The 72,089-nt window shown below is 34.9% G+C and overlaps 1 long non-coding RNA gene across 1 annotated transcript; it reads right to left on the bottom strand.

Moving 5' to 3' along the window:
* Positions 1–35,592: 35,592 nt before the first annotated feature.
* LOC308640105 lies at positions 35,593–60,554 on the bottom strand. Its single transcript, XR_014020174.1, has 3 exons — positions 60,419–60,554; positions 39,016–39,142; positions 35,593–35,684 (listed from the first exon to the last, which is right to left on the bottom strand). It is a non-coding gene; the product is annotated as an uncharacterized lncRNA (long non-coding RNA).
* Between the last annotated feature and the right edge of the window lie 11,535 nt (positions 60,555–72,089).

Here is a 72,089-nt window from a genome sequence, read left to right on the forward strand (position 1 = left end):
GGGGGCAATTATTAAGTAAAATAGGCTTATTTGAGCACAAAATATTATTGCAACAATCTGATAACACCCAGATTGTGTATAAAACATGAAAACACTTGACAAAGTCATCATTATGTCCTCAATGGGAACAAACAACATTTCATCACTATACTCAGAATAGCACATATTTAAAACTCATGAATTCTTTATTTCTGGAATTTTCCATGCAACAATTTAGGACTGCAGCTGACCTAGTAACTAAAATTATGGAGAGGAAACTGAATAAGAGAAACCTCCTGTAATAATAAAAAATAAAGAAAGATAGATAGAAAGAAAGAAAGAAAGAAAGAAAGAAAGAAAGAAAGAAAGAAAGAAAGAAAGAAAAGTTAGGATGGTCTTTCTACGACCTAGGTATTACTTAAGGTCCAAAGATTTACACATTTATACACATTTTTGAACAGGTTATCCAACAGCAATCCTGATGCAGGCATTATTTTTATTATGCTATCTTTATTTACTGAAAAGGAAATAAAAATCCTAAGAGGTTGACTAGTGTGCCCAAGACTATATGGATGTGCCGTGTTAGAGCCAGGACTTGAACCAAGACAGTCAGTCAGATTTCTAAGTCCACATTCTTACCTACCCTTTTGTATTGCCTCTTTTCAAGGTTTAACTATTATATATTCCTAAAGACATTAAGAAGCATAGTAATAACACAAAATTGTAGTAAATAAAGGATGATTTTTGATGAAGAATTCAGAAGTAGGTTTTTTTAAATTTTTAATTACTAGATAATTTTCAAAAATTACATCACTGCAAATATTCTTTATTTCATCACAAGATCAAAGAAATTATTTCTTTGTACCCAGGGCATTTACAATTTATTCAAATTCATAAACAGTCTAGTAGCTGAAGTCTAAGCACTAAATAACTAGATAGTTCAATCACAACCAAGGATCAGAGATCAGCCAAAGGCAGGTTGCCAATGCCTCCTTGCACTTCAAATTGAATCGTACTTTTTCACATTCATTTCTACAGACAAAATTCTTAAATTTAGGAAAAATATGCCTAAGTAAATTCAGTCCAAATATAGTAGCTTCAAACCAGACTGAAATTAAGAAAAATGTTAATAAAAGTATCTGGAGTGAATTAATTTTCCAAAGTTCTTTGCATGATGTAGATTTTTGGATATGATACCAAATTCTAAAAATCACTGTTAAATGATAATTAAGAGTACTAAATTAGGCAATAATGGTTTATAAATGGTTTCATAGAATGAAAGACAGGTTTTAAAAAGACCATGAACACAGACTTCATAAAGGTGAGATTCTAAATACCAAAAAATACTCACCATAAGTCATTCTAAAAATGGCTTCATGCATTAAGTTATAGGCTCCAATTATAAAAATATACACATTGTACATATCACCAGAGGACATAATTTTTCTCTCAAATAGAATAATTTACCTCTTCTAATAATGAGTGTGCAAGTCCAAACTGAAGGAAAGATTCATGCTCTCAAAGATAAATAAGTTCTAAGAATGCCTCCTAATTTATAATCATTCAAGGTAAAACAGTATAGTTTTACGAGCAGGCACAAAACTAAGCACTAAATTATGAAGTATAATTATACTGGTTAAAGAATGAACTAGTGCTGCTAGGGTTGTCTAATCCAAAATTTTCTAATCTTTTCACAGCACATTTTTCCCAGGAGGCTTTCCAATTAATAATTGTGGTGAGAATGGAGCTGAACTTTTACCAACAAAGCTGTTGAGCTAAGTCTGTTATAAACAGATTTTATTCAAATAGGAGGGAAACTATAAAGTCAGGCTCGCCCACGCCTTGCTCTCTGCTTCTCACTTTTCTACCTAATGCCTTCCATTCTCGGCCTCTGCTTTGCAGATCTCTTATTTACTTATTTTGTATTGAATTTACTCCTTATTGAGTCAAGACTCCTAAACAGGGGTGGAATCATCTGAAAAGGATGCTTTCTGATGGCTGAATGCTACCAAGCTCTCCTGATACCTCCTCCCCATCTGCAATCTTCTGGTACCTTAACTGTGTCCTTCTCCAAATATGGCAGATTCTCAGAGCCTGCATTTTTAAATCTGAAGCTTAATTTTGTTATATATAAAAATCTTGCTTGGAATCCACATTCTTTTATAGCATGATATATGTTATTTGAGGAACTCCTGGCATTGAGAATCTGACTTGAGAAATCAGCTGAAAACTGATACAACTATATGTATTTTTTCAGGCTTTAAAATTCTATTCTTATTCTATTTATTATTCACTCTTATTATAATGTGCCTTGGTGTGGTTTTTCTGTAATTTTGAACAGTGGGGGTCTTGTAAGCCTCTTGTAGTTGATTCTACATTTCATTCTTTATATTTGAAATTTTTTTTCATTATTTTTTAAAAAGTTTCTGCATTAATTTAGTTTGCAACTTCAAGCCTTCCTCTGTTTTAATAAATCTTAAATTTGGTCTTTTCATGTTATTTCATATTACTTAGAAATCTGTTCATGATTTCTTACCATCTTCTTGGTGTGGTTAACTTTATTTTTCAAGAATATATACTTTGTCTCACTACCTGATATTTTTTTCCTTCTAAGCAGTCTAGTCTTTTGGTGATATTTTTCACTGAAATTTTAATTTGGTTTCTTGTTTTCTTCACTTGAGGAATTCTACTTGATTTCTTTTCATAATCTCTGCCTCTTTATTGAAGTGATATTTTACTTCTTGTATTTCTTATACTATATCATCTTTCATTTTAAAGTTTGGCCTAATTATGTATCTTCTAAATTCCTTGTCTGACATTTTTTCTACTCTGTCATTTATGGATTCCATTGTTGAAACATGTTGGTTTTTTGAGGCATGCTGATCCCTTGATTTTCATGTTGTTTGTGTTTTTTTTTTTCCTGCCTAGCAGTATAACTCTGAGGCAGTAGTTTCTACCCTGTCGTATAATAGCATCCTTGAAGTCTCCCAGTACCTTACCTTCAAAGGAGAGATCAATATTAATAGCACCCAATGCACACAATAAAACTTTAATTCTAGTAGCTCCTATTATAGTAACTTCAGTTTTGTCACAATAAAAAGAAATAATGTGTTAAATTGTTATCTACAGTACAAATAGTAAGTTTGCTAAAAGAGTTCACACTTTCAAATTATGGGCAATGAGGTAACAGAAGTAATGAAAGATGTGTGGTTTTTCAGGGAGAAGGAGAGAATATAGAGATAAAAATTTACAGTAAGAGTGAGAAAAGAGTTACTAGAGGTTTGTTTTAGTATGAGAAAAGAGAGAAAGAGAATCCATGGAGACAAAGAGGTGAGAATAAATATATACACACACACACACACACACACACACATACAGATTTGGACAAAAAGAATATATATATATATATATATATATATATATATATATATATATATAGAGAGAGAGAGAGAGAGAGAGAGAGAGAGATATTGAGAGTTAGACAGCAAATCTTTACTATATTATTAAAACATCCCATTCCTCAATAAATTGATAAATAAAAAAAATATTTGCATTCAAAGAACATAGAGATATGAGAGAGAGGGGGAAAGAAGGAAAATCTCAATTGAATATTAAATGTTACCTTTTATTGACTTTCAAATTTTTTCTGAACATTCCTTTTCCACCAATAGGTAGAATTGTCTGAAGTTTGATGGTAGCTCCATTCTCGTGGGTGCCAGACAAGTTGGATATGTGAGCAGATAGCAAGATGCTCCTACTCCCTCTTCAAGTCTTCTCACCCATTGTAGACAGCCCTTTCTCTCCCCATGCATTTTAAGACTCACTGAGCTGGGGAGAGCCTGAGTTTCTCTAGTTTCTCCAACCTGAGCTCCCTTGAGGAACTGCCCCTAGTTTCTGGCTCTCCACAGCTTGACAGATTCAGACTGGTCCACAAAAACCGAGCTGCAATCAGATGAACCAGTTTTCAGCTTCCCCAGACTCAGCCTTGCTGCAGTTCTAAGATTTCAATGCCATTTCACCTTTCAGAGAGGCCAGAAGGATGCACTAACACAAAGGAGTGGCCCTGCAAAGAGGAATTCAGATGGTGGCCACTAGCACATGGAGCAGAAAGACCTCAGATGCAACCAGACCCACAAGTACCGTGTCAATATATTTTCAGGCCCTAGCCAGTGTCCCCAGACTGAGGTGGCCATGCCTCAAGATGGTGGCAGTGTTGATGGCAAATGTGTAGTCTCCAGTGGGTGTCCCATGATGGTTGTGGTCATGTGTAAAAAAAAAAACAGTGGGTACTGTGACAATGGACTTGCAGGCATCAGGCTGCAGTGATCAATGATCAAACTACTTTCTGTGAGCAGTCTTCAGACTAACATTGGGTGATCCATTAATGGGTGGCATGTGACACGTGATGTGCAGGCAATAGGCAGGTAAATGGGCCTTGACATAGCTTTTTCATGTGTCCAATCTGCTTCATTTCTTCTGTCCTGTTTTGTCCAAGGCTGCCAGTGCCGTTTTCCAGGATCTCTGCAAAATCTTCTCTAAACTAGTTTCCACCTTGATCTTTGCTACCCCTTATCCACAGAGCAGCCAGATTTTATTTAAAGAAATCAGATCATAGCACTCTCCTATTTTAAAACCTTATCCTGCATCTGAAAAAAATCCAAACCTGTGTTCAATGACAAAGTCCCAGGTAATCTGGGCCTGTTTCTCTCAACTGTTCCCACCCTCCTCACAGCACTGCAGCCACTCTGGCTTTGTTTCAGGCTTGGAATTCACCAGATACCTGCTCACCTTAGCTCCTCTGCAAATGATGTGACAAGTGCTAGCCCCAATGTTTTGTGTCACTGGATCCTTCTTCAAATTTTGTTTTAAATATCTTATCTTTGGAAAATGCTTCTCTGATCATTTGGTTATGTTTATGTGTTTATGCTTTGCTTATTTTTGTCATTTTACCTTTATCAGACTATTAATTTAGTAACAGGGACCAGTGGAATGTGACAAAATGAGGCTTCTCATAAGTACTAGTTGGGGAAAAGTGTGGCTTTCCTTTATTCCACAGAACACAGGCCATAGAAGTATAAAAAAAGACTCAGTGAAGTATAAGATGATGGTCATCAAAATATAAGAGAAAAGAAAAAGAGCTGATTAAGGCCAAAAATGGTGTTAAAAGGCCAAGCAGTGTATGTTCATCTGTATTAAATCTGAGTGGAAAAATCAATAAGAAAGAAAAAATCATGGTTCCTTCAGCTAGCAAAGAAGTAAGAATGGGAATGGTTACAATTGAGTAAAGGGTTGTCTTTTAAGTTATAGAAGAATTTCTTTTAAGGTAGAGAAGAATTTCTGCTATATCACACTAATGGAACCACAAGTCCTCAAGAGTCAGGCCATATTATTGATCATTTTGTCTGCAGAGCCTAGTACATAGCTGGTACTTAGTGCCTGAATAATGACTGGATACTTGGGACTATCATTTGGAAGTAAATAATCTAGCCATTAGATCTAGCTAAGCTTTGTTCAGCTCTGATTTCAAAAAAGAGTGAGCCCTCATAAGAAATAATTTCACATTAACCAGATGTGAAACTTAGTAATCCACTAAAGACTGCTAAATCTGTGCCAGTATTTGATAATTATGTACACATATAAAGTCCTCTAAGGTTGGAAGGCGCACTCACTATCCCTGAACCACACATAGAGAGAAAAGAAGCTAAGCAAAACTTAGCATTCATCCCTGGCACCTGGCTGAGTATGATATCACAATTCCAGTGGCTGGGTAAAGTGCCTTCTGCCATATCTTCACTCTCATGGGGAAGTGGAGATAAACTCTGTCACAAGCATTCACAAAAATTACCAGAAAGATACTATTTGAACACTGAGGACCAAACTCATGTTAGAGCTCCACCTCTAACATATTCTTTGGCTTTAAATAACCTAATCACTATCTTTCCCCATCTAGTTATCCACAGAATCTTTGTCATTATATTTCTGCTATTTTCCCTCATAGTATACCATGAAAACTGGAGAGCAGTCCTGCAGGCAGGTAAGAAAAGTGTTTGCCTCCAAGTTATTTGCATGGGCCTCATGTTTCCCACATCTGCTTCCAGGATATTAAACTCGTCATCAAAGTTAAACACTAAATTGCCAACTCAAATGGAAGCAAGTTTTTCTAAGGTTCCACCCTTCTAGGGATGTTCAGTCTGCACAGAAAGAGTTCCTGTCCTACCCTACATCACCAGTAGCATCATGGCTTCAGCTTCCTGCAGTCAACAAGAGAAATTTCTAGAGATCTCCATCACTCCTGGTGCACTCAGCAGACATCAAACTTAACCATACAGGGCTGAGAATGTGGCTCAGGCGGTAGCGCGCTCGCCTGTCATGCGTGCGGCCTGGGTTCGATCCTCAGCACCACATACCAACAAAGATGTTGTGTCCCCCGAGAACTAAAAAATTAAAAAAAAATATTAGAAATTCTCTCTCTCTCTCCTCTCTCACTCTCTTAAAAAAAAAAAAAACATACAGCTACTGCCAGGCAGTGCCCATGACCTGGTCTAACACAGTCAGTGAGGAAGCCCTTATCACGCCTCCTGAAAACGTGAAAGAAAATATGAAGTTCTCAGAATAATCTTGGTCACTGAGGCTTTCACTATGCACAGTGGGATTCTGTGTAAATCACATAACAGGCAACTGAGTCAACAGGCTGAATTCTATTGCTTGAACCAACATAATACTTTCCAAATTTTACTTACCCACTCCCAGGGACATGATTTTTTCTCAGAACATTAGTTCAGACTTAACCTGGATGTGGTCACAAGAGAAACAACCAAAAGAACTTTCTGCACTTTAGAAACCAACACTTGGAAAAGCACTAAGGATATTTTACAGGAGCTGAGGCCACTGGGGCAGAGCGACTGTACCCTAGGCTGAAGCATATCCTTTACACACCCAGTCTGCTATGAGTCACTGAACACATGTGCACAGCCATGCACAGAAACCCATGTACAGCAACCTCAAGTCTACATGCCTAGATATTGTTTTTTTTTTCTTTTTTGTCTATGGGGGGTGCATACAGCATAGACATCACTAATTTGGACTCTAGTAGTCAAATTCCTTTCTTGCTTGGCACCTAGTGGTGAATATCACTACTCTCTCTCCATACATCATTCTCCATGCTCTGTAAATAAAGATAGAGTGCCCCTAGACACATGGCTCTTTGGTGACATTCCAAGCTGCCAGAGAATGGAATAAAATGCTCACAGAGGGAGTTCTAGGAGGCATTCAGAGTATCTTGTCTACCCAGATGAAGCTCCCACCAAAGTCATGAGCAGGCACTAGCCAACCCTCTTGCCCTTTCTCTGTACAAGTCCTAGATACCTTAAAGCCCAGGGATTCTTGAGTTTCTTCTCAGTGCTGTTTCTTCCAAGGCTCAAATGCTCCTCTTCCCATTCCATTTTTCTATAGCTCCTGATCTTCACATCCCACTGACTATTATACTCACTCTAACACTTCCGTAGGTATGTTAGACTTTCCACTGCTCTTAACATTTTCCTCTTTACTATCTAAGTGCCTTATTATTATGGTCACTCACTAAAATTTGTCAATTCTTCTCAAGTTCCATTCTAAAGTCCAGACTTCACATATCCCACAAGTTACTCTATTTTTCCTGGAAAGCACAGCCTTTGCAACAGCCTGCACATCGACTGTTTATAGAAATGATCCCAGAACAGCAGGAGGAAAGAGTGAAGAACCCACAGGGAAACCTCAGGAAGGGACATGTAGCTTCAATTTATTTTCTGATACACATGCATTCAACTGTTCTACTTCTGTAAGGGTTAAAATTCATCCACCAAAAAATTCAACTCTACCATGTTCCTGGATTCCATCATATGAGCTCTTTGAATGGGGGGAGAGGCCCAATTTCTGGGAATGGTTGAGTGGTCTAGGTGAGAACTCGAATACTAGGCCTATACACCCACTTTCTGCTCTCTGTCCACTATAACTATTCATTCAATCCACAGGTGCTTACAATCTTCTAACTGTATCATAGTTGTCTAATTGTCATTCCATCTCTTATAAAACTCAGAGACAATTGACACATTTAACCCCCTTGCAAACTCCCTTAACATTTTGTTCCTGACTCCCTTCATCTGAAACTCTCAACTTCAGTGGAAAAAAATTATCTCCACATAGAGTAACTGCATCATCACTCAATATTTTGCACAAAATAGTGAGTTCCCTTGTTTACTATGGACTCTGGGTGATTATTAACACTTTCACCTCTCTTCCAGTGGCACATGTCACCCAGCACTCAAAAGCTCTTTGCAATATTCAGAGAGACTTCAAGTCCACAAAAAAAAAAAAAAAAAACATTGATTTCCCATGAGTGCATCTATCAAACAACATACATCCATAACTGTTTTCTGGTTTCTGACCTGTTCAAGTGAAAGTGTCTCTGACTTTATTAAGTGCCTCAAAGAATGACCACATACAGTTATGAGATTGTACACTTCATAGCTGTCAGATCCTGGTCCTCTTCCGGGAATGGCCTAGTCCCTACCCCACATCCCCTTCAAAAGAGTTTTGCTCCTCCTATGTATTCACACTCTCTTGAATCTCCATCAGATAATTTTCATTGGCATACAAAAATCATTGATATCCCTCAACTTAAGGGATAATCACTACCCTCACCTTCTTGTACCCACTACGGACACTACATTATACTCTGAAGCCATTCACAAGAGTGCCAAACAGTTACTTTAATTTTCTATCTCCATCTTTTGTATACATATATTTAAATTAGTAAAACTTTTCTAACTACAGAAATTAAATGAAGACCAACATTTCTAACACTGTATTATATTCTAAATTCAGTATGTTTCCTCAACCTCAATTTTTCAGTAACCTGCTTAGAAATATAAATTTTCAGGCTTATATGAAAATATATTCACCTTCTCTCTACTTTTGAATGTTGGTTTAGCAGGATACAAAATTCTATTCTTACAGTTACATTGCATGGTTTTCTGAAGGTATTATTACATTACCTTGTCCATTATTGCTGTCTGTTATTTTCTCATTGTTGTTCTTTGTGTGCTGTTTTTAAGATCATCTTTGTTGGACTGGAGATGTAGCTAAGTAGTAGAGGGATTGCCTAGCATGTGTTAGGCACTGGGTTCGATCCTCAGCACCACATAATGATAAATAATTAAATATAAGTGTGGTGTACATCTATAATTAAAATGTATATATTAAAAAGAGATCTTCTTATGTGGAATGCTGGAGAAAGCCTGTAATCCCAGCAGCTCAGGAGGCTTAGGCCCAAGGATAGAAGTTCAAAGCCATCCTCAGCAAAAGCGAGGATCTAAGCAACACATTGAGACCCTGTCTCTAAATAAAATACAAAATGGGGTTGGGGTGTTACTCAGTGGTTGAGTGCCCCTGAGTTCAATACTCAATACCCACCTCCCCCCAAAAAAGATCTTCATTGTTCTTGAAATTCTATAGTTAAAATGCAGTATATATGGCTTTCAAATTTTTTTCTGCTTCTTGACTCCAAAGATTCATCATTTTAGGAAATATTGTAGCAATTTTCTCTTTCAACATTATCTAATCCCAATTCTCTCCATTTTTTTTTTTTTTGGAAATTTTCTGACATGTCTACTGATTAACTTTCTATTTTCTTATTTTTTCTTTCATACTTTTAATATTTCTATTTCAGTGCTTTAGTCAGAGTATTTTCCTCACATCTACCAGAATAACAGTTCTTATTTTAGCTGCATATTGTATGCTTTTTTCACTTAAGTGACTTTTTAAAGTCATAAATGGACACAATACCTTTATTTTATTTGTTTATATGTGGTGCTGATGATTGAACCCAGTTCCTCACATGTGGTAGGCAGGCATTCTCCCTCTGAGCTACAACTCCAGCCCTTAAATGATTTATTAAATGAATGAAGACCTTTTTTTACTTGTGTGACAAAAAAGAGAATTATGCTGAATACAAAATTCAACTTCAAAAAACTACCCACTGCAGGATTGTTCTCATACAAATTCTTGAAATGACAAAATTATACAAAGAAATAGCAGATTAGTGATTGCTAGGGTTTAGATAGGGGTTGAGGCAATAGAAAAAAATAATTGCAGCCATTAAAAAATGTGGCAGATTATTGTATGAAAAAAAATATTCTGTATCTTATTTTTATCATTGTAAGTATCCTGATTGTGACACTGTGTTCATTTTTTAAGATGTACAAAAACTGGCTAAAGGAGACAGCATCACCCTGATTTACTTTCTGACAGTGCATGTGAATTGAAAATTATCTCCAAACACTATTTAATTAAAAATGAAAAATGGGACAAAAATGAAAAATATTGTAGAATCTATGTAAATGAGGATGATAGAGCAGAAAATTCATAGTCAGAAAATAGAATGGTGGTTTCCAAGGGTTGATGAGAAAAAGGAAAAAAGAATTAATGTTTAATGAATATCCAGCTTCATTTCTCAATGTTATGGAGATGGATATTAGTAATAACTGCCAGACAATGAATGTATTTAATCCTCTTTTAACTACACATGTTGAAATTGTAAATTTCATGTTATATAGATATTTTTCCACAATTATTATTTAAAAAAAAACAAAATAAAAACAATCTTTCAAAAAGTTCTAGATTTAAAAAAAATAAAATCAGTATTCCTTTCTAGATTCTGGGGCCCACAGGGACTCTAATCTCTTTGTACACCCATCTGTCCTGTATTAACACAATTTTCTGGCCATAGATTCTTAGTTTTGCAAATACATGCAGCTCTTTCCTGAACCTGCCTGCCTTTATCCTCTACCTAGGACATGCCTTCACTGGGATCTGCACTGTTAACTTTTTTTCACCCTTGAATATCAGTCTAATAGCCAGCACAGCACAGAGGGTCAAGTGTATTTTCAGGAATCCAAGTGTACTCTTGCTGTCAGACTGTTTGCCTTTCTTCTCACCAGTAATGTGAGAATCAGCACTGACTAACTGGGCTGTGGTAATGATTAAACAAGTCATTATCTGCAAAACACTTAAAACAGTGCCTGGCACTCAAAAAATGTTAATTATTGTTATTATTAATTATCATGTTAGGAATATCACATAAATTATGTTGACTGAGTGAAGTTTGACATAAAGGATTTCATATTAAATGATTCCAATAGTATTAAATTTTAGGATAGGTAACAATTGCTAACCTAGGTAAAAAATAGATTATTGGCAGGGCAGGGCAGAAAGAAATGTAGGGAAAACTCTTTCCACTAGCATAGTGAGTTCCTCTATGAATACAGTTGTTAAAATCCATCAACCTGCATGCTTGAAATTTGTGCATTTTGTTACACTTTAAATATAAATTCATAAAATACTTTTTTAAATGTCACTTCTACAAAGAGGCTATCATTTACACTTAATTTAAAGGATCCTCACCCAGCTCAGTGCTCTTTTCCATTACATCCTGCTCATGTCCTCTGAGCCTTCATCCTCACCTTAAAGGAACCTGATTATTAACTTATTTTCTCATGACCAAAAATTCATTTTAGCCTTCCCTCTTTTTTTCTTTGCATAGAAACCAGAACAGCACCTGGCACTGAGTATGTCTTCAGTAACTATTCAAAGACTGCATAGAGGAATGGAAAAAGCAGGAGAGGCAAAACTTATCATAAGCTCCCAACATCCATAACAGCATTGTTGCATGTTAACATTGGAAAGAATCTTAGAAGTATTCAATACACCATCTTCATTTTTGACATGAGTAAATGGGGACAACGGGAAAAAAATAAATTTCTCAAGAGGAAGATGGCCTGGAATCCATATCTTCTAGAATTTTTATTATTATTGTTCCAACACAATATGACTTAGTTTACACATATAGATATACTCTATTATTACAATCAGATCTTTATTCAAGCATTAAGTTGTGACTTGTGCTAAATTAAACATATCTATCTTGGGGCACTTGAAATAAAATGTTAATAAGCTAATGTATTTTTAAGTACTTAAGCATGGAAAAATATGAATCAGAATGTTTCCCATTCACTTGGGATGCCCATACTTCAAAGTCCAGATAATTACTGGCAAGCCATCTATCACAATGCTGACTGAAGGTTTGATATATTTAGGCTATATAATTCACAATTCCAGTAAAACTCATTCAAGAACACTTATGCTTTCAGATTCCTGTCATGTATGCCACAGGATGCTATTTAAACACAAAAAAACTGAAATTAAGCAGAAGATTGCCATTGCTCTGACCCAATTTTGGTGTCATAATCTGATAACTGGTTGCATAAATTTTCTCACAGGAGTTAAAATAAGCATTACTTGACATCAAAGTTTGTATTTAATAGTCAGAGTAAGAGAAGTAAATGTATAAAATATAAAGCAAAGCACATACAGAAGAATTATATTTAAAAATAAGACTACATGTATAAAACAAGGTTTTATACATCTTTGTATAAAACTCTCTTTCCATTTTTTCATATGCAATGATAGAAAATTAACTATTTGATTTTAGTAAACCAAGGAAATAAACATGTATTTTTTATATTATCAGAAAAATATAATCCATGATTACGTAAAACATTCTCATTTTTTACATCTTATTCTCATTTTTTTCTAAATATCATTTGCTCGTTCAGGATATTTTTCTGCTCTAAATGCTTTTTGCCTTGAGGTTGGTAACTCTTTTAGTTTTGTTTCTTCTGATGAAGTTTACAGACAGTACCTGACTTTCTTTCACATCTTTTCATTCATTCAGCTGCAGCAGTACTTTATATCTGCTATACACATCAGCAGGCCAAATACAGTTATAAAAAGAAAGATGTTTTAGAGTGTAAAAACGTAGGCTTATAAGCTAGGTAAGATTAGGAAACTATCTGTGCCACCTGTTGTGTCACACATTTATAAACCCAGTGACTCAGCAGGCAAAGGCATGAGAATCACAAAATTGAGGCCAGCCTCAGCAAATTAGTAAAATAAAAAAATTAATAATCAGGGATGTAGATGTAGAATTTCCTGGGTTCAATTTCAGTACCATGAGAGGTCAGTGGGGCAAACAAACAAAAACTGGAAAATACTTACAGATTTAAACAGATTTATTCCAATATAAAATAACCAGGATATTTAAAAAGAATAAAAATTTATTCTCTTACCTCACAGTTTTAATGAAAATCACAATATTAGGACAGTAATGTTGTAAGGGGCCAAGAATGCAAATGAGAACAGCTATAAGGTGGGTATGAGGATTCAGTTACTACCTTTCCTACACATACTACATAAGAAATGCTAAGCCTTTCTCTTTCCAGAGGGAGAAGAGAAAACTTGAGAGAATTAGACCTCTCCCTCTTAGTATATATATATAACATACATTTAAATGTGACTCTCAGGGCTAAAGCCTGTGCACAAGATGTTAAGAAAAAGAGATTCCAGCATTTGAGTGTGTGCCTGATATAGGGTAGACATACTAAATCTTGCCACATTAATTTGAAGAGTCCCTTATTCCATTCATCCCTTCTTTCCATCTTTGTCATTTTATCACTGCTTCTTCAACTTTAATTACCCCTGTTCCCTGTAACCTAACATGTTCATAATTTTCAGAAATTAGGCACTTATGTTTTTGGGAAACCATTTTACTATTTACTTGCTCTCCTAACAAAATAGCAACCCTTACAACCGCTGAGTCCTCTTCTATTGTTCAGATAAACAACTCCCTATATACTCCAAAAAATATTTTCAAAAAAATATAACCAAAACCAACACTGTGACTCCAAGATAAGAGCATGCCTGATGCAATGGGAGTCCCTGAGCTGTACATATAGCCTCACATGATTTAAAGATTTGTAAAAAAAAATTAATTTTATTACCATGCCAAAATTAACCTAGATACCTTTGTTTACTTTGGATTCAATGCATACAACTCTCTAAACATTCACTAAGCAATATATATTTCAAATTTCAAATGTCCAAAATAAACTGCATACATAACCATCAAAACACACACACACACACACACACACACACACACACACACACACACTTGCATCTCAAATAAGTAAATAAATAAACAAACAAATAAATAAATATAAAAAGGGTCTCATCATTTCAGGAAAAGATCAATCCTATTGGTTGATCAGGCCAGAAATCCTAAGTGTTATCCATGGCTGCTTGCCATTACCATATCCAAAAAAATATTATTGATTCTAGTTTTGAATTACAGCAATAACTGACACTGCTACAAAAACTGAGGTTAATCTAAATATAACCTACATAACAAGAATAAAAATGTTTTATTTTGCACACTGAACTTTTGGTCAAATGTTTCAGATTTTTTAAAGAAACCTCTGGTGGTGCAGAACACATCTGAAGCCATCTGATTCTTGCCTGCAAACCATTTGGGCAGCAGTAAAAGTAAAATGCCTTTCCATCTTTACCCAAAACTGGATTTTTTTTTTCAAATTGAAAGGCAGTATTCTACATAAAAAAAGAAAAACAATATGAGAAAAAATATCAAGAGCATGAAAAAAGTTCAGCGAGTAAATTGTAAAGAAGAATTAGGCTTATGCAGAAGAGAGCATGGTGTGTAGACCTCGGTTGGAATCCTAGCTCATAATTTGTGCCCTTGGGTAAGTTATCAGCTCTAATCTGCAGTTGTGAGGATTGTAAGCGAAACTAATTATACTTGCCTCAGAAGCCAATTGGAGGAATTAAAAAAGATGTTTCAAGAGGTCCTCAATATATAATAGCCACTAAAATGATTAGTAGGCTATTTAAGTAATTTTTCAAGTTGGAAAATAAGACTTACTGTTTCTCTTCAAACTGAAAAAAAAAAATTACCTGCAAGCATAAAAGCTCAACATGAGATAACATTAACAAGTAGTAAGAGTGGAGAAGAGGTTCTGCTCCCTGGGCAAAAATCTCTTAATCCTGTTGTGTCTGTGAACTGACTGAGAAAGTTTAAAGCTGATGCAATGTTTCAATGTGTAGGAGGCTTCCAGACAAGTATTCCTATTGCCATCCAATGGAGTTGGTGACATATGCTGTGTTCACAACTCTGACTATATCAAAATGTAAGAAAATGGTAAAAGAAGCACATACGACAAGAAAGTACCATTTCACACATTGGGAGGTCTCTCCAACCTTTAGTTTCCATGGAAAGAGAGACAGCCACTGGAATTTTTTATTCTTATATAGGGGACACACAAGGGGAAGTTCCATGGAACATATTATCCCAAAAAGTGCAAAGAGATAGGATTCCTAAGGAACAGAGTTGTGTAACTCAACCTCACTGAGTGATTTCAAAAATTGGAACCACACCTCATTATTTGAGTGAGGGTAAAAGTCAAATATATTGTGGGGTGCAATAACCATTCAGTACCCCTTACTCAGAACTTAAATGTGTGTACTGTCCAGAGTGGTTCCCAACATCTTTCAGGCTAAAAAGCACCTCTTCTGGTACAGAACACATCTGATGACATATGATTTTTCCTGTAAACAATATAGGCAGGAGCAATGCAGGACTGTCTTTCCATCTTCAATTAAAAGAAGAATTTCATTAGAAACAAAAAGCTATATGTCTTTGAGTAACACATAAACTTGTAAAACATGTCATGCATATACTGATTTATAATATCTTACACAGCTAGCCATGGTGGAACATGCCTTTAATCCCAGTGGCTCAGGAGGCTGAGATAGGAGGATCACAATTTCAATGTCAGCCTAAGGAATTACAAGGCACTGAGCAACTCAGTGAAACCCCATCTCTATATAAAATACAAAAATGGGGTCGGTTGTAGCTCAGAGATTGAGTGACCCTGAGTTCAATCTCCAGTAACTCTGAGTGGTATTTGCCAGAACATTTCTATAAAACTCTGCACTGCCATTTGCTCAGCCTAACAATTTTCTAAGGAAATGAGATATTGCGTCTTTCCTTCCTTCCTTCCTTCCTTCCTTTCTTTCTTTCTTTCTTTCTTTCTTTCTTTCTTTCTTTCTTTCTTTCTTTCTTTTTTGTTTCACCCAAACAAAAAAGGCATCTCTTATGATTGAATTTGATATAAAGTGTATATCTAAATTACTTTTCATAAAAAATAAAAAGTGATAGCAGTTATCACATTTTCAAAGGTAATTAGTACTTTTAGAATTTTTAAATATGACTTTTACATATATTTCAGGCTTGTTTTCCTGTTTCAATAACCAAAATGGAAATATTTGGTAAATAAGCTTAAAACTACTCTAGATTCAAACAGTATTTGGAAGCCAGGGTGGACAAATGACCAAACTGGGCTCAAAGAGGAGATTCCATTGGTGATCCATTACGGGAGAATAAAAGTTTATGCCACAGTTACTTTCATAATTTTAATAAAATCTATTCAGAAAATTGTCTTAAGAATATCTGCTTTCAACAACAAAATCTTCTTACACTTACATAAAAATTCTTCACCTAAGTGAAGCCACTTGGCTGCATAAATATATTTTAATCCTAGCTTTCATGATTCTTTGGAAAATTATTATTTTAAAACCATTATATTCAGAATATTGTCTTTAGATTAAAAATACAATCTTTTAAAATGTATACCAAATATTCTTGTTAACAACTTAAATCTCGAAATAAAGAAAACCTGTCTGGCATTATAAAAAATATCTTGAATGTGAGATAGGCAAGAAAACCTTGAAATAATGCGTAACCAATCACAAAGTGACTATTCTGTAATAGATTACCTCTAATTATACAAAAGTAAATAAAATTGATAAGATAAAAGAATAAAGAGAAATAAACAGTGATTACTGATTTATCATTACAGAAAGTAATATCAAACACAGCTCAATAATAATAATAAAAAAAAAAAACATGTGAAACCCAACAGCTGTACAAGTAAACAACAGGCCTGGCCAAAATAATACTAGAAGCTAGTCACAATTCAGGATTAAGAGTGACACCTAAACTTCTATTGAAGAACAGAACAATGAGCTGCAAAGAATAATGTTACATGGGCACTGGCTGAAAAATAACCAAGCTATTCTCAAAATAGCTCTTTATTAAAGACTGAGTTAGGACTCTTAAATGAGGATATTCTTTTCAAATTATTGATAATTTTAATTCGTTCACTTAATATGCAAATGGTGCAAGCAGGTATAATCAATTGTATTTAAAGCTTTAATGTTAAGAGCAACCTGCTTTCTAAGGACACAGAGAAGCCCAGAAAAATGTCTTGCACACATGGAGACAGAAGATGGCAATCTACATCTCAAAGAGTGGGTCTCAAAGGAAATCATTCCAGCAAGTATCTTGATGTAAAAATTCAAGAATTAGGACAAATAAATATCTGTGTAACTCCATCTATTCATTGTCTTATGAGATCCCTGTTACACTGATACAGCCCATTAGGATATACATACACTGTCCCTGCCCCTTGGTTGAATGAATGTACAATTGGATCAAATCACATTCCAACAGCATTGAAAGACTGACCTGCTGCAAAAATAAATAAATAAATTTCTTAGTAGAATATTTTAAAGGCATTCAAGGACATAGCTTCTTATCAGATGAGGCTATAGAGACTTGTTTTCTGGTATGGCGCATCCATAAAACAATATAGACTACAATTACCTCTTTTGTTTGTGTAACTCACACTTCTCTTTGTGTCAAAACTTTCCTAATAAGGATGTTCATATATAAGTCTCATAAAGAACTAGAAGGCCAGTGGAGTTGACTGGTACATGGGCTACCTGGGGCAGGTAGTTGAAACAAAAACAGTAGCAACAGAAAAGAAATATAAGTGCCCAGTAAACACTGACAACAAAGTGAAAATGATTTCTCTGTAATTTCTCCACATATATAATCTGAAGATTTACATCTATTATGTTGTCAGGGAGAATAATACAATCTAGAATTCTTTTGGAATGGGCATGTAGATTATTCAAGTGGTAAAATTCTTAGAGTTTAGGTGATTCCTCATCTTGGGTATTAATTCTGCATATTCTGGCCATCTTCAGCTTTTTTTTTTTCTTCTGAGGAGACAATTCTCCAGAAGGCTTGGCTAACCTATCATCACAGATATCACTGTGAGTTTTCTGGTGCACTTCCTCTCTCCCCAGGAGACAGAATTAACAAGTAGCTCTATTATGGTCTACAAGGATCTTGGCAAAAATTTTGTTTTACATGTACGACAATAATTAATACTGGCTGTTTCCAAAGATAACATTCCCACTGAAAAATTTTATACACAGATTAGAAATAGATGAATATATGCATAGACCTCCACATATTGGATTACAGAATAAGGTCTTTGGATAGTTATTTAATTTAAAAAAACCCACTAGAATCCAATATTTAAATATCCACCCTACCACCCATGTCCTGATATAACCTAATTCTGCCATTGAAGGTACCACTCAATTACTTCCCACACACACACACACACACACACACACAGAAGGTGAAGGTCAAAAAACTTTCCATCTGTGATCCCAGATGAGGACTTGCCTGGATTTGTCTTCTCTAAACTGCTCTCTTTTACCCATAAATGCCTTCTGATAAATTGTCATAGGTCCTGGTGTGAAGGCTGAGCCAACATGCAAATGTGCTCTGGACATTTTTGTGCCTAGAACCCTGGAAGGTTTTACATCATGAAAACATCTCTTCATCTTGTGCATCTCCCTTTAAATGAGATGAATAATGCACCGTCTCTGGAATGTGTGTGCCTGGTTACCAGAGTTCTAAGTTCTACTTGGTTCTAATGCTAAAAAATTGAAGTTGACTTTAAAGCTTCATTACCTGGGCCACTTCCTATAATAAGACTATCACAAAGCATTCTTTGGAGTGCTGACTTTTCATTTTTTATATATTTAAACATATGCAAATGGCTTTGGCCTTTCAGTTTGTTGGAAAGTTATCAATACATCTTGTAAAATAACTGGAAGACCAGTAGAGTTGACTGATACATGGGCTACCTGGGGCAGGTAGCTAAAACAAAAACAATAGAAACAGAAAAGAAATGTTCAGTGCCCAATAAACACACTGCCTTTTGCCCACATTGGTGAGTGCTTCCAGCAGGCTTGACAGGTGCCCTGTTGTAGACTTGGATGTGGATGTCCACATTAGAGCCTGATTTTTCTCTAAGTGGTTTAATGTGGAGTAAGAATAAGAAGATTAGCACAGAAGAGACATCAGAGGGCACAGACATGTGTAAAATCCAGCTGTCCCTGGTCTCCCTTGCTCACTGGTGAGACATTTTTTGAAAGAAATACCTATGGTGGCCACATGATGGCAGGTTTCCACAGAACAAGGCAAACCTGGACAATCTTTCTGGCTCCTGCCACTCACCTAGATCCTGGGACCTGGGTTCTCACCTGCCTTCCTACAACAATCAAAAAGGCCCTGCCAAGGGGTGCATCCATAGTTGCAGCTGGACACTCTGCACTTTACAAAGAAAAAAAAAAACAGCATTACTAACTTCTCACCTCTGCCTGCTTGTTTTGATACAACTCAAAAAGAGCTCTGTATCTTGTTCCCCAAATATCAGGGGTGCAAAAAGTCATATAATACAGACAAGACTTATTGTTAAAAGAGGGTCAAGGATCTCTTTCTTCAAGCAAAAAAAAAAATGGCTTTCATTGTAAATCCAGGAAAACTAATTCCAGATTCTTATAATTCTATTTATATATCCATGTGTGTGCCATTAAATTCATATATAATCAAGCACCTTGCTCCTCTCTGCCCTAGTTAAACATGGGGGCCTTGAGATTATCTACTCATTTGTATCCCTTCAGCTGTATATCAATGCAGCAGGGGTGCAGTCCCTTCTTCTTCTTCTCTTTGCAGCATCCTGAACTTCTACCTTTCTTTCAGGCCTGTATACCTTTGGCAGACTCCACATAGGAATATATTCAGAAAATTCTGAAATGAACCTAAAGACATTTAATTATCAGACTTTTATTCTGTCAATTTTGTTTCATGTTCCTATTCACTATTTTTAAATTTATTTTAGTTGTTCTTCTTAAGTTTACATGGCATAGAATCCATTTTGATAAAATTATACAAGCATAGAAACTCTTATTTATAATTCATAATTATTTCGAGCTTGGGATATAGTACGTTGGTAAAGTGCTTGCCTCACATGTAAAGATCTGGTTCAATCCTCAGCACCAGAAAAGTAAATAAGGAGCAAGACCTGTGAATAGTCATCTATATATTTACCAGAAAAGTAAATAAGGAGCAAGACCTGTGAATAGTCATCCTGAATTGTAAACCCCCTGAGGTTAGGGTCAGGGCTCAACCCCCAAGCAACACTGACACATTCATTCTCATAGGAATGTCCATTCCAAGCCTTAAATTTTTAAAAACTTTTCCTCAAGACCACATGCACTCTGAAAAATACAGTGTCATTCTTCTTGGTGTGGCACCTCCTATGAAGCAGGACAGGTTTGGTACCTGGATGAGCTTCCTAGCATAAATTCTTAGGGACAGCTGTACAGGGCATGCAGGCCAGAGTTGGATATCCCAGGCCACTCTGAGGCACTGAGTGGAAACAGGGATTATACTTCAGTCATGTATTTCTATATTTGTATGCACTAGCAATAAGTTCACTAGGACCACTATACTTATATATGGGTTGAAACATTTTGCTCAAGAAATTCAGCATCAACCAGCACAGTAGTAATCTCATCACACATGCAGTTAACAATTTGTTTTTACATATGAACATTATCTGAAATAAACCATCCATACTTTTAAACCATCATTCTTAGGTCTGCATAAGAGCTTGTAGAATAGTTTCACCATAGATACCCAGCCATATTGCTATATTGGGTGATTGCGTTTTTTATAGTTTTTAGCCATTCTAAAAATAATCATAATAAACATCTTACGCTAATTAATAAAACAAGAAGTGAGTGTAGAGGAAGTATTCTTGATTGGGGAATGATTTCTTTCCTCTCCCTTCCCTTTTCACAAGACCACACTTTCTTGGAAGTCTAGGCTTTGGGGATAATATCTGTCCTTAAATTGTTGGGACCTCAACTCGTAGACTCTTTGTGTCTCTCACCCATACTCAGCTTATCTTTCTGGTGTAGTTGTACAGATTTAGAGCAGGTGGGATGCATTGACCTCCTAAGGATGACCCTTACCAGCACTGAGAGAGGAGTCAGACGGAAACCCAGTTGTGAAACAGGGCTGAGCAGAAGGGAGCTGAGTGGCCAACTGTGAGAGAAAAGAGTTCAAGCCACAATGGCTTCATATTGCTTTCTGAGACAGAGGAAATGTACTTTATGTGCAGCCTTCTGGTTTATGCAATCACATGAAGCCTTCTCCATCCACAGGATGAAATGTCTTGGAGTCTTCAGGATGAGGGAAAGGTGTGGTGGGGCTCTCTATATCCTTTTGTTTTTCCAAGTTTTTTTTTCTTATTTCTATTTCTATAGGATCATTAGCTTCTAGGAGGTCACGTGGTTCATCTCCTAGGTGAGAGAAAGTCATTGTGACTACATGGCTGTTCCACAGACTAGACCATTTTAGAATGAGAAGTTTGCACACTCTGTCCTTAGAGAAAGGAGATCAATGCCATTTGTGATACAAATAATCTCAGTTGAATAAAAGAAAACTCTGTGCCAGGAATCAGGAAATATTGATCAAATACAGCTCTGTCCTAGCTGTTTGTGCAAGGTAGTTAGACCAGGTCCCTGAGGACTGATTTTTTTTTCTCTTCACAGTGACTGGTATTTGTTCTTACTCTCAAAGGCCCTTTTTTATTCTGGGGCTGGTATCCTCTGTGTCTTCCCCCTGAAAATTGGTCTAAGTCAGACATTTGTGCAGCAGATAGGCAGAAGAAAATTGGGAAAAGATGTGCAAGGCCTAGCACTGCCTGGCTTCCTGGATACACAATGAAATCCTGTTGACTTCTTCCAATGGCACTTAAAGCAATAATCACACTAAAGGTAAAATGGGAGTTACAACACTATACAGTGTTCACACAAAATAGTGCTGGAAGAAACCAAGGTCCCTGAATAAATTTATACACCTATAAAAGTATGTGTTCAGAAACTAGGGGGTGCAGTGGGAAGAATCTAGTGCCTGAGGAAAGGTGTGGAGACTTGGCCACATTCGGGGTAGGATAACCTGGAATCCTGGTTTAGAGGACCTGGTACTTCCTTTGACTTGCTCTTAGAGTGCAGAGGAAATTGCAGGAATGGAAAATTGCATGTGGAGAAGAAGCATTTGTGTTCTTCTGTGACCTGGTAGCTCTAATTATTCAAATTGATTCAGAAGACCCTACCTCAGTTGTGGGATGATATTAAATGGTGAACAGATGGCAAGCCTTTTATTAAATTCTTTCATGGAATTTTAATGTAATTTTTATTTGAGGCAAGCATTACTCATTTGGGTTTTAAACTGCCACAAACACTTAATGTTTTGAGGACATTTCTGTAAGTATACCAGGGAAGTTGACTTAAGAAAAATAAGTGAACAACAACAACAACAACAACAAAAAAACCAATATGAATGCCAAAATTAGAAAGGTGATGTGGAAATATATGTGTTTATCAACCACTAGAAGATATTGGTAGGCAGGAAACCTCCCAAACTCAGGAACAAACTTACCAGTACAGGGTCTATGTGAAGTTCTATCAGGGGATCGTTACCTTTCCTGCCTCCCCTCTTCCTCCTCTATGTCAATGATAATCTTCTTGTACTTGATGGAGAGTAGCCTTGAGCTGGGAGGTCAACACTGATTCAAAACAGTCTGGATTTGTCTTCATATTCAGGTCTGCCACTTTCAAGGCCAATGGCTTTTGACAGGAAGTTTAAACTCCCTGTGAGCTCTAGTCTCCTCATCTATAAAGTGGAGATGTTCTGAGCCCTGAGTGCTTGGACAGTGTCATGAACTAACATAGATGCTCAGATCCACAGTATAGACAATGGATTCCCTGGAGACAAGAAGGGAGTTTGATGTGTTATTTGTCTCCAATGTCTGTTTTCTCTTCTTCCAGAAGTTGCTTGTGTTTTTTCCTGGGAATCCCCTTCTGCTTTCCACTCCATGTGGGGTGAGTCACAAAGGTTACCCAGACCAGGAAGTCATAGCATGAACCCCTCTGAACAAGAGGCTCTTAACCTGCAAAGTTGGTTTGAGTTGGTCTGGACATACTCTTTCAGAGGGCCACAGATAACTAGAAAGTGAGCATGGAAAGCTTATTGCCAACTATGGCTACAGGGGAGGCCAGAAAATAAAATGGGAAGTGAGAGATGAAAAGACACTGATTCCTGAAGTCACCTGTGTCTCAGTCAGAACTACCCACACATATTTTATGTTTAAAAGAAAACAAATTTGGGGCCAGGTGCAGTAGCACATACCTGTAATCTGAGTGGCTCTGGAGGTTGAGGAAGGAGCATCCTGAGATCAAGGGCAGCCTCAGCAATAACATGGAATTAAGCAACTCTGTCTCTAAATAAAATACAAAATAGGGCTGGAGATGTTTCTCAGTGAATAAACTAACTCTGAAAGTGTTGTTTTTTTTTGTTTATTTTACTGATTATATATATATATATATATATATATATATATATATATATAAAATTATAAGTGGGCATACACTTATAACCAATAATTTGTTTCTATAACCATATCAATTGAGATACATTTCTTGAGTGAGTAGAACAGGTAGAGCCAGGTTACAGATTCCAGTTTCTTGAGTGTCCCTTGAGCAGGGATAACTTCTGATTGGCTACATGTACTAGTGGTTTGAATAGGCCGAACAGAATTTGTGGGTGGGTATCAGATCATTGGTTATTTCTAAACTAAGAGTGGTTTATTAAACCAAGCATTTACCAGAGCCCCTTATGCTGGAGATACAGGATGGAACTGATCCTCTGATGAAATTCTTCTGGTTGTTCAGTGCACAGGCTTACCATTTGTTTTGGTGAGTTTCTAGCATGAAACACCTCACATGCAAATCTTTATTTGAAAGTGATGAAAATGTGCATGTATCTTGTGAAAACATTTTATACCTGGACTCACATACTGTGGATGATGATCATCCTAACCTCATTGGTTATTTGGATGGTGAAGTGGGAATCAAAAATTTTTGCTGCACAGGAACTGGGCTCAACCTTTTCTCCTGGTGGTCCTAACCACTAGAGTGTGAGGAAAAAGACAGTCACACCATTTAGCTTTATCTTAGTTGATCTTAGCTCTATCTTTTGGCTTTGCCTGAAAGAGCTGGAGACTACATCTTTGTAAATCTTGAAAATGTAGCTGGAGCAAGCTTAATGTATATCATGAGAACTTTGTAAATGTTTAATGATACAAGGTTGGTGACTTCAAATAAACTGAAAGTGTAAGAAGGCCCCCTTTCAAACTCTAATTCTTTTAACTAAGTCAGAAAGATTTAAGACATTTCACTCAGAATAACAGGCATGAGTTTATTGAATAGATAAACAAGGAAAGGGGACACTCTCATACTAGATAATGGGTCCTCTGAGAGGGGGAGAGACAGTGTGCCTTTCATGGAATACACTTTTGTTGGCATCCCAGAGAAGTTTCCAAAGAGTCTCACAAAGGCCTACTACTTGACTTTGAATTGACAGCTGGATGACATCCAACTGTCAAGTCCCCACTGCTATGATAACTTTAGGTCACATTGGCCAATGAAACTGATTCTAATTGGATTCTTAACCATAAATTCTTGCAGATTTTAGAGCTAGGAAAAATATTTTTATCTCTCTGGGTTTCAGAATCTGCTATGTGGAAAGAGTCACAAAAGTTCCTTTCTTAAGGGTAACATGGCTTCCTCTTATGGACATTTATTTTATACCTGATTTTCTCCTGCAGATAACAGACAGTTTACTGAGAAATGTGATATACCCTGTCCATTTAAAGCAGGCAGGGTTACAGGTTAATTTCTTCATGAAGAGAAAAGCATGTGGGAGTCAGCACAGTGACCCGCACTTTATAGAATTATTCCCTGAATCTCATGCTCTCACCATTCACGTCTGTCCCCTATCATTTAGCAAGAAGTAGTTTAGCCTAAATCATGCTGTTGTTGATCCTATGTCCCAAAGACTGTGCCCCAGACAAACATCAGTTTTACCAGAGAACTGGATAAATATGTGGATTTTCAGGTTGCAGATCAGTTTTATTATATGAGACTCAGAGTGGCTCACAAATCTTAATTTTTATGATCCATTCAGTTCCATGGTTGGGGCTTACAATCTGTGTCCTGATTTGGTCTCTCCAAGAACAATATTTTTTTCACCACTTTACAAAATAAAAGTTATTATGACCTCACTAACTTACACCTTAATGACCTGCATCCAAAATTAACTAGTTTCAGCCCTGGTGGACAGACCCTGAGATCCAAGGGGGTGGATGCATGGATCTCTACTGCTGAGGTGTTCAGGGAATCATGCTGCAATGACCTCATTAAGACCTTCAACCACAACATCCACAGCTAACAGTGAATCCCTGTAAACATTTTAACCTTTATTTCTGTTCCAGACATTAAAGTGATACCTAATCTCTTGTTTAAAAACACTAAAGTGGGCTGGATTTGTGACTCAGTGGAAGAGTGTTCTCATAGCATGTGTGAGGCACTGGGTTTGATCCTCAGCACCACATAAAAATAAAATTTAAAAAATTACACCCACCTCAAACTAAAAACAAAATACTAAAAAAAAAAAAAAAAAAATTAAAAAAAACTCTAAAGGCCATGCTACTGCACTGTAACCCTGATTGGATGGACCATGGTTTTCTTAATAAAGATTCTGGATAATGATGTGCAGATCCCCACAGTTACCCGATAAGACCACTAGATGGCGAGTGTGATTTTTGTTTTGTTTTGCCAGTGGAGGTGCTCTGCAGGTGGCTGGGGGCTTCTTTTGGTTGCTCCCATCAGAGTTCCTGAAGTGACCCTATGCTGAGGCAGGTTTTACTGCAGATTCCCGGAAGTGATAGGAAGCCAGGGTCTTTGACTACAGTACTACTATAGTACTGTAGCAAGAAATTTATTTAAAATGGCGCAGATCCTTCTCCTCATACAGGACAGGCTGACTCTTTGCCCACAGCCTGAAATCCTGGTAGTCGCAGACATATGGTCATAGGCCCTAATAATACCAATCTCGAAGAGAAAAGTAGAGACAATATTTTCTTCTTCTGAAAAGTATACTCTGGTTTTATGAACACCCAGAACATATGGCCTGCTTTTTTTTTTTTTTGATGCTTTAAGTGTTTATAAGGAAGGTAACTGAGAAGGTTAGAAGATATCTCAAATTTGAATCCAAGCATACCTCTACTCCAGACTATTGTGGACTTTATCTACTAATGTACCTCTTCTAAAACCCAAGTTTACAACAATGCTGGAAGAGACTGTATGCAACAGGGACAGTGCCTGCACCATTCCCACATTCCAGGTGCAGAGCCCTTCCTTTCCTCCCACCTCTGGAAGACTTTTGTGTTCCCCAGCACTAAGATGGGGAAGGCCTAACAGAAAGGAGGGGCTACAGTGCCTCCCATGACCAAGTCCAAGTGGTACAGGTTACAAATGCAATTGCTCTGGCCCTTTTTAGGAGATTTATAGTTTTTCCAATGTCGTAATAGTGCTTAGGGTTTGTTTTAATCATATATAGGAGATGCACATGAACACATGCACTGTCACAGAGAGCTACAGTTTTCTATAAGCTGTAGAGAAGAGCCATTTGGGAAGCTCCAGGGTTTGTTAGGAAATGAGGGTGTGGGAGGTGATGGAGAACAAGTAAAAGAGACTTTCTTCTATTCATGCAGGACAAAAAGATGATTCAGCATAAGTGGATTTAGGGTTATTTTGTTATTATAATTTCAGTGAGCTTTAGGGGGCATGAACCATATCTGTTATTCTGGTAACTGGACATGCCATGATTAGATCAGACAAAATTATATTAGTTAATTTTCACATGAACCACTTGGGAAGATGGGTGACTATCTCTAAAAATTAGCTCTTTCAAGAAGGTCATGACTGGGTGAAATGGTCCATGCCTAGGTGAGGTGGTCCTTGCTTATAAATCAAGTGATTCAGGGGATCGATGCTGGTGGATTGTAAGTTCAAGGTCAGCCTGAACAATTTAGTGAGATCCTGACTCATGGTAAAATTTAAAAATGGACCCTATGCAGCCTTGTGAGTGACTGCGGAGCAGCAGGACTCTTTGTTTTAATAGAGTGTCTTCCAGTGAGTATTAAATCTGGGCCAGCAGAGCAGAGAATTCTGATGCCTGTCAACAGTCTCTCCACTGTCCTTTGATCCTCAAATTGTCACCAGATGATACCTGCCTGGGGAAAACTCAAGATGTATGGGACAAGGACAGATTACTCAGATACAGAGAAGATTGCAGTGGCAAGGCTTTGAATCTCACTGTAGCTTTTTTTTTTTTTTCTTGGACAGCATCTAGGAAGGGGAAAGTGAAACACTGCACAGAAAATTCTGGAATGTGTAGGATAAGAAGTCAAAGGTTTTTCTTGTAGATGGCAACATACTGTCCCAGGTTACCAGCTCCAGCATGGGGTTGCAGAATCTGATGGCCTGAAAAATAATTTGTGTGTGTGTGTGTGTCTGTGCATAAGAATGCAGGTAAAGTCCTCAATGACTTACTATTCATTCTTGGAAAAGAACTTGTAGAATGACTGCTTACTCAATGGGGTTTCTGCTAAGAAAAAATCTTGCCTGTTGTTCAAGTAGGGGCATCTGACTTAATACTGACAACTGACCCGGGACTGGTAAGGTTTGCGAAGGATGGTAGAACTCTTTGACCGAGAGTTAGTAGCACCGTAATCAGGCCCAAATTAATAATTATCTTGTCTGCAGGCTTTAGGTTTCTTCTGATAATATGCTATGTGTGTCCTTCAGCTTCTTGTTTCTTTCCTCCCTTCCTCACTACTTGGGGACAATCATTGTGCTTAAAACATTGGGAGAAAAAATAAATTAGAAAAATACCAGGTTTTTTTCAGCATGTATGATTTACCTTGAGCCTCAATATGGTAAAACTTAGAAACCAAAGGCTTGTTTTTGGTAAGAGGCTTGTCCATCATGATGATGTTTAGTAATCCTATTCCCTACTTGAAAATAAAAATGCCTCTAGAATGCCCAATGTGCACTGGGTGTAACCACTGCCAGTATGAGTTCTCTGGTGTTGAATAAAGCATGATCTTTTCTTAAAAGCTTTGCCACCTTCTTTACATTTGTATGGGTTTTCTCCAGCATGAATTCTCTGGTGTTGAGTAAGGCATGATTTTTGAGTCTGAATTAATGAAACTTTCAGGGGTTAAATGCACACCTGTTGTGAGAGAGTAATTGAACAGAGGCTACCAAATGAATCCCTCCATCAACAGAGGCACCATCATAATATTGTGGGATTATTATGGAGGTATTTCTGTGACAGCAAAAGTTATTGGAGGTATCTGTGCTTTATAGCGCTATGGTGATCACTAAGTAACTATAGCTAGTATATATTTTTTTTAAAAAAAAGTTTTTAAATAATGCAATTATTCAGACTTATGTACAACAAAAAATGAGTCTTATGACCACTAAACCTGAGCCTCTTTGTCTTTTTTTTTTTTTTTTTGGTACTAGGGATCAAACCAAAGTGCTCTCTATCACTAAACGACATCCCCAAATCTTTTTATTTAGAGTTAGGATCTTCCTAAGTTGTTTAGATTCATGTGAAATTGCTGAGGCTGGTTTTGAAACTGTGATTCTCCTTCCTTGAACTCCCCTGCTGCTTGGGTGAAAAGTGTGTACCAGTGTGCCCAGCTTAAGTTTGAGTCTTCCAGAATCCTGAAAGAACCTGAAGTACTGCAGTGGAAGAGATTTCCTCATACTTTATTAACCGTTAAAAACATCATTCACTTGGTACAAGCAACTTGAAGAGCCGAGGATGGGTCCAGGGAAAGATGTAACTTTCTGAGCTTTCACAGTGTGGCTTGAGACAGACCTGCATTTTTCTGGGTGACACAACTGTATCCTTGTGTTAGTGGAAGGATGGACTCATCAGTTCAAATGCTTTTCATTGACACCATTTTTTAACCATTCTTATTTGTTTTCAAGTGTAACAAAATTGTTTTAAAAATGTGCAGGGCTGTGGTTTTCTATTAAGAGAAAAAACGGCAACTATGTTTCCTCAGGTACTGACCCAGTGTTTTCTAAAACAGATGTCATATATATGCAAGTAGAACCACACTTTGGTGCAAAGACACACAGTGCTTCCCCTGGTCTGTCTAGTAAATGCTATAGTATGTTTAGGGGTGGGGAAATGTAGTATGCTTCTTTCTCATTTGTGCAGACCCTCTGGAGTCTCAGGGGCTCAAAGTCATGAATGGAGGCTCAGGACCCTCAGGGGTCATGGACAGGTCTCTTGATGTCTATTTAGTGTAAGCATTCATACCCACTACATGTGTGGATTTAACAACAACATGTGTTGCATTTTGCCATTCAATATCTTTGTTTCTCAGCCACCTGGTTTCAAATTTTTGAACTCTGCATTTGATGGAGAAAGCTAGGATGTATCATGCAGGACATTTGAAAAGCCAGAATCTGATGCCTGAAGTGTGACAAAACCATCTTTTGAATGCTTTTTATGGACATGAAATCCTGAGTAAAATTTTTTAATTAACTACAAAGCAAAAGATATTGATTTCTGGGTTCAGGGATGCATGTCTTGCATCCAAGTAGTGCAGGAGGCTGAGACAGAAAAACCACAAGTTCAAATCCAGTCTTAGTAGTAAAAGTGATACCCTAAGCAACTCAGTGAAATGGTGTCTCTAAATAAATACAAAATAGGGCTGGGATATGGCTTAGTGCATGAGTGCACCTGAATTTGGTATACACCCAAAATAAAATAAAATAAATATATAATACATTGACATAGGACCATTCTGTCCAGCTGAGATTATGGGAAAAATATTTATGTCATCATTGACTTCAGGCATAAGGTAATTTTATTAATGTGTTGGTTTGGTACAAATAGGCCTTTAAGTCCAGAGATAGTTTTGAAAAAAAAAAAAAAAGATGATTTGAATTCAATCAATACAGAGAAACTGATGAAAGGACAATTGAACCTGGAGAGGTCCACAGAAGAAAAGAGGGCCAAAGATCCAATCATTATTCCTGCCCACTCCCATGGGCTCCTGAGTAATGGCCAGTTGGGAAAGGGTTGGGATTTTATGGAGTCAGTGTTGTGGAGCTATCTCTGGTAATTTTAATTTTTCTTTCCAGTATGAAGTTTCTGGTGACCAATGAGGTGTGATCTTACAAGAATTGATTTTTACGGTCTATGGATTTGTGAGAAATGTCACAAGTGTGAATGATCTGTTTCTTTTTAACACTTGAAGCATACTTAAAATTTGCCACATTCTTAAAATTTACATGGCTCTTATCCAATATGAATATTTGGTGAACAACAATACTTTTCCTAATAGAATAGCTTTGCCACATTCTTTGCATTTGTATAGTTTCTCCCCAGTATGAATTCTCTGGTGTTCAGAAATGTGTGATCTTTGATAAAGAGCTTTGCCATATCCTTTAAACTTGTATAGCTTTTTCCTAGTATTAATTTTCTGGTGTCAAATAAGTTATATTTGATTAAAAGCTTTCCCACATTCTCCAAATTTGTATGGCTTTTCTCCCATATGAAGTCTCTGGTGTTGACTAAGGAGTGACCTTCAATTAGAAGCTTTGCTACATTACAAATATTTGTATGGTTTCTCCCCAGTATCAATTCTCTGGTGTTGAGTAAGGCATGATTTTTGATTCAAAGCTTTGCCACATTCTTTACATTTTTATGGCATTTCTCCAGTATGAAGTCTCTGGTGTTGAATAAGGTGTGATTTTTTATTAAAAGCTTTGTCACATTCTTTACATTTGTATGGCTTTTCTCCAGTATGAATTCTCTGGTGTTGAGTAAGGCATGATTTTTGATTAAAAGCTTTGCCACATTCTTTACATTTGTATGGCTTTTCTCCTGTATGAATTATCTTGTGTCGAGTAAGGTTTGATTTTTTATTAAAAGCTTTGTCACATTCTTTACATTTGTATGGCTTTTCTCCAGTATGAATTCTCTGGTGTTGAGAAAGGCATGATTTTTGATTCAAATCTTTGCCACCTTCTTTACATTTGTATGGCATTTCTCCAGTATGGAGTCTCTGGTGTCGAGTAAGGTGTGATTTTTTATTAAAAGCTTTGCCACATTCTTTACAATTGTATGGCTTTTTTCCACTATGAATTCTCTGGTGTTGAGTAAGGCATGATTTTTTATTAAAAGCTTTGCCACATTCTTTACATTTGTATGGCTTTTCTCCTGTATGAATTCTCTGGTGTTGAGTAAGGGTTGATTTTCGATTAAAAGCTTTGCCACATTCTTTACATTTGTATGGCTTTTCTCCAGTATGAATTCTCTGGTGTTGAGAAAGGCATGATTTTTTAGTAAAAGCTTTGCCACATTCTTTACATTTGTATGGCTTTTCTCCTGTATGAATTCTCTGGTGTTGAGTAAGGTTTGATTTTTTATTAAAAGCTTTGTAACATTCTTTACATTTGTATGGCTTTTCTCCAGTATGAATTCTCTGGTGTTGAGAAAGGCATGATTTTTTAGTAAAAGCTTTGCCACATTCTTTACATTTGTATGGCTTTTCTCCTGTATGAATTCTCTGGTGTTGAGTAAGGGTTGATTTTTTATTAAAAGCTTTTCTACATTCTTTACATTTGTATGGCTTTTCTCCAGTATGAATTCTCTCATGTTGAGTAAGGCAAGATTTTTGATTAAAAGCTTTGCCACATTCTTTACATTTATATGGCTTTTCTCCAGTATGAAGTCTCTGGTGTCCAGTAAGGTGTGATTTTTGATTCAAAGCTTTGTCACATTTTTTACATTTGTATGGCATTTCTCCAGTATGAAATCTCTGGTGTCGAGTAAGTTTTGATTTTTGATTAAAAGTGTTGCCACATTCTTTACATTTGTATGGCATTTCTCCAGTATGAAGTCTCTGGTATTCAATCAGGTGTGATTTTCGATTAAAATATTTTTCACATTCTTTACATATGTATGGCTTTTCTCCAGTATGAATTTTCTGGTGTCGAATAAGGCAAGATTTTCGATTAAAAGCTTTTTTACATTCTTTACATTTGTATGGCTTTTCTCCAGTATAAATTTTCTGGTGCGCAGGAAGGTGTGATTTTTTATTAAAAGCTTTGACACTTTCTTTACATTTCCAGATTTTCTCTCCAGTATGATTACTGTAGTGTTTAAAGAGGTTTGAGCAACATTTAAAGACATTTTCACATTTCTTTAATTTGTAAGGTTTATCTCCATTGTAAAGCATATTGTTTTTAGTGACAGATAGAATTTGAGTAAAATATTTTTCACATTCCTTTCTTATGGAGGATTCATCACTACTCTGATTAAGAATTGAGGAATATTTAAATGCTTTTACATATTTTTTTAATTTGTAGATCTTCCCACCAATATTAATTCTCTGGAGTTCAGGAATTCTTGTAGTTTTATTAAAAATGATTTCACATACCTTATACTTGTAATTTGTCTCTTCATTATACAAGCTTGGATAAATAAATTTTGGGTATGGATTAAAACCTTTTTCACTTTTCTCATTGAAAAGCTCTTTTAAATGATCACATTGGTGATTTCTAGGATTTAAAAAAAAGAAGAAAATTTTAATGACTTTCACAGAATTTACATTGTTTTACACCAAATCTATTATACTGCTAATTACCTAGGGTAAACACTGTCTACAGGTCTTAAAAGACTTATCATAAATATAGGTCTCTCTGAGTATCTACGTCTACTTTTAAATTAAGCAATATTAGATAAGTACAAATACTCCCACATTCATTATAATTCCATGCATTGCCACAAGGAGAAACTGTTCATTTCATCATTTTTTGTAAAGGAACAATCAGACTACTAAAACTCAGAAATTTCTTCTTCTCCTGCTCCTTCTCCTTCTTCTTCTTCAATCTTGTCTAAAGAAATATTTGTGGATGTTTACTCAATGGTGAATTTTAAATTATTCCAGTGACTAACTAAAGCATGAAATAGACTCCATTGCAAACTTTTCATTTTTTAGAGGAAGGGTTTAATTACAAAGGTCCTCAAATGTGATTGCCATATGTGTTGCTGTCTCTCTCCAGCTTAGCCAATGCCCCACATCCCTACAGTTCCACCTTGCCTCCAACACACTATGGTCTAGTTTTAATTTGTGGGGAATCTTGCAGGCACTGGGACATAATCATTGTCCTGATGTGCCAGAGCATTCTTCATTAAGCCAAAGAGTAAACATCATTTGAGCTGGGCTGCTCAACTTTCCAGCAAAAATATCTATCACTGAGGGTGTTTTAAAAATTCTTTCTATGTAACTAGCTGACTGAAATATGTTAGATAATATTTTTGAGTTGTTGAAAACATATTCCTTGAGATGCACAGGTAAGTAGTCCTAGGGTCTCAGAAAAATCTAATAGCAACAGGATTTAGTTCAGTAGGGACATGTATAGGATACAGGAAGTCTCTGTTTCTCACACTCAGAAAGTTTTTCCCATTCCACCCAAAACCACAAAATGCATAGATCTTTTGGGATATTCACTTGGAGTCTGGTCAAAATCCCTGTTGATATGAAAGATGAAGCAGTGCATGTCAGATGGAGCTGCTGAAAGATATCTATAAACTGTGCATGAAATTTAAAAAATAAAGCATGGAAGCCTTTAGGGAAAGAAGTCTTGTATCTGGAAACTCGCAGTCGAAATCCAGCTAGTTTGAGACTATCCAGTACATGTTATATACTACCTAGTTTTGTCTAAATTCAGCATGGCACTGGAAATGGTATCATCTACTGGAGCCACATAGCCACATAGCATCACAGAGATGGGTGAGACATGTCAGAATGCGAATCAACCTGTCTCAAGAAATATTCTTCCTGTTGAAATCTTATTCCTTCTTTGATGCACAATCCCTTAAATAAAGAACTGGAAAAAATTATCTAGTCATTGTTTTTCAGAACTTATGTGGTCTAGAGAATCTATAAGATGTTTTACCTCTTTTAACATAACCTCTTGCCTGGTCTTATATTCCTTTACTAATTATTTCAGATATATATATATATATTTTTCAGATGGCTCATCACCTTCCAAAAAAGAAACTACTCAGGTGGGATGCTCGGTGACCCAAGACATGGAGTAATTATGCTAACTTATGAGCCATAAATACATTGGTAACTTCAAAAGACTGCTTCAAGTTGAATTGAAATGATATATAAATATTTACAAGCACCTTTGACTCAAACTATCAAGTTTCAGGGAGAAGTTTCTACAAAAGTGGGCTTCTTCAATGGTAGACAGAATCATGAAATGACAAAGACATTATAGATCTTTTTTCTTTTTTCTTTTTTTTTTCTTACAGAGGAGAAGTTTCATGGTAAGCCATTCCTCATTCAAAGGTGGTGTTAAATCACCTCTGTGGCTGCTTTACTTTTCTCAAAGGGTTATACTATTAGCTTAAGCCCTTCATTGTTCTTCATTTGCCCCACACCATCCCTACTACTTCTATCCCAGGCATGTTTTCTACCTCTTATCATGATCCCAGAAAAGTGTTAGAAGCCTTTCACAATTCTCACAAGACCCTCATGTCTGCTTTTGGGGTGTGATGCATTCCTGCAAGCCATTTGGGCTGTTGATTTTCCGGGAGACTGTGATAAAAGTTCCTGAGACTTTCCTGTGTTTCGATTGTCATACATGACAGATGAGCTGTATGCTTATTGGATGTGTTTTAGAAAGATTTAACTGCTTCTCTTTTTCTTTTTTTCTTGCTTAATTATTATTGCATTTAAAAAGCAATATCTACCAAACTTTCAGTGTAAAAACATTTAATTACTGAATTGTTCTTTTCAACACAAATGTCTTAATAAGGCTTGTTGCAGCATTTCCTTAATCTGCATGTTATTCTTTTCTTTAAGAAGAAATACTATGCATGTGTTTAAAATATTAAAAAATTTGTCTATACTGTGTAGAAAATCTCCTTTTATTACTTTATTAAAAAGACAGATTAGAATGCTGCAACTTTAAATTAATGATCCGTACACTTTTCTCTAACCTGCACTTATGTAGAGATTACTAAAGTTTTAAAAACATAACTGATTATAAGCATTTTATAACTTTTTGAGATTTTTTCATTAAAATGCCTATTTCTATCCTAATCCTATTTAAAAGCTGAGCAAACTGGTTGAGTCTTTATTTTTCTAAAGGTATTTTTAAGATACAGCTTCATAATGCCCTGTAAACATTGTGTAAATGTAATTTGATACATGTTTTTGCAATTTAAAATTTTGTGCATTGCAAGTGGTTTTACACAAACTACTGAGTAGTAAAAATTTTACAATTACAATAATGTAATTTAAAGTTTTAACCAAAGAATAACTAAATGGCACTAGTTGAGCAGTCTTTTGAGATGTTTGTAATAATATAAACTGATGAACTTGTAATTTTATGCATAAATAATTTTCATGTTTTTTTCCATTCATTAAGACAAATTTTCTGAACTTCCCTCTCTTTCAATTTCAATTTCTTGTTTAAAACCAAGTATTATCTCTCCTGCTTTCCATACCTTTGCTTTTTCAAGTTTTGCAAAAAATATTTTATTTCTTGCTCTCCTGAAAATTCTTGGTTTTGATTAGAAGTCATACCTAAAAAAATAATAGGAAGTTATTTCACTTAATATGGTGAATAACTCTTCAATTATATAAAACTTCATCAAAGTGTGGGGGGGGGAATAGCCAGAAAACAGTATGATTCAAGGCCATTATTACTCAAAAAAATACATAGAATTTACTACAATATGATGACAAAAGCTTTGAGAACTTTGAAAATTATCTTAAGAAATTATAGCACCACAGATGAGGACAAAATGCAAACTGACTAATATTACTACAACAATGTGAAATCATAGCCCTTCACTTCAACATATTCAAACTCCATCTGTGACTCAAATATTTCAGGAAATGAATATCTCTTATTTGTTTATTTATATTTTTATCTTTGGGGGGATTATTTCATAAGAGAACACAGGGGTATTCTATCACCAAACTAGATCCACAGGCATTTCTATATATCTATTTCTATATTTATATATCTATATACTTTTTTAAAAGACAGTTTATAAAAAAGATGCTGAAATTTATTTTAAACTGGCATTCCACTGTCCCAGCATTCCAGTTACATGGAATTAAATTTATATATCATTGCACATCACCTTTTTTTGTTTACTTTGTAATTCCAAATATTTTCCAAAATGACTATAATGATCTAGTTGAACCAATTTTGAATAGAAAAATCCCAATGAAAATAATAGATCACACAATAAAGAGTATAATCAACTCAAGCAAAAAAACAATGTAATACTAGTAAGTGAGAGTTCAAAAATTGATGTTGTTAATTATCTAAGTAATGCCAGAAAACCACCTGAAATATGTTTAATAAAATAAATAACAATGTAGAAAATTGAAAAAAAATCAGAAAAAAAAATAGCAACAGAAAAGGTAAAAATTATATACTAAAAATATTCTTTTAAAAACAATGTCTCAGGCTGGGGACACAGCTCACATGTTTGAATGCTTGCCTCACATGCAAAAGGATGGGCTTAGTCCCCAGCACCACACACACACACACACACACACACACACACAGTCTCATAAATTAGAAATTTGAGGAAGAAAATATATCAAAGGCTAAAATCAATTAAAATACACAGGTACTGCTCAAAGATGTGTTACATGACTATAATCCCAGTATCTGGGGAGAATGATGCGGGAGCATAATGAGTTCAAAGACAGACTCAGCAATTGTGAGGCACTAAGCACATCATGAGATCCTATGTACTTTTATATAATTCCAAAGTAATGATAAAATAAATATTGAAGGGAATAAAATAAAATAATCACCATAAAATCTATGAAATACAAATTAAGGCAGTTTTTTTCATAGTAGAAAAATTTATAAAATATCAACAAAATTTGAAATCTACAGAAGTTCTTTCTCATCAGTAATTTAAGTAGAAATGAACTAATTTGAAAAAACTAATCAGAAAATGTGATTAATAAGAATATATTAAAATAAAATAAAAATATATTAATAATGTCAGATGCAAATCTACAGAAAGTTCTCTTAAGATATAAGGTTACAAAATGACTAAAAACAAAAGATATAACAAATATTACATTCAAATTGCAAAGGTGATAATAATTATATAAATGAGATAGAAAGTAGAATATCTAGAAAGGAATCACAGAAAAAAATTCAATAGCATAAAAACCAACACAGTAATAGTAGGATACATCAATCCCCAGTTAATGCAAATAAAAAAAAAATATCATTGCATTAGTACCCAGAGAGTGAAAAAACTTCAGAAAACATTAAAAACTAACTAGGTTTACAGAGGCAATCTTCTTTATAGTGTATGGAATATTGTTACAAAGAGATCAGGTTAAAAATACAAAACAAATGTTAAATATATTAAAATATTGAAGTTGCTTTGTAACATAAAATAATAAGTTGGAAAGCAAAAGTGAAAGTGATATTCAAAATTTATGAATATTAGTTTAAACCCAAATTCAGCAAGTAAGCAAGGCCCTAAGCAACTTACCTAATCATTGTCACAAAATAAAATATAAAAACAGCTGCCAGCTAGGCAGGGTAAATATACACCTGTAATTCAAGCAGCTTGGAAGTCTGAAACACCAGGATTGTGAGTTCAAAGCAAGCTTCATCAACAGCAAGGTGCTAACCAAATCTATGTAAAATAAAAAATGGGGCTTGAGATGTAGCTCAGTGGACAAGTGCCCCTGAGATCAATCTCCAGTACCCTTCCCCAAAAAGATCTTTGATGTAGCTCAGTGGTTAAGCAACTGTTCTAAAAAAAAAAGTGTCAGTAGCATCCCCCCAAATCTAAGAAGTATATGTAACACCAAATAATAAACATTATTTTTGTATAAACAAAATAAGTTATTTGAACAATTCTTTGGAATATTCTTGTTGCATCAATAACTACACATAAAAAATAAAAATGCTTCCTGATATAAAATAATAAAAGCCACAATATTCAAGGGAATGAGGTTAAATGAGAAAGCGATGAGTAATAAAATTGAAAGTATATCAATTAGCCCTCAACTTGATGGTCAATTCAAAATATATTTACAGAGCTATTCTCATTAAACAACATTCAAAAGAGACCAATGTGGCAAGCCAATCAAGTATCATTTCAAATGACTACATGAAGGCAATTTGGAATGAAAAAGTCAGAAATCTTTTCAAAGATAATAAATTATATAATATCTACAATGATCAACATTCAGGAGAGTATGTTAAGTAAAATAGTAATTCACACCCCCCCCCAAAAAAAACAGGTAATTCTTCTGAGAGATATCTACTATAGCCAAATATAAAGACCAAAAGGAATGGCATTAGGGATGAAAAAGTAAGATAAAGGAGAACTTGTTTGAAGAAAATATTTTCTGTCCAATTTTAGCTTATCAATTAACATTTTTAAATGTGAATTCCTCTTTAATTTTGGACCTCCTATCTGTATTCTTTGCTTCATTGGTTTCTACCCAATTTGATATGTCTATTTTCATTTTTCTATTCAAATCCCAAGGTTATTTCATTGGAGATCAAATGGTGACCAAAGATTACAGAGAAACATCAATTTTTTTTTATGGAATATGTCACATTTTGTTATTTTTGAGGAAACTAAAGAAGTCTTTTTAATGTTACCCTCATTAGGAAAAACCATTTTCATTTTCTACATTGTGAGCACTACTTAGAAAAGATAAGTTAAACATAAAAAGAGAAAAAAAATCTTTAACATTTTCTTTTCTATATAAACAAATGCCCAATCTTTGTACTAAAAACAAGAAACAAACTTTTTAATGCAGAATAAAAGCTACCATAGGATACTCTATAAAGTTACAAAAATAAATATTGATTTTGAATTAAAAAATTCTGAATGAAATTTAGGCTCACCAATAAAGAGTAGGTTTTTACAGATCTCTAACATCACATCTCCATATAAAGTCTGCTGAGAAGGGTCCAGGAATTTCCATTCCTCTTCCGAAAATTCAATGACCACATCCCTTAATGTCAATGGTTCCTGAAATAAAAATGAAGAAATGCATATCACACGAACCATATGGTTAACGACATAGTATTTAATTTCATACAAATTTTAATGAGAGTTAAAAGAGGTGGCTTTCACAAATGGTAGTGATGTCAACCATTCAATAATATACTTTTTTTGTGGTGCCCAGGATTGAGCCCAAGGCCTTTTGCATGAAAGGTAAGCACTCTAACTGAGCTATATCCCCAGCCCCAATAATTCATTTTAAGCAGTAAAAATGGTAGATAATTTTGTTATAATGAAACCCAGGGAGCAGCACATGTGAAGCAAAACACTGAAGCAAAAAAGTGGGAAAAAATCCAACATAATTCCAAAGGATAAATAATAGTTGCAATTAGTTATTAAATATTCAAAAGAAGCACAACCAAACAAATCAATGATACTTGAGATATGCATAGCAAAATTGTAAATAATAACTATACTCATATGACGGTGGTCACCTTAGTGAGTAGAAGACATAAGAGATCACTAAAAACACACTAAAATTTTCAACAGTCCACATAATTATTTGAATGTTTATCTCTAAAGTTGTCTATCTGCTCATTGTTTAAATATACCATAAATCTATACTGTATTTAAAAAATTACTTTCACAACATCACAACTCACTTCTTAAACAAAAGAATAAAGTTTTTAAGTATCAAACTATTACAAAACACTTAGGTACTTGGGTCACCTTGAATCACATGGCACAAAGTTATAACAAAAAATAAATAAATAAGCAAATTAAGTGAATAGACTCTTAATCTCTCAGTTCATAAGGAAACTGACATATCAGGTTTAATATTCCCAGATTTGTAAAACCACTCTCACTGTGAAACTGTATCCTCACTTGACTCATTTCAAAGTAGAAAGTGAGAGAATACTAAGGAATTAAAAAAAAAATTCTGAAAGGTTCTTGCACCCTAAATGCCTCTCTGACAGCTTGGAAATACTCCTTTTACCAGGGTCTCAATTATCACTAGTGAACAAACACATACATGAAGTTACTTTAACATTCTGATCTGTGATGTCTTTCTTCTGAAACAGCATTATTATTATTATTTTTTTTTTAATTTAGAGATTTAATCCAGGGTCACTCTACCTCTGAAATGCATTTCAAGAAGTTTTGATTTTATTTTTATTGTGATAAATGGGCTTACAATGTTGCTTAGCTCTGTTATAACTCATTAGGGAAAGAAACAAAATTAAATAGCAAGAGACACAAGTAAGCTACTCGGTATATACCTTACTTTTACCATATTAAAAATGTTGGTTTGAATCTCAAAAATCTACAATTCAGAAACAAAAGAAAAAGAAAAAAAAAAAAAAAAACAAGACCACCAACGGAAACGAATACATCCACTCAGTGAAAGAAGTGAAAGAAACATGAACCGGTAAATTTTCTATTCTCAATTAAGTAGATGACAGATGCAATAAAGAATTCCTCCAATTTTTAAAAATAAAAACATATTTTCAGGAAGTTTGTCAGAATCAGCCCTACACTTTTGAACACTGCAAAAAATAAAATATATTAAAAAGTATTTTAGAACAAAATATTTTATAAAGAATAAGTAATGAGAAGTTATATAAAAGATCGAGTCACATCTGCAGTAAGCAGCAGGTAAGATATTAAATAAATAAATAGATAGATAAATAAATAAATCAATAAATGAAATGCTGAAGAATTTGCCTTACCAAGCTCATTCTGTTTCTGAAAATATGCTAGGCAGCTTTCAATTAAACTTGCAAATATATATAAACAACCTGGACAACCAGTATTTATATTTGATACCTACCACTTTTGGAGAATTCAGTTTGGTTACATTGTCAATTAAACTTGCAAAAAAAGTCCCTAGATTCCTATTGCTACTAAAGGAAATAATCACAAATATAACAGCTTAAAATAATAAAAAACTCATTTTTTATACTTATGGATGTTTTTATTATCAAGACAGAGGATTAATAACAAATTTTAGCAAAGACACACTCCTTCAGAAACTCTGGAAGAAAATCATTCCAGCTTTTAATGGCTATTGTATTCTTTCTGTGGTTACAAATGTTTCCATTCTCCTAGTAGTGATACAGCCTTCAAAAGAATAAAGAGAGACTACACAAACACACACACACACACACACACACACACACACACACACACACACAGAGAGAGAGAGAGAGAGAGAGAGAGAGAGAGAGAGAGAGAGAGAGAGAGAATGGTGCTGTCATAACAAGTTACAACATTCAAGCCTCATAGAATCAGAACTATAGCAACATAGATGTTAGATCCTCCATTGAGCTTATTTTTATTCTTGCACAGAGTATTTGACAGAATCACAAAAAATAAAATTTCATGCACAGTGGATGAAGGAAGAGAGGGGACAATGATCCAGGAGAAAGTAGCAAGACAGGTTAATTATGCACAAAACTGACTATGACAGATTAAAATGTGACATCATACACTGTCTCCAGATGCAGAGCAGAGGACATAGCTGTGTACAGAGTGGAAGATTTACTTATTTTTTCTTGAAACCCTGTAAACCCACTCAATTACATGGAGCTTTGAACTATTCCAACTAATACTCTATTTATACTTTCTGCCTGTCCTTGGTAATCCTCTTAAAATGAATGTGCATGGTACTTATTTGAATACTGGGAAAAGAGAAACTATATCAGTGACCTATATCACTCAATTTTTAAGACCCTTTCCTGTTTATTTTCATGGATTTATGTATGTGAAGGCCAAATTTTAATATTGTAGATAAGGAACACTCAGGTATCCAAGATAAAATATAAAGTGAGAGAAAATACTTGCAAAGTACATATGTAGCAAAAAGTTGATATGACAGAATGAAAGTGGTTTATATTTGTGAGGAAAAGAAGGCATACCAAAAGAGTATGTTACAGTCAAAATATTTCTAAATTCACTTAATTAAAGAGGAAATATTAAACCATTACATAAATTTACAAAAAGGAGTATAAATCATGACTATAGAGACAAGTTTACAAAAAGAAAATTCACTATTGCATATCAATCTGGAAGGAGAACATGAAATAGAAAGGCAAAAAAAATAACTGAAATTACAAGCCTTGTGGAAAATTGATTTGGTACTGCCTACATAGGTATACCTCAATGAGTCATCAGTTCTACTCTTGGACACCAAAATATTGTGAATTTTCCAACAGGTTACTGCCACTGCTGTTTTCATCATGAAAATACACTGCTTCTGCAGCCATCTTTCACTGTCTAAGTCAGAGCCCTGGTTACCAAGATTCCCATGAGCCCATGCCCAGTCCCACAACAATGTCAGAGTAAAGCATAAGGTATGTGGCATCCTTGAGAATCAAGGATCTGAATGTGGACACAATGAAAGAAAAAGCAAATTGGAACAAGTAGAAGAAAGGTGAAGGACTAAAAGAATGGATCTAAGGAGGATGAAGAAACTGCTAACTGTGTATTAGATGAGAAAAGAGGTTGATCCCATGGGGAAGAAGACAGGAAATATTGTGGCAGCAGGATACTTACCCCAGTGGCCTCATATTTGGACATTCCTAAAAACCAGAATGCTGTAATCAAACAAGTATGCCACACACCTGGCTTCCTGCTCTTAGAGCTTTACCAGAAACGTCACTCTCATTTTCTTTAAAGACTTCAAATTTATCCCTCTCCAGGCACTGCTCATCCAATTTAAATCTGCTGGTCCTCTACTTCTGAACCTATTCCGTCTGAGCTCCCTCAGATTGTCTCCAGTAACTCATACCTAATCTTTTTTCTTCTTCTTCTTCAAACCATCCCACAATCCTTATACTCAGATAACTTCTCATAACTGAACTCTTCATGCTCCATCCCTGATATTTTGAGCTACCCCTCTTTTTTTGACTCCTGGATCACCCTCCTATTTGCTCTACCAAAAAACTTCAGGCATAATTGGTGTAAGATTTTGTTTCCTACACAATGAGATACATATTTTACTCAATTCTTGTACAATTAACAAAATAAATAAATGGTCCCAATTGTTTTTTGTTTGTTTGTTTGTTTAAAGAATAATACTTTAAAATAACTAGTTGAAACAAAAAAGTTGAAGTTACCACTAGGGTGACTGGAGTGTATAGTGAAAACAAGAGGACACGAAGCTGTTCTACGTAGCATCAATAATGTTCTATTTCTTAATAGAAACAGTAGTCACATAGTATGTTCCACTTGTAATAATTCATTGATCGGTAGACTGTGATGCCGGTCAAGTATTTACATTGTTAAATATAATCAAATTAATTTCATAAAAGTTGGTGGGGAAGAGCATAAGGGAGACAAAAAAATTAGGGTACCTGAAATTACACTATTAAATGATTAATTCAAAATAAAAGAATTCATTCACTAAATATCAGTCTCAATATTTTGAGAAAGGCAATTTTTATAGGTAAAGTGTATAGGGAAAATACTAACAAAGGAGTAATACTTGAACGTATTAACACTGAATATAGCATAGAAAGTATCAGTAATTCCAAATGTTGCATTGAGAACACAACTAAAATTAAAAGAGCTCTGGTAAATTTTATAAGTAAAATTTTTATATTTATATATTATATACTTGTAAAATGTATGGTAAATATAATGATGTCTCATTTCATTATGTGGATACATTATAGAAAATGCACCATAAGGTGATTCTGTTATTTTACTAATGATGCAGGGTACTTACTTAATTCTACATGGTATATACCACTACACACCTAGGTTATAATTTAGCCATTAGAGTACATAAAGTCCATCATTAGTGAAAACATTGTGCTACATATGACTATTGGATTTAACATTATAGCAATCAATATAGATATCATGATGAGGTGAGTTATTAGCCCTGTGGAACTAAAGACAGAATACTTCAGAAGACTCTGGCCATTTAGACAATGATATAACAGAAACAGAACTACCATAAAGGAGAAAAAAAAGATAAACTTTCCAAAAAAATCTGCTTAAACAATGCAGTATCTGCATAATAAAAATGCCATTGTATCATTTCCTGGTATTAGTTAATAAATCATTCACTGGTAAAATATACCTTAATATAAAAGAAAAATATAAGATATGCCATAGTTTTTACAAGAAAGAAATTTATACAGTGTACATAATGGTTGGTGATTGTAATACCAGCTACTTGGAAGAAAAAGAAATACTGCAAAATTAAGATCAGCTTAAGCATCTTAGTGAGATGCTTACTCAAAATAAACTTTAGAAATGGCTGTGAATGTGTCTGAGTAGTATGACACACCTTTTTTAATCATGAAGAATATTAAATAATAATAACATTAAGAGACAGAAATATGGTTGTTTATTTTCAAAGTTAAATGATACCTTTATTTATTTTTTGAGAGAGAGAGAGAGAGAGAGAGAGAGAGAGAGAGAGAGAGAGAGAATTTTTTAATATTTATTTTTCAGTTTTTGGAGGAAAAAACATCTTTATTTTATTTTTTTATGTGGTGCTGAGGATCAAACCAAGCACCCCACGGATGCCAGGTGAGCACGCTATGGCTTGAGCCACATCCCCAGCCCCTAAATGATACCTTTATAACAAAACAGGAAAATACTTAAATGCAAATCATATTTATAATATGATACCATTAAAGGGTACAAACTGAAGTAACAAATTGGGGAAAAAACTAATTGCCTCACATATGACAAAATGTATGCCTCACATATAAAAAAAGGAGTAACAGAAGCTAGGGAAAGAGGATCCCAAGCCTTAGAAACACATCCAAGCCCATAGCAAATTAGAGACCCTGTCTAAAACTTAAAAAATAAAATAAAAATATTAGGGGATGTTGTACAGTAGTTAAGAATCCCTGATTTTAAAACTGGGCAGCAAAATAGTAAATAAAAATAGAAAGAATATAAACACAGAGACTCCAAAATAGAGAAAGTAAGAGCTATGATTGGTGGCAGATTTTTATACTCCCAGCAGCTCAGGATACTCAGGAAAGAGAATTGTGAGTCCAAATCCAGTCTCAGAAGTTTAGTAAGGGCCTAAGCAATCAAGTGAGACCATGTATCAAAAGAAAATATTTTTAAAAATCTAGGATGTTGTTCAGGGGTTAAGTGCCCCTGAATTCAATGCTCGGTGCCAATAAAAGGAAGGGAAGAGATCAATAGCCACCTTTTAAAAGGAAACATACTGTTCAATAAATAAAAAAAAATAGCTCAATAGCTTTAGAAATTTGAAAATGGCAATTAAAATCATATCTGTGGCACAAAAATTAAATAGTATAAGTAAAAACATGGAGCAAGTAAATTCTAAGGAACTAAAGAGAGAGTAAAAATTGTTATTTCTTTTAGGAAAGGGGTATTGAAAATATATGTCTATTCCCCAGCAGAAGCATATGCTTACTAAAATCACTGCATATCTGAACCATGATAACATATAAGGATATGGCCGTATTGGTACAAACAGCTGAAATCCAGGACATGGAGAAAAGGCAATGTACATTGAGAAAGATATAAAAAGAATAGTGTTAGAAAGGCAAAGGGAATACAGTGAGAAAATGATTTTAAAAACCCATTTTCATCATAATACATCCAGTTTGACAAATATGTGAGTCATCACATAATTTTATGTAGATGTCACATACATGTGTTATTTTGCATTCATGCATGTATAAAAATATGTAGAGTTTGAGAAAATAAAAATATACAAAAGAACATAAAAGACTTTATTATACACATCATTGTGTACATGATAAAACTCATCATTACCAAGATGTAAAATTTCCCCTAAATCTACAATATCACTTCATTAAAATATTAGCATATTTTACTTTTAATGAGAGAAGTGACCAGAGAAAAAATTCTAAAATTCATCTGGAATGTTATATGTTATATTTGAAACCAGCAACCTGAAAATTCTGAATTTAAAGAACAACTTATTTTACAATAATAAAAAAACAAAATCCATAGGTGAATGTATATGTATGTAAAATTTTATGTATACTTAATAGTAATTGAAAGGTCAACATAAATCTAAACACCTCAAGAACAACATCATATGTGAATGGTTGACATGGCCAACCTGGAGAAAGATCGACTTGGGGGCAGAATTCACTGGTGTAGTTTGTGTACCATCTGCAAAACACATGATTACAATAATAGCCGGATGATAAAAGGCATACATTAAGTGAGGGCAATGTTGGGAATACAAATAAGTAGTAGCTCCTGACTCACTTTCCATTAATGAATACATTAAATGGAAATAATATATTTCAAGTTCCTCTTAGGCAAAGTAAAAAAAATGAGTTGAAAGATTTATATAAATTGTACAACTTGGGGCTGGGGATGTGGCTTAAGCGGTAGCGCGCTCGCCTGGCATGCGTGCGGCCCGGGTTCGATCCTCAGCACCACATACCAACAAAGATGTTGTGTCCGCCGAGAACTAAAAAATAAATATTAAAAATCTCTCTTTCTCTCTCTCTCTCCCCCACTCTCTTTAAAAAAAAAATGCTAAATTGTACAACTTGGAAAATGTCTACCCTTTGGTGATCTTAAAAAGCTAGGGTAGGCTGGGATCTCAGTCCAGCCTTAGGCAATGTGCTACATAATTGGAACAGAATTATCACCAGCTAGTGAAACCCCAAGAAGAGGAAGATTGGGACCATATATATAACACCCTACCTCTAAACTGTTTTCTGTGCTTTAGATCTTAATTTTGCTTGTGCTGAAGAAGGATCCTCACATTAATACTACTAAGAATACAGAAAAAAAATAATAGTTATCTATGTTCTTCGAAGGGCTTCCATGGGCTTAAGACCCTGGGATTGGGACATAGAAGTTAAATCACAAATAACTTGGTTTATGCATTTATGGGTGTTCAGCACACAAAGAGCTCCAGTTTTCAGCTTGCCCCTCTAAAAATTCCATGACAGCCAATTTTTCCCAGCAGGAAAATTTTTCTTTATTGACTGATGTAATATCTCAACATCTTCCATTCAATAGAAGAAACCAGTTACCTCACATATAAGAAAACACTCTAGAGAAAGAAAAGTAGGAGACTTAGGCAGAGGACCCCAAATAAAAAGCCATTCCATATGCTCAAGTTCTGGGAATGAAGCTTACTGATCATAGGCAAATCTCCCCTAGATAACAAAATATTTGTTTACTATTGATTTGCAAGCATCTAAATGGGCTTCTAAAATCCCAAGCAGTAGTTCAGATAAGGGGTTATAAAGCACATATATTTGTTAATTCCCAGAAAAGTTTTCCACACACTCTCTCTGTGGATACTTGACAAACTGGACTCCACAATCTTCCCTGACATATTTGATAAACAAGTCAAATAGTGGACAATTGTATACTGAACACAGATGTTAGAGTAGCTTTCATCACCAGTCACAGTTGCGTATGCCTGTAACCCTGGCAGCTTGGAAATAAATAAATAAATAAAATACTGAAGAATTTGCCTTACCAAGCTCATTCTGTTTCTGAAAATATGCTAGGAAGCTTTCAATTACACTTGCAAGTATATATATATATATATATATATATATATATATATAAACAACCTGGACAACCAGTATTTATATTTGATACCAACCACTTTAGGAGGATTCAGAGTTTGGTTACATTGTCAATTAAACTTGCAAAAAAATCCATAGATTCCTATTGCAACTAAGGGAAATAATCACAAATATAACAGCTTAAAATAATAAAAACTCATTCTTTTGTAGTATGGATGTTTTTATTATCAAGACAGAGGATTAATAATAAATATTAGCAAAGACACACTCCTTCAGAAACTCTGGAAGAAAATCATTCCATCTTTTAATGGCTATCGATATTTTTTCTGTGGTTACAAATGTTTCCCTTCTCCTAGTAGTGATAGTTTTCAAAAGAATAAAGAGAGACTATACACACACACACACACACACACACACACAGAGAGAGAGAGAGAGAGAGAGAGAGAGAGAGAGAGAGAGAATTTTAACATTTATTTTTTAGTTTTTGGCGGACACAACATCTTTGTTTATATGTGGTGCTGAGGATCGAACCCGGGCCGCACGCATACCAGACCAGCGCACTGCCTCTTGAGCCACATCCCCAGCCCAAGAATCCATGATTTTAAAACTGGGCACCAAAATAGTAAATAAAAATAAAAAAAATATCAAACACAGAGACTCCAAAATAGAGAAATAGATCTTAATTTTGCTTGTGCTGAAGAAGGATCCTCATATTAATACTAATAAGAATACAAAAAAAAATGATGGTTATCAATTTTCTTGCAAGGGCATCCATGGGCTTAAGACCATGGGATTGGGACAGAGAAGTTAAATCACAAATAACTTGGTTTATGGATTTATGGGTGTCCAGCACACAAAGAGTTCCAGTCTTCAGCTTGCCCCTCTAAAAATTCAATGACAGCCAATTTTTTCCCAGCAGGAAAATTTTTCTTTATTGACTGATGTAATATCTCAACATCTTCCATTCAATGGAAGAAACTAGTTACATCACATATAAGAAAACACTCTAGAGAAAGAAAAGTAGGAGGCTTAGGCGGAGGACAACAAATAAAAAGCCATTCCCTATGCTCAAGTTCTGGGAATAAAGCTTACTGATCATATGCAAATCTCCCCTAGATCACAAAATATTTGTTTACTATTGGTTTCCAAGCATCTAAATGGGCTTCTAAAATCCCAAGCAGTAGTTCAGATAAGGGGTTATAAAGCACATATGTTTGTTAATTCCCAGAAAAGGTTTCCACACACTCTCTCTGTGGATACTTGACAAACTGGACTCCACAATTCTGACATATTTGATAAGCAAGTCAAATAGTGGACAATTGTATACTGAACACAGGTGTTAGAGTAGCTTTCATCACCAGTCACAGTTGCACATGCCTGTAATCCCGGCAGCTTGGAAAGTTGAGGTAGGAGGGCCTCGAGTTCAATGCCCAGACTCAGAAAAAGTGAGGCACTAAAGCAACTCAGTTAGATGCTGTCTCTAAATAAAATACAAAATAGGGCAGGGGATGTGTCTCTGAGTTAAATCCTAAGTGCCTACCCCCCAAAAAAGAGAATAGTTTTGTCAATAATCTAATACCAAACAAAGAGTCGAGAAACTATTGATATGGAAAAAAAAGAAAACCCTTGTACTCTGTTGGTGAAATGTAAGTTTAAAAAAGTCATTTGTGAAAACAATGTAAACTCCTTGAACTATTTAAAACAGAAATAACATATAACATGGTTAAATTAATTCTGGATATAAATTCAAGGAGTTAAAATGAGTAAGTAAAAGAAATGACTGCATGCCCATTATCATGTAGCAGTATTGCCAATAGTCAAAGGAAAAAAAAAAAAAGACTTAAGTAAAGGGTGTCTCAGGAGATTTATTTCAGGTGCAGGGCATCCAACTACTCTCCAGATAATCTCCACACAATATTTCAGAGTGCTTCTCCCTTTCCAGTGTACAGATACAGTCTCAATACCTTGCACAGTAATATTGCCCGGCTTTCAGGGTGACTTGCATTTTCCCAGTAGATTTTTTTTATTATCTAGGTGGAAGCAGAACCTCAGTCTCCTGCGCACTGTGAAGAAAGCCTAAAAATGAATCTGAAGGAATGACAAGCTCCAGAAATTAAAACTCGATCAGATAGTGTAAGTCATAGCTTTTTTACTTATCATATGTTGGATTAAACAATTATCATCCAAGAGCACATGATTGGAAACTGCTTCTCTCCTAGTCTGAATCCACTGAGCCTACTATCTAATAACAGTAGATGTCATCAACTCCAGGAATGAAAGAGGCAAGAATGAGTCAAGAAGCTTTGTAATGTTGTGAACAACCAATTAAGAAAAAAGGAAAAAAAAAAAAAGAATGAGTCAAGATGGGCATGTTCTTGTGTGCATTTACTTCATATTTTAAAGGTGATTATAATTGAGTACAGACAACAGGTTTTTTAAAAGGCAAGTTTATCCAAAAGTTATGGAGTCTAGCCTGGCAATAGGATATTTACATTAAGCCTTTTATATAGGATAATATCAATGTATGAATTAAATGCATACATATTATTAATTACTGAAAACTATATAATGGGCAATATTTTTTTTTATTAAAGTCTCTTGATCTAATTTCTAAAAAGACAGTTAGAGCTCTCAACTGGGAAGCACTCCCCTAATCTCCAATTACAAATAATATGTTAGGCACAGGTGTAGATTTAACTATTTTAGTGTATAAAATAAAAAAAGACATAGTTGAAATTTATTTTAATCACAAAACTGAATATATCTAGAGTATTCTTATTATGAGACAAATATAAAATTACTAATAAAGAATATATATGTATTTAGAACTCCATCCTCACAACTCCCTCAATTTTAATGCTCTATCACAACTTAATTCATAATGATCTCATTCCATTTTGAGAATATGGCTTCGCTGTCCTCAGGGAGTCAAAGTGCCTGGGCCCCTGCATTCCATACAAGAGATATGAGAATACACTTTCTAATAAATGACTTTCCAGAAAACCAAACAGCAGTAGTGACACTGCCCTCAGAAAGAGAAGTAAGACCAAAAGACAAGGTATAAAAGATAATGATTTTTTTTTTCTATTTGATGCTGGACACAGACTCATTCCCATTTCAGATGTCAGATAGCATAACAGAGAGTTCCAAGAGTTGGATATCTCATTTTGGTATATCTTTTCACAGCGTTGACTCTAAAACTTAAATATATTAAAGACAAACATCTTATTTTGTAACTTAGCCTTTGACCTAATGCCTACCTAGGCTGTGATATTGTTTCCTCAGTTTGTATGAGGTATTGTGACAGTTTTTGCATCAATCTGATGTATACATGTCTGCATAAGCTAATAGCACCTCAATAATGGTCCAGACTTAACTTAGGGAAAAAGGAAAACAGTGCCAATAAGGCAACTGCTGTTTTCCACAGAATTTTCTCCAAGTATGTGACAGAATCTTGGTTTCCAATTATAAATGGTGAAGGATTCACTCTAAAGCTTATTAGATTTTGATTGGGCTGCTTTATTAAGCTGGGCTTATCTGGGTTTTTCTGGTAGAAAAAGTTAGCTGATGGCTGGTGAACTTCAGAGGGTTACCTATCATCCTCACAAGCAGCACCTTGATTTTCTGCTTTGATAATTCCTCCACTAATGTTGGCTTGTTATTTTGGACACAACAAGATTTGAAAAGTAAAATCAAAATAAATCAAGATCTTCTGAGTGTAGGTACTATAGTATTCACTTTCATCTTTACTGGTTCCTATGAGACACAATAAATAAAAAAATGCAAATAACAGTGGTGGGTGCCTGAACATAATACAAGTGTCTCAGGAGACTGTGGCAGGAGAATTCTTAAAAACATTCTTTAAACTGAGCCTCAGCAATGTTGAGAAACTAAGAAACTCAGTGAGAACCTGTCTATAATAAAATACAAAATAGGGCTGGGGATGTGGCTCAATAGCCAAGTGCCACTGACATCAATTCCCAGTACTCCACCCCCACTCCAATAAAAAAAAAGAAAGAAAAAAAAGAAATAAATATTATATAAACTTAGGAATAGATTCTGCATTTTAAGAGGTGAAGATGAAAAACACAATACGTAGTTTATAAAGGCAGAAAATAAGGAAGAATTGCTGATATCAAGCCCTCTATATCATTCAACCCTAATTTATACATGAAGCTTATATAATGATTTGAAGGAAAAAATGTGTTTGTACATCCACAGCTATTAAGCGGACCAGGTAGAATCCAGAATCAACTATGCATGACTCCAAATCCCAAAGATTTCCACTAAACCACATACTACATGCAAATTTGCTTACTCTCTGAGGTTTTGGACAGAGACATACCAAAAAGAGCAGGATCTGTATCCATATTGTGTACATCACCAGTGGGGATAATATACTCAAGAGTGTTCTTCTGAGCCTTCTAAAAAGAACTTGGAATAATTTTGAGTAATGGCTGATGTCTCAATTTAAAAAAAAAAAATCAGTAATCAACAATATATTCTTAATTTCTTACCATGTGAGAAATATGAAAATGCTACAATGCATTCCACAGGCATGGCATTAACATATTCTATGGAAATTTTAGAAAAAGAATACATCATCTGTGTCCCAAAAGTTCTAAAAATGAAAATTTAAAAACCCATGAAAGAGTGTAGAAGAACACAGCACTTTTAAACAAGATACCACAGAATACACTAGAATTCCCTGATAAGATTATTATCTGTGCCTTTATATATGACAACATAAAGCTACATGGAACTTGTGTCAAAACAAAAGGATTTCAAATAGACATAATTGGGAAATGCATTTGATGATTATGATATATATGCATTGATAGAACACTATTTTAAATTTAATTGCAAGAATTATTTTAAATATCATAAGATAAATCCATATATGAGTTAGAGTAAAAAATAAATATGAATGAGTAGAAAACAAATAACAATTTAAATAAAAATCAATTCTAAAAGAAACCTGAGGTACGTAAACCCCCCTTTGTCACAAGAGTAATCCCTGGTATACAGATAAAAATTCAGTTCCAGCTATTACCTAAAGAGGCCACATTTATCCTAAAGTTTTCTGATTATTAACACTTCTGTTAATAAGTGAGAATGATTTTCAATAATGCAAGTTAACAATATTTCATCTTTATAAAATACAAAAACTAACAAAACATGGTGGCACATATCTAAAATCCCAGGGTCTCAAGAGGTAGAGGTAGAAAAATAATAAATTCAAAGTTAGCATCAGCAACTTAGTGAGGCTCTAAGCAACCTTGAGGGGTTCTGTCTCTAAATAAATATGAAAAGATATGGGGATGTGGATTAGTGGTGAAGTGCCTCTGGTTCAATCCAAGGTAAAAAAAAAAAAAAAAAGTGTTTTTTTTTTCTAAAAATATTGTGCTTCAAATTTTTCACTAGTTGTTCTTCTTAATGTCTCATAAAATTAAGTAAAAAGGTTCTGTCATTACATATTATATCTTACTGACATTGACATATCCTATTACCTTAATCATTATAATTATTTGAATATTCAGGTAGTATATATACAAATAAGATTGAACAACACAACAATGGAAGAAAACTAGAAGTCTATAAGTAAACTCCATACCTCTGGTCAATTTAATTTTGACAATTGTGTCAGAAAAATTAAATGGAGAATAAGTAGTCTCTTCTTTAATGTAGATTGATATAAATGCATGTTTCTGTTTCAAGTAATGTTGTTGGACTTTACATGAGATTATGTACAATATTTAACATAAAATGTGTTTTACACTAGAATATAAGAACTAAAACTATAAAAAATTAAGAAGAAAACAATTACATATTTATAAATCAGATTCAGCTGTGGAGTCTTCCTTATGCTTCCAAAGTAAAAATAAGAAATAAGAAATTGGACTTGAAAAAACTGCTGTACAAAAAATAACCTCACAATGAAAGTGAAGACATAATAATCAAGTTTTCCTTTTTGTTTTCAAAGACCTATCTTTTCCAAGTTTTTAGCCTTGGCTAGAGGGTAGACTTTCCTCCTTATTGAGAGGCTGATTGAGCCCAGAGCCCAAATAATTACTTTTTTAGGCTCTCATACTCCAGTGCCAAAATGCACCCTTCATAATTACCCAACAATAAGGGACTAAACCATTGAAAAAAATGTTATACATCCCAGAGACCCCACATTTTTTAAGCTGTTAAGTCAATGATAATTCCTAAAATCTAGATGACTTCATAGTACATAGTATATAGTACAGATTACATAGAACTGCTACCACAGTTCTAATATGTCTTTGTTATACCTTTGAATGAACAACTATGTGTTTATTTTTGACATTATTCTTTTGTTCCTTTTGCCTATCCAAAGCAACTGTTTTATATTATGTAAATAAAAATTATAAATATTTGCAAAAATACCCTAAAATAAAACAATATGCTAAAGAAAAAAATGTAAATATGCAGAATATTGAAAATTCCATGCCTCTCTGATACAAAAGTAAAATTACATTGATGGTTTCTTGGTAAAATAAAGAATTACTAGATGAAGAAGCATTTATTTCTGAAATATAGCAAAAGTAACTGGAAATGTATTGAGACTGTCATTCATATAGGAATATTTATTACTGAAGTATTCATAAGAACCAATATGTGAAATCAATGCAAGGTAAATAGATAAATGGAAACATGTAAATCCTCACAGTAGACTGTTACTCAGTAATATTATATTGGTGTTGCTAGAAATTGAACTCTGGGCCTCACACAGCCTAGGAAAGCACTCTACCTCTGAGTTATTATCCCAGCCATATTGAGCAAGTAGGATTCATGAGAGCACTAAATGTTACAATGAATGTGTACATGGAAACCTTTAGCTATTTGAAAGTAAGCAGAGAAACTGTAATGCGATTTACAATTAATATTATATTTAATTTTTTGCACAAGTAAATTCATGAATCCAAAACACATATAAGTCACTGCCTAGAGCTATGTGAAAAAAAAAAAAAAAAAAGGAAAAACTGCTAGTGGGCACTAATTTCTTTTCATCTAAAATAGTTTCTGAAACTAAATGCTAGGGATGGTAAACATGTGAATATACTAAATGATAAAGAATTACACCCTGAAAATATTTATAGTTAATTTTAAGTTCACATGTGCTTTCTAGGAATAAAAAGATAAATAATTTATGGAATTCATAAAGCAGCCAAAATTAAAGCCTGTAAAATAGGGAAATAAAAATGTAACTTATTACTGTTAAAAAAAAGCACTGAGTTTTCATTATGGGATCCACTTACATTTATGTGAATATACTGTGACTTTTTAAATTTTTCATTGTTACTTTATAATTTGTAATAAGTATATAAAAAACTATGTCTATACATCAACCACTATTGTAAAGTTGTCAAGTTTTTAATATTCTTATATGAATTAATATTCATTTTTTGTGAGAGTGTGTGTGCATGCACCAATGGAGATCAAATCCAAGATCTAGCACAAGCATGGCAGGTGTTTGACTGTTTTACCACAACCCACGTAAAAATGTGTATTTTTAATCTTGGTGTGTTCTCTCTCTCTCTCTCTCTCTCTCCCTCCCTCCCTCCCTCTCTTTCTTTCTGTTTGTCTCTGTCTGTCTGTCTGTCTCTCTTTGCCTCTCTCTTAGCCCCTCACTCTCTTTCTCTCTGTTTTGTATTTTTGGACACAGATGGCACCCTGGAGTCATTTACCACTGAACTACATCCCTAGTCCCTTTGATTTTTTTGGCAGAGAGTTTTTCTAAGTGTATTAGGCTAGCCTCTAATTTATAATCCTCCTGCCTCAGCCCTCAGTTCTGGGATTACAGGCATGTCTTGCTATATCTGCCTATTTATCTCTTTTTGAAAAGATATCTAATGCCAATTTTCAACTGTATTATACATATTTCTTATTGCAAAAGAGAACATTTGTTATGTTCTAATTAACATTCTGCTAATACTTTATAGATTGTTGCTGTTTTATGAGTGAATAAAAATTTCACATAATTAAATAGAATCTTCTAATACTTCACATATATGCTTTCTTGTATTGCCTATTTATTTTATATAGATTATATACTTGATCTCCCTGCTGATTAGTGTGCTCAGTCTCACACAATCCTCAGTTCTCTGAGCTCCTCAGGCTCCTCTCTCCTGCTTTTGCTCTAGTTCAGTGTCGGCAATTTCTCTTACCTATGCTCTTGCATATGTCATGGGTCTTACTCTAACATAGCAAGGAATAAGTCTGCATTAAAACAAAGAAAACTCATCTATAACTCATAGCCATGTTTTCAGACAGAAGAAACTATACATAGGGACACTCAGATTTATGAAAAAGGAGTCACAAGGCATTTACTAAAAGACAAAATGAAAGCTGACAAATAAGATCCTGAGCATAAAGTTTCCTGACATGTTATTTACACATAAGTTATATGAGTAACTCACAAAGATGAAAATTACACAATTTATCATACATTGGTAAAACTGGCAATTTTGGAGGCCGAGGCCAGATGATTACAAATACAAAGCCAACTAAGCAAGGTCATTCTATTTCCAATTGTCCTCTCTTAAAATCTAATAACTGTAGGGGGCAGTGGAACACTACTGTAATCACAGAAATGATGAAGTTTGAGTCAGGAGGATTGCAACTTGGAGTCCAACTTCAACAACTTAGTGAGGTCCTATGCAACATAGAGAGAGCATGTCTTAAAAATGAAAATTCTCAGGCTGTGACTCATTGGTAAAGTGTCAATGGGATCAATCCCCAAAACCCTTAAAATGTCTAATATCTGAAATTTACTAAAAATGAATTAATTATCTAATAGTTCTTTGAATTACAAAATTAGCACTTAGGTGAAACAAATATGGCCTACAAGTTTATTAGCCTCTACTTTAATTTCTATTTGAAGGAGATAACTAAAAGTTGCAAATCAAAGGAACATGATATATATTGTAAATAACTGATGAACTGTAATCTCCTGAGACCAGGACATATACATTACTTTTAGTTCATTATCCAGTTTCATAAAGCCTAATTATACTAGTATGAGTTTAATAACCAGTTTTATTAACAAATATTAATTTAGTAATAAAATAAAAAACAAATGTGAAGTATGTATCTTGTTGTGGATGGACTTTTAATTTTTACGAATTTAAGTATATGTGATGCTTAGAATTGAACCCAGTACCTCAAACTTGCTCAGCAAGCACCAGGCATGATGGTGTACATCTATAATTTTAGTAAGTTGTGATGGTGAGTCCAACCAAATAAGTACAGGATTCCTTGTTATGATGGTGAACTTCTGCAACACCAGTAGCTCAGAAGAAAAAAAGCAGGTAATTTTCAAGGTTAAAGGCAACCTCAGAAATTTAACCAAAAAAAAATAAAAAGAGTTTTTCAAGTAACTCAGTGGTTAAGTTCCTCTACGTTTAATTCCTGATACTAATGAAAGTACAAAACTAATTGGGCAACTAAGGAAGAGACGATTTTGCTCAATTATAGAGCACTGCTAGATTTGATCCCCAGTACAAATAAGAACAAAAATAAAAAAGAATAAAATAAAGAGCCATACATTTACTTAAGTCAATTCCACAGTAAAATTAAAAATTAATTAATTAATTAATCAGTGCCTTTTGAGGACTGGTTTCCATTGGTGAATAACTAATGTGGCACTAAGTACATGCCAGACTAGAAGATACACATCCTGAAACTTTTGGTTGCACTCTGAAAAAAAAAATGTGCAAATTAGTAGAATTAAACAAGGATTTTTGTACCCAGCCAAATGTATGTGTGTGGGTAATAAAAAAAAATGTTAAACACTTCAGTCTAAAGACACTCTCTATTTTTTACATGTTTTTCTTTAGAAACCTCAAAATATGTGTCAAACAATATAAAGAAGAATACTAAGAATGCTTACCACATAGTGAGAGGTTTTTTTTATTTTGTTTTTATTTTTCAGGTTAGAGTTTTTTTTTTTCTTTTTTTTTATTATTTTATTGTTGGTTGTTGAAAACATTACATAGTTCTTAATATACCATATTTCACAGAATGATTCAAGTGGGTTATGAACTCCCACCTTTACCCCGTATACAGGTTGCTGTGTCACATCAGTTACATTTCCAATGATTTACAAATTGCCTTTCTAGTGACTGATGTATTCTGCTGTCTATCCCATTCTCCACTTTTTGAGGAACTAGGGACACATATTCTAAATATGCAGTTTTATATGTTGCTTTCAATATCCATTAAGAAAGTAGAAAATGTGTATTTCTATTGCCTTTTATACTTTTGTTTGTACCTTTACGTGTCTATTTTCTGGAGCTACTTTTCTGGACCAGCAATTATAAATAGTTGAAATTTTTTTCCTGTTCACTAGTTCTCCTGGGCTAACCTTTCATGAATACCTTCATGCTATCATGCTAAAGGTCTCTCAAAATATTATATTTTAATGAATGTACGCTGAGTAAATTATGAGCTGTTTTTAATGGACACACTGTGGTAACATATTAATTACTAAAACAACTCACAATCACCTATGAAGTAGTCACACTACTATTTTCTTTATAGGCTTATCAGATGTGATGATAACCTGAATAAATACAATTAAATATTTATTTTTTGAATGAAACTAAATTTTGTCATTGGCCTACTCATCATAAAATGACAAATTTGAGTACAAAAAGTAAAAAGTGTGTCTGAAACTAGCTACATTGGGGTCATATAAGATTGAAGAAATATGAGCTTATTCATTTTTAGTTACTACATAGCTACAAAAATATTAAATGTTGTAAAACACTGTCAATAACATGACATTAACATGATATATATTTAATTTAGTAAGTACAACAGAAAAATTATAGAGAAACATTACCCCCCCAAAAAAATTTGCTAACACAATAATAGTTGCATAATGAATGGAAATATATTTCTGTAAGAGCAACATAGTTGTATTTGCAAGTTTAAAATGACATCAAATTAAGACGTGCAAGATCTAGCAGGGTAAGGTGGTTTAAGCCTAGAATCCCAGTAACTCTGGAGACTGAGGATGGAGGATTTCAACTTCAAAGCTATCCTCAGCAACAAGGCACTAAGCAAATCTGTGAGGCCCTGCCACTGAATCAAATACAAAAAAGGTCTGGGTATGCGGCTCAGTACTCCAGTAGCCCTGAGTTTAGTTTCTAGTTATCCCCACCACCAATCAGAGACTTTGATGGGAAACTTTGAAGAAACCAATATCAATGAGGTAGAAAAGTAGAGAATGGGACCATAAAATTGATCAAACTACATTCACTTGATGAAACAAATGATAGGAAACTAGCCAACAAATTGACCAAATTTAAATTGAGTAGGTTAAAAAGCTGGAAATAAAACAGCCAATCTCCAAAATATAAAACTAGAATGATCAGAGTATATATATAACAGTAGAAAGCCTCCTTTTGTGAAAATCAGTTTTTTTAGTTCCAAATAATAAAATGAGTCCTTATTAGGTTTATAAGAAAATAATAGTCAAGGCAGAAGTTATCAGAAGTAACTAAAAGCAAAGAGAACATGTGAGTATCTAACATGAAGAGAATGGTTTAGCAAAGAACACCAATAAGTTACATCACAAAGAAACAGGTATCTCTCTCTCTCTCTCTCTCTCTCTCTCTCTCTCTCTCTCTCTCTCTCTGTCTCTCTCTCTTGTGTGTGCTAGGGGATTGAACCCAGGGCCTCATGCATGCAAGGCAAGCACTCTACCAACTGAGCTATATCCTCAGCACTGCAAACTAGTATTGAAAAATGAATCACAAATAAACTTACATACTATTCAGAAATTTAGCGTTGCTTTATCAACCTGTTTCTTACACTCAGAAAAGGCAGGGAAGTTTCAATCATGTTTTATAGCAACTTTCTTCAATGTTCTCTTAATTCCTACTTAATTCTGATCACATTATTATTGTGGAAATTTGAATACATAGATTTAATTTTCAGTAATTTTTGATTTTTAATATGACTAAAAAAATTAAGTCACTTATTGGAATGAAATAACCAAAAATTATTTCTTACAATTATGCATTATTTAAATACAAGACTTTCACAGTGTGAATGACTGTGAGTATATAAATTTTTATCAAATTGATGAAATAGCCATACTTCCTATAGAACTCTAAGAGAAAATTATTACTTGCATTTTCTCAAATCTTATAGCTTCTAGTGTTCTTTAGCTTGTGACCACAAATACTTCTCTTCTGAGTTGGTGGAATACAAAAGATAGATAAGCCTTCTCACAGGGAAGATGATAGGAAAACAGCAGGGAACTACCCTCAATTTCCACAGGGTCTGAGAACCTTATTATACAATATGGAAGACCCTCCTATAGACTGACTATTCCAAACATTGTTTGCAAAGATAGAAAAAAGTCAGTTCATTGAACAAAGTGAGTGAAGTGGGTTTGTGCCTCTGCAGATGAGAATAAGTTGTAAAAAAGCAACAAAAGTGAGTTCAGGACTGGGCATTACAAGACTTAGCTGACAAAATCCTGAAAACAAAAATTCAGAAAGCACTTTACCCACCTAAGCTTATTTGAGAGAATCAAATTCAGATGAACAGCAGAGGAAAGAGGCATACCCAAAGGGATATAACAATATCTATTTTTATTGAATTTTTATTATTATTCCCCACAATTATAGAGTTCTGAATCACCTCAATTACTACTTTCTTCATCTTTTAGGTGCCATCATTACCTTGTACACACAACTCATGCACACTGAATTTACCCTTGACACCACCTTACCACTGAAGCATCTTGATTGCATTCCACCTTGGACACTGGTACTATCCTTCCACTGAAAGTGATTCATTAGTTATGAATATTGTTCTTTTTCTGCTCTCAATACTCTTGGAAATGTTGGGATTCATGATAGGTTTAGAATTATAATTTTCAACACACTTATCATAGACCCATTTGATAACAAGAGACCACATGTATCTAAGAAGAAGGAAGAAGAGAAAGAAGACCATTTATCAATCCTAAAGAGGTAACAGAATAAACTCTGGGAATAAAATAGTAGTCATCTAATAAATTTGTTTCAAAAAATATTTTAGATGGTAATATATTACTGCATTAGAAAAGAGTGATGTAAATGCAATTTCAATTATTAGAGTTGTGACTGATTATTTTAAAGAGAGTATCAAAAGCTGTGTGCAGTGGTGCATGCCTGTAATTCTGGAGTCTTCTGAGGCTGTGGGTGAAAGATCACTAGTTCAAAGTCAGCCATCCTCAGCAACTTAGTGAGGCTATAAGAAACTCCACAAAACTCCTTTTCTATATAAAATATTTTATAAAGGGGTGAGGATGTTTCTTAGCAGAAAAGCATTACTGGGTTCAATCTGCAATATGAAAGAGAGAGAGAGAGAGAGAGAGAGGTGGGGGGGTAATCAATGAAACTTTCAGGGTCAAGGATTTAATCAATTTAAAAACAATAGTGGTTTTTTTTTATTAAAACTCATCTCTATTTATAAATGCTGCATTCAGAAATTAGTATGTTCTCAAACATATACAAGTGAGAGAGGAGTCCTATTGTAAAATGTAAATAGGAACAAAGAAAAGATTTGACACAGCTTTTAATTGACCCAGATGCCCACTTTAGTTTGTGATTGGAATTATGCTCAGGAGACAGATCCTTAAGCTGTTTAAAATAATGTGTTTTTATCAAGTATTTATAAAACAAGATTAAGATCTAATATAAATCAAGTTTGGCAAGGGTGAAATTGTTCAAATAATAAGTATATACATAAACACATAAACCAATATTAGAGAAATTAACATTCAGGATATTTATGCCATTATATAATCACTAGTAATGTAAAAATAATGACAAGAAAAAGTGAGTAAATAAAGAAACAAATAAATAAGTGAATGAATGAATGAATAACAAAAAAGCACAAAAATTTAATGCGACTGCAATTGTAAAAGAGAGCTTGTAGCCTTGAAAAAGTGTAAAGGTACTTCGATATGCTGTTCTACTACTTACTGAGGCATACCTAATGAACTTTCAATTCCACTTATAAATGGGAAGAGTTAAAAACAGAACAGACTCAACTGGCTCTCTCTCTCTTGGGAATAGTGTGACAGTTACCTTTTTCTTTCTTCCCAAATTTTATTTCTGCTTCCAAGAACACTATCCCTCTAACCTCATGATGCCATTGTAGACTTGTTGCATCTGAACCCTTCTGCTGCTCAAGTTTTTTTTTTATTGATCTTTTTCTCCCTACCCCCATATATTCCACAATTTTTAATGTCTTTATTTTCAGTTGTAGTTGGACAAAATATCTTTATTTTATTTATTTATTTTTATGTGGTGCTGATGATCAAACACAGCGCCTCTTATGTGATAGGTCAGAAATCTGGAGCTGAGCCCAGCCCCTCCACCAATACTTAAAAAAAAAAAATGTCACCTACATACTTAGCATCCACCAGTCTTACATTCTGATGCATCCATTTACTGCTTTTTGCATGAATAATTTTGATATTTTTTTCATTCAGACATCAATAGTCCAGAGTGCTCAGAATTGGGGGTAAATTTTACAGAATATTAGAGGTCAATTACACAACATTAAAACGTTATATAGTGGGATGCACCTAAAGCTGAGGATAAAAAGAAAATCTACAGACTCCACTAGTTAAAATAAAAGGTCTAAAATTCAGGAAAATGAATAATTTTTAAATGACAATTTCATAAAAAGGAGAGTAAAGGGCAGAACATACTAGCAAAAGCAAAATTTTCACGCCACAAAAAATGTACATCTGCATAGAGTGTCATGTATGGGTGCTTCCAGAAGACAAATTAAATTGAAAGAGATATGATTAATTAGAGATGTAGCAATAAAATATTAATTGTACATAATAGTAATATATATGTACCTGTACCAAATATGCCTCATTTAATAATAGGTATACATTGAAAGAAATGAACTCTAAACTTTTTTAACTTTTTTTTTAATTTATCTTATTTATTTTTTATATGTAATAGTGAATACTGACATCTAGAATTTTGTATTGCCAAATGTTCAGGTTACATATTATATTTACTTGGAGTACATCACTGAACAACAGATGGATTTTACCACACATTGTTGTTCAATATGAACTTATAGAAATAATTAGATACCTTATAATAATATGAATAGATGTGTGTAAGTAACACAGAACCTTTATTAAGAAAAAGACAATGAAAAAAAAAAAAACAAAACAAACAACAAGAAACTTGAAATTTAGAGAAAGTTTGATGTGTTTTGAAGAAATAGAAATATGACATTCTTTCCAAAAAAATCATTAAGACAAGAAATTATTTTTGGGAAAACTATATTATATTCTTTCTTAATACCAGAAGAAACTCATTTTCAGAAATATTATATACTTCAATATAAAAATAAAATAGAGCTGTGGATGGTATTACACAAATAATCTCAATGACTTGGGAGGTAGAGGCTGAAGAACCAAAAGTTCAAGGAAAGCCTCGTCAACACAGGAAGGCCATGACCACCATGAGGAAGTTTCTGCCTCAAAATAAAATATTGAATGGCCTGGGTATATAGCTGTGGCTTAAGGGTATGTCATCCCTAGATTCAATAACCCATATATATCTGTCAAAAGTTACTATAACAAGGAATTTATGCTAGGTGTGGTGGCACATGCCTGCAATTCCAAAACTCTGAAGACTGAGGCAGGAGGATTGTGAGTTCAATGCCAGCCACAATAAAAAGAGTCACTAAAAAGCTCAGTGAGACCCTGTCACTACATAATATATAAAATAATCCTGGGAATGTGATTCATTTGTCAGTTGCCCCTGCATTCAATAACCAGCATGAGTAAAAGGGATTTATATTGAAAATGTCATAGTACTGGCCTCTAATGCCATCTATTTGGAAGACTAAGGCAGAAAGCTTAAAATTTCAAGGTTACCTTCACCACTTGCCAACAACCTGTCTCTATATAAGATTTTAAAAAAGTACCTGGGGTTGTTGATGAGTGTAATGGCAACTTTGGTTTAAATCTCAAGAACCACATAACAGAGCAGTTATTTATTTTTAGAAAGTTACATAAATATGTTAAAAAATATAAATTGGGCAACATTAATACATAAACTTTTTTTTCATTAAGTTGTACAAAGATGGGCTGGAGTTCTGGATCAGTAGCAGATCACTCACCTGGCACAAGTTCAAGACCAGTCTCAGCAATTTGGCAAGGTTGTAACCAAATGAGTGAGATGCTGTCTCAAAAAAGGGGTACAGGTTGGTGTATAGAACAGTGACAAAGTGTCCATGGGTTAATCTATAGTGACTCAATAAATAAAAATAATAATAATAAATCTGGCAAAAAAGTGCCATACAATCCAGTAATAATATTTCTGGGCATACATCTAAATGAATTGGAAAACTTTTCTCAAAGAAATAACTGCAATTCCATTTTTATTGTACCTTAATTCACAGTATCTAATAAAAAATATGAAATGCCAGTCAGGCATGGTGGAAAATCCCTCTAATCCCAGGGGCTTGGGAATTTGAGGCAGAGAATGGAGAGTTCAAAGCAGCCTCAGCAATGGTAAGGCACTAAGCAACTCTTTCAAAAAAAAAATGTAAAATAGGGCTGGGGATGAGCCTAAGTTGTGGAGTGCCTCTGAGTTTAATTCCTGGTATGCACCTCCAAAAAAAAAACATCCTTTTAGATGAAAGGAATATCAAAAGATTTCTTCCAGCTTCACAGCATTGAACTACTCCCCTTAGATGCTACACACTTAGAGTTCAAACTGATCTCTAGTAGACAAGACTCAGATAATGATATTTTCTAAATAGGCTAAGAGACATTGATATCTGTGGACACCTTATGTCAGACTGTTCTAAAACTGAGGACTGGGCAAATATGGGACGTTGGAAAGAGAACACAACACAGTTAAGTTCTTCAAAGGGGAATCTTAACTCAGACACTGTGATATCTGAAACCACAGTTGGAGATAAAATTAGATTCTTTGCTTCACTGATTTGTGGGTTATTAATTCAAACCAAACAGATATTGAAAAAGTGTTAAGGCTACTGGTTAATGTCTATGTAAAACAGGTTATTAAAAATGTATCAGATTAGGGCTGGAGTAACAGAATGCTTGCCTAGCATGGGTGAGGCACTGGGTTGGATCCTCAGATCCACATATCAATAAGTAAAATAAAAGTCCATTGATAATTATTTTTTTTTTAAATGTACCAGGTTTCTCACATGACTTTTGATGTTCAGATTCACTATGTACTATAGCCTTTGTGATTAAACTTCCTTATAGTTTAAAGCAAGTCCGGTCCCATCTTTATTTTCCTCCACACTAGGACAAAGATGTTTCCTGGAAATGTTTGGAATGCTTCTACAGGTCATTTTAATAAAGTGGTCTTACATATATGGAGGGAAAAACCTCAACTAAGGTCCCATTACATTTTTTAAAAGTCTTTAATTGGGACTGTGAGGATGGCCTTAGCCCTGAGCTTAAACAACTCCATTTTAAAAACTCCAGTTAGAAACATGCAGTGGCACCAGGCACACACAGAGTCCTCCAGTATGGCCTAAAAAAAGTTACTTCCCCTTAACTTGATAAACAGAGTGAAATATCTGGCAGGCTATGCTTGCCTGATAAGAGAGAAAGAGAAGAAAATCAGAGTGGAGACCACAAGACCAGAAGTTTCTAACCCCAGGGTAAATGATGTCATGGAGAAATCCCATGATAGCTAAGAAGAATTGAAAGAGAGGTTAAAAGCCCCCAAATTTAGTATAAATAATAGAGCTAATGAGCAGGAATTTAGCCAGCAGAAACCAGCATGCACTCAAGCTGAAGAACCTCATGAGGACCTGACATCCCATCACTTGTCATTGTTCTTCTGATCCTCTGCATGATTTTCGCATCTCTCAAACTCTACCACTTCATCTGAATTTTGGTGAAAGCCACAACTTCTCCATAGGTTCTCTCCTCAACCTGTTGTCCACTCCAAGCCAGGAGAAACCTGCCTTGGTTCTGGACCTGGTCACCATGGTCTGAGTGAGTGTGCATCTGCTGGACTAAAAGCCTAAGGCTTAAGAATTTTGTTCTGACATTTAAACTTAGTACACAGATGGAATGTTTGTAACTAGCCTGTCATGATTAAGTTACGTTTGCAGTGTCTAAAATTAATCTAGACTTCTTAGCAGTAAATTAATCAACCTCTATTTTTTCTTTTGCTGTGAATGGATTATCTCTATTACAGTGCCTAGTGTTCAGGATTGTCATTTTCTTGAGTAAGAACCTATAGAGTATAATTGCTTTGAGCAATTTGAGTGAATAAAGCATTAAAAGGGGCAGAAGCATTTGGACATTTTTTATTTCTCTCCTTGACTGCATATGTCGCAATTTTGCCCCTGGTGACTGGGACACATTGACTATATTATTTTATTAAGAAAAAAGTCAATGTCATCTAATTTTTTCCTGCTTTTTTTCTTATTTGAAAGTCTCACAAACAAAAAGCAAAATTTTTTAAAACAGTCATCGAGTTCTTGGAGAAAAAAAAATACAAACAAAGCATGCCTTTAAAACAAAATATGGGAAAACATTATTATGTTGAAACAGAAGTTTTGAGATGAAACTAAATTTCCCATTTAACCAATTTTCTCTGGGATCTTGTCTCACAAGTTTTGAAGAATAAAATCTATGGACACTCAGGGAAGGTAGTAGTAAAAAGGATAGGATTTATTTTAGCAAGAAAAAATGCACCTCCCAATATGTGGGAAAGGGCATGTTAGCAGAAGAACCCATTTTTTTGTGTGTGTCAGTTTCGAAGTTTAAATATGGTTATTGGCAAAGCTTTGGTTAATATCTATTTAAAATGAGTATTGAAAAAGGCATTTTTATTACCAACTACGCTCAAGTTTGTCCTTAATGTATCCCATCCTCCTTCCAGTGACTTCCAACTGGGTTCACCCCAAGGAAAAAGAATTTGATTGAAGGTATTCCCATAAGTGAGTCTCAAGTGTTTTTTTTTTTTTTTTTTAATTTGAATAGGCCTTAATGGTGCTCATTAACATATCTATCCATTAACATTCAGGTGTGGTTAAATAAGATGTCCATGATACAGTTGCCTTTTAATTTTACTATCTATTTTATTTTATTTTTTCTCAATCAAGTTGTGTAAGAACCCTGCCTTTGAGAATCTGAAGGGAGCTGGAAATTTGGGATTTAATCTCAGACCTATAAATAGCTAAACTATCAGATAACCATTCTGGATTTGAGATACTTCTTAGTCTACATTTAGAAAGCTGAGGAGGAATGAGGATGTTGAGTTCAAAACCAGTTTGAGCAACTTAGTGAGGTTCTAAGAAACTCAGTGAGACTTTGTCTCTACATAAATATATAGAAAAAGGTTGAGAATGTGGGTCAGTAGATAAACACCCAGGGAAATAATTCATGGTCTAAAGTAAACAAAAAAAAATAAACAACAAAAATAAAAACTTAGGAGGAAGAAGAACAGGGGTCCCTAAAAAAGCCACAGCTTCTCTCACACAGGAACACTGTAAAGGTAAAATTTCTAAACTGATTCTAAGCTACAAAAGCCTGAGTTAAAGTGTAAAAGACTGGGCATTGTAAAGCTTCTAAGTTGCAAAGCCTGAATTAAAATGTAAAAGACCAGGCATTGTAAAGTTTCTAAGCTGCAAAGTCTGAATTAAAATGTAAAAGACTAGGTATTGTTAAGTTCCTCTGCTACACCCAGAACCTGAAATTCCTGAGATAGTTAAGACAACTCCCTACTGGTCATTTAGCTTAGGGCCCTGTGCAGTTTGTCACAGGGCCCAAACCAATCAGTTTGAATGTGTACCCCCTTAGGAGTGACCAATCACCCCTTCCCAACCTGTTCCCGCCAATGAATGTGCTAATCATGTCTCAGAGTTTTTTGTTCAATTTTCCTGTGCCTCATGATGATTTGTTCTGATGTATGCAAAGCCCCCTGCCCTCCCCAAAAAGTGTACTTAAGCTCTGCTTGACCTCTGCTCGGGGCTCTGGGCTGCTCTATCTTCCTGAGTGAGCCTGGAACCTCAGCATGCTGAATTAATAAATCCCCCTTGCTAACTGCATGAAGTCAGTCTCTTGTGTGGTCTCTTTCTCCTACGCTCCGCCGGACCCTTACAACACAACTAATGAAAGTTGGGGTCCTCTTCTGATGATTATCCCAGTCTTCACCACACATTCTGGGGACATGCTGAGCTAATGGCACACAGATGCCCACATAGGAATTCAGGAAGGCACTGAAAACACCATACAATTATGGAACAAAAGACTTGAGGTCTAAAATACTGATCTAAGCTCCACTATACTAGTCAGAGAAAACTAAAGGCTAAGCTGCCAAGGAGAGACCCTCTATCCACCAGACTCTGGAGACAATTATGAGGAGTTTCCAGCCACCATTTCCAATCCCACTGGCTTTAAACAGCCTCCCTACCCAGTCTCAAAATAAGCACACTTACCATTTTCTGGATTTCAGGATGATTAGTGTTCCCTTTATATTTTTTTTTCAGCTCCAGTGTAGCACAGAAACCTTGAAGCAAAGAAATGGATTCAGTGAATGGCAGGCTCCAAAAACAAAAGGAACAGAAGCCTGTGGAAGTCTGCCCCCTCATCACTGACTGTTTCTTGATTGGAAAGTTCTCACCCAAGAGACAGATTGGAAAGGGCTTCAGGAACTTCCTCCAAATTGAGCCTGGTAGAGATACCACTGGTTACTGGTGACAAGTCTTACTTTTCCACATGTTGAAGTTTGAACATTAGAGAAGCATGCTGAGGGAAGCATATGAAGCAGAGTTTACTTAGAAAAGGGTAACACAGACTTCTCCCACAAGGGAGAAGGGGGCCATAGTTGGTATCTGGGTATCCTAAGAAGCAAGGTGTTCTGCCCTTTTTATATGTCCTCAGCTTCCTTTGTTCTCCTGCCTTTCCTCCCTTAATCTTTCTTCTTCCTGAGGACTGCCTAGGCTCAGAAAGGCTTGGTGGGATGGCCTAAAGTTGGGAAATAGGTGGGCTGAAGGGGAAGGGCAAGATGGAGTAGACAAGGACACATTTACAATCTTATAGCTCCCTGTAGGGAGGGGAAAAGCTGGGACAGGTTACCTTGGGAACAGGTTGGAGCAGGGGCAGGTTCCTGATAATATCCCTCAGGGGACAGTCTCTAAGTTCCCAGATTCACTCAAAATTGGCTTCCTAGATTCAACCTGACTCAATCCACCTATCTACACTGAGTGCCTGTCTAATTCAGTATGCCTACTGTTTGAGTGACAGTAAGTTGCATACAGATCAGAATCAAATAAGGACACAAAGACTGGTTTTTGGCTGCTCTGTTTTTGTTGATCAAACCCTTGGGATCTACCACATGCAGGGGTGCATGCCTGTAATCCTAGCAATTGGAGAGGCTGAGGCAAGAGGACAGTGAGTTCAAAGCCAGCCTCAACAATGGCAAGGCACTAAGAACCTCACTGAGATTATGTATCACCTTTGTCCTTAGAAAGATCCACAGAGCACTTCTAGGCACATTCCCACCTTGCTAAGTTGTTTGTCTACAAATGACAGGAGAGATCTGCTGCACAGGTGTCACTGAGTCAGACTAGGTGGGGACTTCAACTCATTTGCTATTAGTATTAACTATGTGTTTCCTATTTTCATCATAATTCCTGTGTAGGGCAAAGAAGGCTTTGTTAGTGAAGGGAATGTATGTTGAACAAGTTGTGGCTTTAGAATGAGGGGCTAAGTATAAATTGTTAAGCTTTTCTCAGGAACCTTGATTTGCAATCTTTTCCCTGTGAATTTCTTAAGAAATAACACTATTGTTTGTATTGTCAGAGATACTAAAATACATCTCAGGGAGGCGATGAGTTTATTAGAAGTGATGTGAAGGAGGAACAGGGTGACACTCTGACAGAAGAAAGTGTGTTCTCTCTGAAAAGAAAATAGCATGACTCTCTTGAAATCCATTTTTTTTTTTGTTTGAAGATCTAAAAAAAGATCCCAAAGTGTCCTGCCCAGGTACACTTCTTGACTTTGGACTGACAGCAGGATAACATTAAACTCTCAAGTATCCTCTGCCATGACAACTTTAGGTTAATTAGGATCATGTTCACCATTTCTAATTGAATTCTTAAGCATAAACTCTCACAGATTTCATGGTTAGTAAGAATTATTTTTATTTCTCTGAGTTCCAGAATCTGGTCTATAGCAGGGTCACAAAAGTCTTCACTTCAGGGTAACTGAAGTTTCTCTAATAAACATTATTTTGAAACTGCATTTTTTCTGTAGATAACAGTTTGTTAAGAAATGTAACATATCCTGTGCAGTTAAGCCAGAACTTTCTTGTAAAATAAAGCATGGGGTCAACATGTTGGGCCTATTTATTTATATTACTACATGTTGAAATGTAGTAATATAAATAAATAGATTATTTAGATTAGCTAGTCTACCACTGAGCACCATCAGTGGCACCCTTGTCAGAAATAAGGTTGCATGAAGATGCAAATCTCTCAATCAGGCAAAGGCAGTATCTAATTGACATCACATTCTGGAGCTAAAAATCATAGAACAGGGTTCCTTTCAAATGTGCTATGCCAACTTTTTATTAGATGTGGTTTATTTAGTACTTTCACTAATTCCAGAAAATCCCTTTGAAATCACAAATTTTATTTACCTTCCAATCCTCAGAGGGTCATGTTCTTCTCCTGTAGATCCTAAGAACCACATATAAATAAATAAAGTAATTAAAGGTATTATGTCCATCTAAAAAAAACCTAACACTGGAAAACTGGGCACACAGGTGCAAGTCTATAATCCCAGCTGCTCGGGAGACACAGGCAGTAGAATAATAAGTTCAAGGCCAACATCAGCAACTGAGACCCTGCCCCAAAATAAAAAGGACTGGGGATGTATTTCAGTGGCAGAACATCCCTGAGTTCAATCCCTGCCACTGCAAAAAAAGCAAAAGAAAGTGACAAAAAAAGTAACACTTAGGATTTTCTCTCAGGAATTTTTCCACAGATTTCAACAAAGTAAGGAGCCTCAGACATTAGTTTCTCCTAATCCCTCTTTTTTATAATCTTTATTTGTTTATTTTTATGTGGTGCTAAGTATTGAACCTAGTGCCTCATATGTGTGAGGGAAGCACTCTACCACTGAGCTACCGCACACTTCTCTGTGCCTCAATATCGTTATGTCTCAGAGACAAAACAATTTAAATCACAATCTTCAAAGAACCATATTTTATGTATAAAAATTTTTAAATATGGCAAAATAAATAATTAAATCACATGCAGAGAGTAAATGAGAAAAAGTAGTAATGAAGAAAGAGCAGAAAGATCAATAAATAAATGACAGAAAAAAATAGAGAAAAATAAACTAATTAAATACTGGTTCTTGGGCTGTGGTATAACTCAGTAGTACAGTGTGTGCTTACCATGTGTAAGGCCCTGGCTTGATTCCAAGCACAAAAACAAAAACAAAAACATAAAAACAACACTGGTTCTTTGAGAAGACAGAAAAAAAAGTTGAAACCTCCAGTTGGGCTAATGAGGGAAAAAAAGAGAGAATATACATATCACTAATATCAGGAAAGAAAAGATGATATCACCATAGTTTGTAGAGATATGAAAAGGACATATGCCAATAAATCCATCAACCTAAATGAAGAGAACAAATTTCTAGAAAGATACCACCAAACTCACCTTCAATGAAAACTTGAATTGAATAGTCACAGATTTATATTTAAGAGAATTTGTAGCTTGAAAATCTTCCCTTAAAACTTTTTTTCAGATCCAGATAGCTTCATTGGAAAATTCCAACAAGCATGTAGGGAAAAAACATTATACGAATTCTATAAGAAAACTGAAGAGGAGGAAATACTTCTTAACTTATTCTGAGGCCAGCATTAACCTGCTACCAAAGCCAGACAATGACATTACAAGAGGTTTTGATATCCTTCATGAACACAGGTGCAAAATCCTATAAAAAATTGTAGGAGTGGGGGTAGGGGGTTGTAAAAAGGGCTTCACACATGCTAAGCTAATGCTCTAATGTGGCTAGGCTAATGCCACATCCTCAGTCCTTTTTATTTTGATACAGGGTTTCACTGAGTTACCCAGACTAGCCTTGAACTTGTGACCCTCCTGACTCAGAGTAGCTGGGATTATAAGTGTATGCCACTACATCCAATTCTCAAGCAAAATTTTAATGAATTAATTATAATAATATATAAAATGAATAATACCTCATGACTAAATGAGATTTAAGCTAATATTGCAAAGCTGGTTTGCCATTCAAAACACAATGCACATAATTATATTATCAAACAAATAATAACAATACAATACCCATTCTAAGTTCAAAAACAACAACAATAAAAACTTTAGGAATAGAACAGTCTCATTCT

Source organism: Spermophilus citellus, assembly GCF_964194105.1.
Source record: "Spermophilus citellus genome assembly, contig: SCAFFOLD_503, whole genome shotgun sequence".
NCBI lineage: Eukaryota > Metazoa > Chordata > Mammalia > Rodentia > Sciuridae > Spermophilus > Spermophilus citellus.